General features: G+C 33.0%; 5 protein-coding genes across 9 annotated transcripts in view; 2 read left to right on the forward strand and 3 right to left on the reverse strand.

Moving 5' to 3' along the window:
• Positions 1-3,483: 3,483 nt before the first annotated feature.
• Positions 3,484-9,339, reverse strand: LOC109182771 (MLO-like protein 1). The gene is made up of 14 exons (XM_019332958.1): positions 9,004-9,339; positions 8,871-8,928; positions 8,473-8,675; positions 7,099-7,215; positions 6,923-6,983; positions 6,178-6,272; positions 5,777-5,851; positions 5,564-5,652; positions 5,373-5,422; positions 5,233-5,273; positions 4,487-4,696; positions 4,327-4,394; positions 4,114-4,174; positions 3,484-3,853 (listed from the first exon to the last, which is right to left on the reverse strand). Exons 1-14 carry the CDS (start codon positions 9,130-9,132, stop codon positions 3,605-3,607), a joined length of 1,506 nt encoding a protein of 501 aa, XP_019188503.1. The 5' UTR covers positions 9,133-9,339; the 3' UTR covers positions 3,484-3,604.
• A 39,565-nt stretch (positions 9,340-48,904) lies between these two features.
• Positions 48,905-53,330, forward strand: LOC109182511 (mitochondrial import receptor subunit TOM40-1-like). Its single transcript, XM_019332638.1, has 11 exons — positions 48,905-49,240; positions 49,839-49,920; positions 50,034-50,133; positions 50,217-50,312; positions 50,425-50,475; positions 50,675-50,740; positions 50,973-51,074; positions 51,831-51,899; positions 51,973-52,056; positions 52,734-52,829; positions 52,959-53,330. The coding sequence occupies exons 1-11, from the start codon at positions 49,102-49,104 to the stop codon at positions 53,013-53,015; spliced, it is 942 nt and encodes a 313-aa protein (XP_019188183.1). The 5' UTR covers positions 48,905-49,101; the 3' UTR covers positions 53,016-53,330.
• Positions 53,331-54,805: 1,475 nt separating this feature from the next.
• On the reverse strand, positions 54,806-57,393 carry LOC109182907 (ubiquitin carboxyl-terminal hydrolase 2). The gene is made up of 6 exons (XM_019333158.1): positions 57,194-57,393; positions 56,873-56,918; positions 56,517-56,563; positions 56,096-56,142; positions 55,838-55,940; positions 54,806-55,744 (listed from the first exon to the last, which is right to left on the reverse strand). Exons 2-6 carry the CDS (start codon positions 56,901-56,903, stop codon positions 54,971-54,973), a joined length of 1,002 nt encoding a protein of 333 aa, XP_019188703.1. The 5' UTR covers positions 56,904-56,918; positions 57,194-57,393; the 3' UTR covers positions 54,806-54,970.
• A 7,749-nt stretch (positions 57,394-65,142) lies between these two features.
• Positions 65,143-69,081, forward strand: LOC109182517 (transmembrane protein 56-B). Of its 2 annotated transcripts, XM_019332647.1 has the most exons (9): positions 65,143-65,371; positions 65,497-65,609; positions 65,945-66,033; positions 66,488-66,626; positions 66,957-67,031; positions 67,207-67,328; positions 67,406-67,481; positions 68,295-68,354; positions 68,761-69,081. In XM_019332647.1, the coding sequence occupies exons 2-9, from the start codon at positions 65,505-65,507 to the stop codon at positions 68,896-68,898; spliced, it is 804 nt and encodes a 267-aa protein (XP_019188192.1). In that variant the 5' UTR covers positions 65,143-65,371; positions 65,497-65,504; the 3' UTR covers positions 68,899-69,081. The 2 variants fall into 2 exon arrangements, with proteins under 2 accessions (XP_019188192.1, XP_019188193.1); XM_019332648.1 differs by lacking the exon at positions 65,143-65,371 and having other exon boundaries at positions 65,499-65,609; positions 66,472-66,626.
• A 2,702-nt stretch (positions 69,082-71,783) lies between these two features.
• Positions 71,784-72,089, reverse strand: part of LOC109182521 (F-box protein At5g03100-like) — a 17,960-nt gene continuing 17,654 nt past the window's right edge. For all 4 annotated transcript variants that reach the window (XM_019332655.1, XM_019332657.1, XM_019332654.1 and 1 more), the window contains one exon: positions 71,784-72,089. This exon is cut by the window's right edge. In XM_019332655.1, the coding sequence (XP_019188200.1) occupies positions 71,938-72,089 (152 nt within the window). In that variant the 3' untranslated portion in view covers positions 71,784-71,937.

Consider the following 72,089-nt stretch of genomic DNA (forward strand, 5'->3'; position numbering starts at 1 on the left):
ACGCACGGCATTCAGAGGTGGTTTTGGAGGTAGGTGCCGTAGCAGTGTACTCGGAACGACCACGGTTGGAGGCCGATTCAGACTACTCTTGGTGATGTGTCCCTCGGATTGCACCTATGGGCTGGGTTGCACCCATCATGTTCATTGTTTTTCCTATGGAAGTGCAAATGGAAAGACTATGAATAAGGACAAACTGTCAGCCCAAATATATTAACGGTCTACCACTGTACTCTTGAGTTTTTGATCCATATCGGGTTTTCCTGATGCTTGAGCTCGAACTCGAAGTCTAGAGGTTCACCGTATAAAATCCTTAGTTATTAATGTCAAATATTTTTTTCCCATGGATAGCTTATCCTTAAAAAATGATGTATCGTGTATTTTGTAAATTTCGGAAATGTAAAGTTCAATATAATATTAAAAAAATTATTTAATTATACAGTAGTTACTTCTTATATTTTGTATTACGTGAATTATTTACTCACACTCAATACTGTTGAAATATCACAATATCATACACAAAGGTGCATATCCAAATCCGATGTACATGGAGATATATAACTCGTAAATGTATATTTTGTTTTCTATACGATTAAATAATTAATTCTAAAAGTAACAACATTCAAATTCCTAGTTTCTTATGACTCGTCCTCACAGATAAAATGTACAATGTATAAATTCCAATCACAACTCTAGTCTACTCTACTCAACTTCAAAAAAAGTATAAATATGTAAATGTAGACTATCGGATACTAACACGCGCATTAGAGTCGCAAAATTTAGAAAAATATTATGTGCCCAGAAAAAAGGGATGTATGTAGCAAAATATTAGAATAATATCCGGCCCGCCATGGACATAAACGCGTTTGGGAAATGCATTTTTCGAAAAACGCATTTCCCAAACGCGTTTATGACGCCGGCTAAATCGCCGGCCGTCGGGGCACCGGCGATGAAGAAATACTATAGCCGCATTTGGGAAATGTGGCTATCGTATAACATACGAGAGCCGCATTTCTCATACGCGGCTATGTCTATACGGCAACTGCATTTGGGAAATGCGGCTGTCGTATATTATACGACAACTGCATTTCCCAAATGCGGTTGTCTGTAAACTATGCAAGCCCGCCACACGAGTTTGGGAAATGCGGTTTTGACCACAACCGCGTTTCCCAAACTCGTTTTTCCCATTCTTGTCTAAAAAAATTTGACCTCCCATTATTGTCCACAAACACTTCCCAATGCCCATTTCAGTCAAAAACCCTTATATTTATATATTACAAGCTAAACATGTATGAATCTTTCTCCAGTCAAAACAACCCCAATTCAACAACAATAGAATGTTTCTTCCATGACAGGGAGGCAAGAGAGAGAGTAATGGTTTTCATATTTTGTTTGGTTTCCTTTCTTCTTCTCAGCTTTTTTTTTCCTGGTTGTTGGAACAACTATAATGACTAAAGTTAAGCACATATTTATCATTTTAGTATACTCCATGTTAATGATGAGTACCTAAAATATATATAATGGGTCCATGCCCATCTGCAAGGAAAAAGACGTTTTGGGGGAGTGACAGAAAAATCAATAAAAATGTGAATATAGAAAAATGGAACTCCTATCATGTACATAATAAATTTTGTAGCTGAGTATAGACATTCTCCCATAGAAAAATGGAACCCCTATCATGTAGATAATAAACTTTGTAACTGGGGGTCAAAGTGTAAAGGAACAAGGAATTTAGAGTCCAATAAGCGGAGAGGCAAGGAGTTTGGGGTGCAAAGGGAAAGAGGTAGGGGGTTTGAATCACAAGTCTAGAGGGGAGGGGGATGAATAGACTAGTGTAGATTTTAGAAAACTTTTAGAAATTCTAATTAAACTTAAGATGAACTTAAGTTAGAATAACTTTTCGTAAATGATTTGGCATCGAAAATATGTGAACCCTTTTTAGATTTAAACACAATTTAGTCTTAGCAAATTTTAGGTTTGGTTAGTTTAAAGACTTGAACAAATACTTATAAAGTAGAGAGAAAAGGGGAGAGAGATTTTTATAGTGGTTCGGCTATAAACCAACCTACTCCACTCTTCAACAAAAACTCCTTGAAGGATTGCATTAAACCCCTTAGTACAATAGGAACACTTGAGTCTTGATCACAAAGTCGGCCTCAAGTTTCCAGGTTTTTCACAAGTCACCACTTCTTACTCCGTCTCTTTCTACTTCACCGAGTAGAGATACAAGTTTAACAACACAAAAATTGTTGATCCTCCAATTTGTTGTAGGCTTGGCACTTGAATCTTCACTTCTCGTTGGCCAAAATTTGAGCTTGATCTGGAATTGTAGCTCTTTTTCTCTTCCTTCATTGGTCGGGTTTTTCTAGCACTTTGAAAGCTTTGAACACTTGATAAATTTCAATAGAATGACCAACACCTTCTTCAAACTTGATTGAAGGTATTTATAAGACCATTTGAAATAAATTCCGGGAGGGAGATTAATTTCAAACATCTCTTAACCCTTGGGTAATGACAAATGAATATTGTGAAAGGTTACTTTATGTCAGATTTTTCAGCCGTCGACACGCATTTACTTGCTGCACCTTACTTTTTGTACTGCACCTTTTTGTCTATGCTTGTAAGGAAAATCTACTTTGGAATGTGTACCTAGGACTTCAATTGCTTTGGTAACATTTTGCATAAAGTTCCTGACTTTTAAGGTTTCGAATTGTTCGCTTAGAGAATGTCTCAAACAATTGATCCGAGGTTAACTCTTACCTTTCGAGTTAACTCTTCGTATCATAACTTTTGTAGCCTTTCAGAGATGACTATCGAATAGTCATTCCAACTACTCGAATAAGTTAACTCTTTGAACAGTCATTGCAACCTTCCAGTCTTCTGAGTCTTCTACTCTTTGTAGCTCCTCGTTCTCTTTAACTCCTTGTTTGAGAGCTAAGTTTACTAGTCAAAGTATAACTCTTCTAGTTATAATTCTGACTCCTCAGAACTATTGGAATAGAACATACTTCCTAAGTCTAGAAGAGTAAAACAAATTGGGGACTAAAATTTCTTAAGTTTTTGGTATGTTCCTAACAATAAAGTGCAATGTTGGGGAAGTGGGGGACAAAGTATGGAGAGGGGGAGAGTTTATGGGGTTGGAGTGGAAAAGTTGGAGGAAATGAGATACAAAACATGAAAGGTAAGAAATTCAGGGACTTAAACGCGGGAAGGCTTGAAACTCGGGGGCGAAGGACACAAAGACTATGAAGGGGTTAAAATGAGGGTAGCTGGGTAGGGAACCTTCCCAGGCTGCCTAGCCACAAACCGTAGCAATTAATGGAGGTACTTGTGTCCGCCTCAAAATGATATTGGTCCTAATTTCTTTCTTTCTTTATTTCTTTCTTCTTCTACTTCTTTTGTTTTTTTGTTTTTTTTTTGCCATTATGTCAATTGATTAGGTAAACCATAAACAAACAAAGTTTACCCACCTTTTGTTATACCACATGATAAAACAAAACTCATGAGAACATAACTTTGCAATAAAGTATCAGGTTTCCATTTGATATACTCATCATCCCATAACCTTACCTTGCCCACAATGATTGTTCTATAGCTAGTTTGTACATTACTTACTCCCATCGCCTCCCATCTGCTGCAGCGCTCTGACAGAGGCACCATCAGTCGAGCCAGATTCCTTGCGTCCAACGCCTCCCATCTGCACTCCCGTCGAGGAACCATCCGTCAAAGCCCCCCCGTGATTGATGCCACCAAATGCCGCTTTCAGTCCCTTCCTTTGTTTCGCCTTCTGAGCCCAACCGACGAGCCCAACTTGGATGTGCTCATCAAATATCGATTTCTTGAAATGGGTTCCCATCTTGCATCACACAAATAATGGGAAGGGAAAATTAAGTAAACTTCACCAATCAAAAGTTCAATCTTTGCCAAGGACCGTATGGTCTAGTGGCACCAAGTTGCCCCCTATATGGGAGGTTGTGAGTTCGAGCCTCAGTGGAGGCGGACTATTGACTCTTTGTGCTTCAGTGGGTTGAGAAAGCAGTTATGAACAGATACTGCATTGTAACATAGTACTCAAAAAAAAAAAAAAAAAAAAAAAAGTTCATGTTATAAGTTCACCTGTGTAACTATAGCATAGATAGGCAGTGTGCTATAGCTGCAAAGCACCTGAATAATTACTCTGGAAAAAAATAAAATAAAACAAAGTAAATTTGTTAATGTTGTTTACTTGTTCTTAAGTTCTTGTAAATAAAGAACAGATATTTCCGGTTTGGTGGGTAGAAATGATAAAAAAACGCCACCCAAAGGGGACGCAAATTGCATTGCACTTACCCTATGACGAGCCTAGGGATGATGAATTTAACGTGCCCCATTATGCAGGAATCAAAACCATATTGCACCTAGAAGTGTGATTAAAAGAAGTAACATTATATTGAAGGGCTACAATGAAGAGCATCGCCAGAAATAGGGTGGAAACAATTAGATTGCTTACCAAAATCCAGAAGAAAAACGCTATTTCAAAAGCATTTTGGAAGAGAATGAAGTGTATCAGGAACAGAACAATTTGAGGCCGACCAAACCAAAAGTGCTCATCCGAAGGTTGCACAACCAATTCACCCTCTATGGCAACATGTTTCTCAGCAACCTCATGAGCCAATTGGATGATTACGTGCTCCAACTTCGTGCCAACAGCAAGTAGGAGCTGAAAATTATAAAATGGAAACTATCGTTAGAATCTAAGATTGGGCTAAGGTCACTCAATTTGGCTATACAGTCGGGTGAACACAAAGTGGAGCCTGATACCATGTTAGAATCTAAGATTGGGCTATAATGCACCTGGACCAAAACCCAAAAGACTGAATCCAATCAATTAGCTAGTCTAACCCATGACCTGGTTCTGTGTTAATTTTTTCAATGTGGGACTCTCTTAACAATTATCAACCAAAGAAGAAACACAGAAAGCTTTTGATGTAAATGAAAGTTGGCTAAATTGAAGCATGTACTCCATCTCAACTAAAAGCCTAAGCTGAACACGCAGACCGTAGTCGCTTATACCAAATTGAAGCATGTGCTCCATCTCGACTAAAAGCCTAAGCTGATAGTTGGATTGCACATTAATGGTTATATGCTCAACAGGCTAAACCACCATAACCCCCACACCCCACAAACTCTCCCCTCCGGCGTACACACACACACACACACACACACACAAAAAAAACATAGTATACAGTCACTCACAATGAAAGGGATGAATGCGATCCAAAAATATGTATGCCAACCTGCAAAAATAATGAATAAAATTAATCTTTGGAGGAGCATAGAAGAATGCAACAGTAATTGCAAAGAGAATCAAATAATCTCGGGCTAGAATGGCATACCATTAATATTCAGCAATAAGAAAATAACCACAAATACCCACAAATACCAACTGCAGCATAAAAAACGAAGAAAGAAATTCATTATAATGACCAAAATGCAAAAGAAATTTGCAATAGGGCGAAGGTAGACTATCGAAAGAACAAAACATAATAGAATAACTAGATAAGAAACTTCTATCATTGTCACTTGCCTAATACCAACAACCGTCTTGAAATCATCCTCTAAGGCACGAATCATGTACTTGTGAAAATTGAACTTTGGATTTCCCCTACAATGAGTCTGTGGCAGGGTAAAAAGTTACACGATGCAATGAAGATCATCTAAAGCTAGAGTGTTAAAAAAAAAAAAAAAAAAAAAAAAAAAAAAAAAAAAAAAAAAAAAATCAGTACATGAAGAAAGTTACCATAATGAATCCCAAACGAAGTGCGGTATAATCTGACTTGGTGACAGAACCATAGAACTGCTTAAAGAAAGAGTGCTGAAAAGTTCACCAAAAATAAGGTAAATTAAACTCATACCGATGCTTATAGTAACCCGACAAAAGCAAAGAATTTAACCATGCTGATTAATCCCTCACACTTGCATTCTTCACTACTAACTAGACTCGATGTCAAGCAATAAATAGCTCAAGTGGCTAACACTTTAACTACGCCTCATCTTTGAAACATATTAAATCCCTAGATTGCCGGTTTACCCACAAACAAGTAGCAGAGAATTAACCGTCTTGATAAAATTGTTAATTATCTTCCCAAACACTGGTCAACGAGATTAGTAGGGGAAAGAACAGAAAGCATAGGAGCATACCAACCAACCCAAGATGATTGACCGTTTACCCAGACCCACAAAGCGATTCTTGATGAAATCATGTTGCTGGACATTGGTGACAGCCGGTTTCCCAACTGCAGAGAACAAGCAATGGTGTCCATTACTAGAAGAAAGTTAGAATTTTACAGAAGACTGAAACAATTAATCATAGATGACTAGTTTTATGTACCTAAAAGAAATCGATAACTAGGTTCTTTTCCATTGCCAATGACCTAGTGGTCTAGTGGCACGAAGTGGCCCTCCCAAATGGGAGGTCATGGGTTCAAACCCCAGTGTGGGCGGTATTGACTCTTTGTGCTTCAGTAGGGTGAGAAAGTAGTTATGAACAGATACTACACTGTAACAGAGTCAGTAATACTAAAACAAAAAGAGGTTCTTTTTCATTCGTAAGTAAATGTAGATAACTAGTTTCTCCCTCAGACCCATTTGAAAGGGGTCTACTTTTTGCCCAAATGACCACTTCTCAGTAAATATTACAAAATTCTAATGTTCAAATCAACTTCAAAAGGTAACTACTTTACATTTGACCTGAAAGTTTTAAATGCCCCTGCCTCCTTGACCAGAAAAAGTAGTCAATTCCTTCCTTTAGAACCATACTTGAGTATTAAAACCCTATCTAATATTTTCCCATACTAACACACTTTTTCACTCTTAATATAATTTCATAATGGAATGAATAGAAGGGTAGAAAGGCTACAATATTTCCATATGCAGTAAACTGTACCATTCTCATTCTCATAATTATGCTTGGCAATGGCATCCTCCCAGTGCTTCCATTGGCGTATCTATGCCATGGTTTAACAAATTAAGAGCAGCTAGTTTACAAACAGGATATTGCAGAAAATAATCAAAGGATGAGGAATCCATGACACCACAGTAGTTCTCGAGATTTGAACTGACCTTTGCTCCTCCAAATACAATGGTGAGAAGGGAGAATGTAACATGCACAATTGCAAGGACAAAGATAAAGATGTGCAGGTGATGCAAACCTTCCAGAGATAATAATGGGACCTTATGCTGTAGAAGAAAATTAAATAAAATATATTAGAATCCGGCGTTTTCACATTTAATTTTAATTATTAAACTTTATTGCAAATATTTTTTTTGGGTCAGACCACGAGGTGCCCTGAGCAGGCCCTAACTATAAGAGGCACCTTTAAGCCCGTACCATACTCAGACTAATCCCGGTTCACACCGAGCCGGCCCAATTAAGGGGCAAAGTGTTAACCAGATTGGTTTTTTCATATGAGAGGGGGTTTGAACTCCCGACCTCTCTTAAGGGACGAGAGTGCACGGCCACTCACACCAACCAAACTGGTTTTTATTGCAAATAATACCCTTGGATCAGTACTTTAGTACCTTTGACAAAATATACAGGCAGATAATATTTAGGCACATCTATTCCAAACATTTGTTAGGAACCCCATGGTTGGTCTTTACACCATTCTCATTTACAGAGGGCTGGGGTTGTGCAAGGCTAACAACTAATTTACCAAACATATGTCAGTCATTCTTTCCCGTGTGATAGTTACTCAATTCAAATCATTACATTTAACACTACGGTTAGGATCAAGCGCTTATCACTACACCAGGGCACAACTTTATTTCCTGGTAGACTACCATCACATTTTCGAGAAACAGGGTGCTACCAGCCCTTTACCGGCATCTGCCCAACAATCCCCTAACCACCACCGCCCAACAATTCCCCCTCCCAGCACCTGCCAAAAGCTATAGCCAGTAGCGAAGGTGCAACTGCCATCACATTTTCAAGAGGCAAAGTGCTGGACTTGGCCCATTACCGGCCCAACAATCCCCTAGCCACCAATAGCTAGACTTGGCCTTTCACGGGCCTCCGCCCAACAACTACTAGGTGGGAAACTTTCCCTAAGGCCCTGTTTGGTAAAACATTGGCCTATAGGCCAATTTTGGCTTATTTGACCACTATTAATTGTTTGATTTAGTTAAAATATCAATATAACTGTTTGGTTAATTAGCTTTTTACAACTCCAAAATGCTAAAATTCAAAAAGCTACTCCAAACAACTTTTTCAATTAGCTTTTTGAGAAAAGAAATTATACTAAACAACTATCGGCTAACAGCTAATTACCAAACACTTTTCTACAACAGCTAATGTTATTAACTAGTTATACCCTCTAATTAACACAATCAGCTATCAGCTAACAGCACTTTACCAAACAGAGCCTAAATCATAGTGAACCTAAATATGATAAGAAATCTGTATTGATTTTGAATTAGCTACTTGAAATTGGCTACCTTTTTAGCACAGTAGCCAACGCTATCTCCTCCTGAAAGCAAGCGGCGATGATGGGAATTTGTTTCTGGGGCAGCATGAACTGCTTTATCTGATAATGAACAGGGAAGTAAGTGGCGCATGATATCCTCAGGCACGCAAATCTTGGTTATGCGACTTTGAGACACAGTCAATAGCAAGGATATAAACCCCAACAGCATCAGCTCTGCGCCCACACATTTTTCAGTCAGTTCAATAGCCAAACTTGTGGAAAGTAAACCAAACTTTGTTTTCCTTTTTCTTATGAATAGAAGAATTATACCATAAACAGTAATAATAACAAAATTGAAATAAAAAGTTGATGTGAAATAAAAAGTATGCTTTGAGTCCAAAAGGAAAAAAAAGGGAAGATCTTTGTGACCTTCTTTAATTTTCTGTAGGGCTTCATACAAAGGCTTTTGGTTCTTCTTCTTCAGGTACTGCAAACACAAAATTAAATCAGATGGAAGATCAAGAAAGAGAATAACTTCAAAGGAAAAGTGAAAAGCTGAGACCTTTCCGGTGAAGTGGAGTAGGCGTTCGACGGCGAGAGAAATGGCGACGATGACGGTGCAAACGGCGGCGACCACCCACGTCGGAGTGAACTCCAATGTTGTCTCTTCCTCTCCTCCACCCCCACTCATTGCTCTTTAATCTCCTCCTCCCTACACAAATCCAATTCAAATCCAAACCCAAACCTTCTAACTTAATATAGAGCTACAAAAATCCTTTCTGGCTTGGGTTGGTGAGAAGAACACCAAAAAATCAGAACCAGAAAGAGAGAGAGACAGACTGTCTGTGGGAACTGAAAGAGGTAACTGAAAAAGGACAATGCATTGTAAAGCCATACTATTTTGAATATTAATTAGTTTGGGGAGAGGTTATCCAAGTGGTTAATAAATGCTCCGTATAAAATCTAGAAAAAGAAAATCAAAATTGGAAAAAAAAAATAGCATCACAAATTCACAATAAATCATGTTGTGGCAAATAATTAAATAATAATTATTGCGGATGGTATTTTATATCGTATAATTTTATGAAAATTTATAATAATGGTTTTATATTGAAATTTTAGTGGCACCTTGTGCTCAATTGACACCTTTGTCTCTCTCGAAGGAAAGTCACAAGATTGAACTCCAGTGGTGGAGTATTGACTCATAGTTGAAAAAGTATATTACATCGTAATAGAGTTGATAATACTAAAAAAAAGAAAAAAATCTAGTGACAATTTTGCCATTTTGGTATCATAATAGTTAATTTGCCCATGAATTATATGCGTACTAAATTTTGTCTCTAAATTGTAAAATTTGTGACAAAATTAGAGGTGACAAAAATATAAAGTTTGGTGGTTAAATAATCTTTAAAAGAAATATTAGGGTTATTTTTACAAGGCAAGATTTTTTATGAGACGAATCTTTATTCATGATACGTATTGATTTTTTATAAGTACTATAGTTTTTCTCATAAATAATTTTTCAACCCCTAAATATTATATTTTAATTTAAAATTATTATATTTTTCCTAACAAGTATCAAATCTACTATACTAATAAGAGCCCAAGAGATTTAGGTCTATAATGGATAGAAAAAATGGCGGTCACAGATTTTAATCAAACGAATGGCTCAGATTGATTAAAAGATTGATCAGATTTAAATTTTACACTAAAATTTCCTAAAATACCCACACACCGTTACTAATTCCGTTAAAATTTTAAGAATTGCCGTTAGTTCACCGTTAACTTACTCATTGATTTCAATAAAATAAAAAAAAAAAAAGGTCTTAGGTTCAAACCTCATGCCAATCAAAGTTGGCATAATTAGTACTTTATTTTACTCTTATTAAATTATATTATATAAATAATAATTTAGTAGTTACAACAAAAGATAATACATATGCATTTCTTTAATTTAGAATTATGTGTCCACAATGTCTTTATTAAAAAAAAATAAATTATTCATTATCAATAAATTAAATAAGATAAATAATTTTATTAGTTATATTGTCTTTATTTTTCTTCAATATAAAAATTCTTTATATTCAAATTTATTAATTGATTATATTCGCTACATTGTCCTTACAATGTCTTTATTCAGTGAAAAAAAAATTATTAATTATCAATAAATTAATTAAAAGAAATATTTTCATTAGTTATATTGTCTTTATTTTTCTCAAATGTAAAAATTTTTACATTCAAATTCATAAATTGATTATATTCACTACATCTTCTATTATCTTTTTTGTGCACTATTTTTCTAATTAAATATCAAAGTTATAACATAAAATAATATTATATATTTATTTACCAAGTATTTTATTAATACCATGAAAAAATTAAAAAAAAAAATATAATTAATAAAGCCAACCATATTAACTACTTGAGAGATTTTGTGACAAAGAGAGTATTCAAATCACACAACAAATTGAAGTGAGAACTACCTCGCAATGTCCTTGTTTGACAATCAGCAGTTAGCGGTTAGCGTTAGCGGATTTGACCAGCGAATTTATTTAATTATTAACATTGGGTAGAAAAAATGACCGCCAAATTATTAAATCAAATGAATGGTTCATATTGTTCAGGTTTTTTAATTTTTTTCTTTTAAGATTTTCTAATTTATCCTTAATTATATGATTATCCATTTAACTTTTCCGTTCATTCACCGTTAGTCTAATTCTAATATTAAAGTCTAATATAGAATTATAACTACACCATTAATCTAATTATAATATTAAAGTCTTAATAGAACTTAACCACAAATCCTAATGTCGGAATCTCCTCAAACAATATTACTATATATTTAATATTTTATGCCCTAATTTTTATTTGTTCTCCCTTATGTCCCGTATTTGGTTTCAACCATACCTATACAATTATTTTATTGACAATTATAATCAATATTGACTATATTATCTTGCATTTGTAAACTTAGAATTACCTATTTAACCCGCACGAGCTTAGCTCAATGGTTTAGTAGGTAGTATTTGGGAGAAGAAACCAAGGTTTGAACCTCGGCGGCGGCAATGCGGGAATTATGTCCAAAGTGGGCAGATTCCTTGTGTGTATCAGCATTTGGCCCTGTCTGCTAAACCATTGACTCACCGTGATTTACAACATCCCACAATGCTCTGTCGGGTCAGAGTGTGGGGGGCCCTTGGGGTTGGGGACTCAACCTTTGGGAAGAATTACCTATTTAAATACGCAAATTCAACCTTCAATTATCTATGCATGAACAATTTCAATATAATCTTGCCTTAATATACTTTAAAGTACTTATTTTAAAAAAAGCATTGGGCATTATCCCAATCGCGCAATGCGCGTAAAAAACTAGTTTTTCCTAATAAGTATCAAATTTTCCTTACAAGTACGGAGTGTTAGGAACATTTGTTTTTAAATTTTGATAATACCAAATAATATGAATTTTAGACCCCAATTATTTTATTTTATAGACTTAAAGATTAATTCTGCTCAAACATTCGAACCAACCAATTAGTACCTCGAGTAGTAACGATTCTATCCATCCAAATGTTAACTCGAGAGGACAATATCAACATTAGACTCGAAGAGTAACCCGAGTGGTTAACTCACGAGTGGTCCAAGCTGAAGATCAGAAGACTGAAGATTCGAAGAGTAGAAGTTATCAAGACCAAAAGGTTGCAAATACGAGAGGTAGAAGAGTCTACCTTTCGAAGTGTTGCAAGACCGAATGGTAAAGTCAACCATTCGTAACCGAAATGTTGCAATGGTCAAAGAGTATGAAGGACCTACCTTTTGAAGAGTAGAAGGGACGAGTGGTAGATGAGATAATTGTTCTAATTATTGAATCCCAATAGGATAGGAGTTACAATATGAAAGCAATAACAATTAACGTAATACTATCCTATCTAACAGGGAGACCATATAAAATAAACCTAAGAAATAAGCAGAGACAATAGAGACTGGTCCTGCTTGACCCAGGCTCTGTAAACCGGGTTCGGTGTGGAGACGGCAGTGGTCGCGGCGGAACCGGAATCTGATGGAGCAACGTCGATCATGGGTGGCGGACATGGCGTCTCTCCATCAACAAAGCCAAGGAGCTCTTGACCTCGGAGAAACGGCACCAACTGAGTTCGCCAGAATAAAAAATTCCGGTAGGTGAGCTTTATGGAGACAAAGTGGTGGGTATTCGATAGAGAGGTTTGGGCGACCGGAGGTGCACCATCGCCGGCGGTTACTGTGCGCTCGGACGAATTGGTGGACATGGCGGTCGCTGGAAAAGCTAGGTAGGGGATCAGATAGTTTTGCGGGGAGGAGAAGAGAGAGAAAGTATACCCGGTCTATCTGATACCAGATGAGATAACTGTTCTGATTATTGAATCCCAATAGGATAGGAGTTACAATATGAAAGCAATAACAACTAACGTAATACTATCCTATGTAACAGGGAGACCATATAAAATAAACCTACTACATGACTAGTCAAAGATAATAATAATAATAACTATACTATGGCTAACATGGTAAAGTCAACCATTCATATCCAAGAGGCTCTAAGGTTCGAGGCAAAAACCTAGTTAACTACACGAAAGGGCTGCTCAAGGATTCTCTGAGCTGTACAGTCAAAAACCTTAAAAAGATGAGCGAATGTGTCCAAGGCAAAGTGAGTCCTATGAACATATCCCAAGGCATATATTTCATTTAATGCCCTGAAATTTTGTGCAGAACAAAAAGCATTGTTCAGTGCAAATTGAGTCTTTAACTGCTGGAAAATCTGACACGCTCAGCTACCCTCCGGATTACTCGCTGGTATCTACACGCTAGTCACTAGCCGTTTGAAAGTAGTTTTCCCTCCAACGGAATATTTCAACGTGCCTATAAATACCCTCTTCCAAGACTGAAGAATGTGTTGGTCATTTTAAAATTTATCAAGTTCTCAAAGCGCTTTCAATTTGTTTTAACGACCAGTGTTCAAGTGAAAGAGAGACTAAAGCGAAAAAGAATTACATCCAAATTATAGAGACTTGTGCTGCTCAAGACGTCAAGAGCCAAGTTCTCTAGTTGGAGAAGAAGAAAAACCATTTCTTCAACCTTGTAATCTCTACTCGGTTGCAGTAGAAAGAAGCGGAGTAAACTTGGTCAAGAGTTGAAAAACTTGGTTATGGAGTTCATGGCTGGCTTAGTGTTCAAAGTGTGAATGTCCAGGAAGTTTGTACTGGAGATAGTGCAACCCTTCTTAGGGTTTAAGGAGAAGAGAGGAGTAGGCTGGTTATAGCCGAACCACTATAAAAATCTCTCTCTCACTCCCTTTTAATTATTTATTGCTTATTGCATAACATACAATCAAACCTAAAATTTGATAAGATTAAAATAACGTGCAAAGAAATTCTCAAAGGGTTAACAAAATTTCCGTTGTGCATTATGAACAAGACGATTCACCCCCCCCCCCCCCCTCCCCCAAGACTTGTACCCTAACCCTCACTGGGACCAACACGGAGTAATATATAATCAATTTATCTATGATTAGCATTACATTATCCCTTATTGCTAAGAAGGAAGGAAGCATGGTGGCCCAAAAGAAATGAATAAAATGCTATATTAAAGATGTGTAACTAGGGATGAAAAAAGGCTAGGCGGGGGCGAGCTTTGAAAAATTAGGCCTGAGCCTACTATGAGAACTTAAGGCCTGGGCTAGGCATAAGCCTGTACGTAGGCTTTTTTTTAGGTTCAAGTCTGAGCCTACAAAAGGCCTAGCATGATCTAAAGCCTTTTTTAAGGCCTATAGGACTCTGTTGTAGATTTTAAATAGGTTTGAGTATATTTAAGATAAGCACATTATACGTTTTATAAGGACTACATATTTGTTAAAAAATATTAATTAAACATAATAAATAACAATAATAGACGAATAGTTACTGTATGAAGTCACAACAAGTGTGTAGGTAGTGATACCATTAGACGCCTTAAACCTCAATCAAATTTTTAAAAAAATATAAAACTAAGATAAGAACTCAACATCAATCGTCGGTCAAGCAAATGTCTCACTACATGGCCTCGACTACTGCTAGTATGCAGTATGCAAGGATGAATTTATGAAGATGTTTTGAATGCTACTGACTCCACACATAATCAACAACGCCTCCATTGAGGCTCAATCTCACGACCTCCCATATGAGAGAGATCACTACATGCCATCTGAGCACAAGGTGCTTGGCCATATATTGTGGACTAATTACTACCATATACATTTTTAACCATTTAATTATGTGTAAAGTGGTGTAGTAATTTTAATCCATTACTAATAAATTCTATTAAAATTAACATTGCACTTCATATTCTCAAATTATTGAACGACATATTAGTCATTTCATAGAGGATTTTTTTTTTTTTTTTTCAAATTCCCTTAACTAAATCTTCATATATATACCTGGTAGATATTCCAAATCGGGCACCCAGCCTGAAAAGCGGGAAAGCAGACATGCTTGAGCACGGCATGACACTTAACAAATCAAGGAAAAGGGCTACACCCGTTGTCTCCGCTTAACACGCGAAGCACCCGGGCGACCAGACCAGCGGACGAGTAAGTACCTGGGAGAATGTTGGCTGGCTCAGGGTAAAGCGACCAGGCTCTACGGCTGGTGCATCCCCGACCGGGTTCACTCAGCAGGCTCGGATGGGCGACCAGTCTCGATAGTCTGCGTGTCCCCAACCAGGTCCCTTCTAGGGGCTTGGGTGGGCGACCAGGCTCAAGAGGCGGCGTGTCCCCGACTGGGTTCCCTCTGAAAATTCGAATGGGCGACCAAGCTCAACGGCCGGTGTGTCCTTACCTGAGTGCCACAGTCTCCCTAGCCGGGCTACCTCGTCAGGCAGTCGGCACGTCCCCGGCCGAGTGCGCCAGAGATAGTCAAACGGAGGATTTAGCGTAGATGTTTTTCCTTGCTTAAATAGTTTCCTTTTCCAGCTTTGGCAGCTGTTATAATTAATTATGGTAGATTCCATAGCCGATTTGGCTGTACCTTTTAACCTACTTTCCTTGTAGAAAGCTAGTTTCTCTTGTATACCCCCACGGGGTCATCATGTAAACGGTCAAAACTCTCTTGGAATAATACCACATTATTCTCTCAATTACATCGAGCTCAATCACAAAACCCTAAGTGTTTACGGTAGTGTTGACCCGCCGAACGGCTACCCATAAGCCGTAAAACCAACAAAGTGCTTATAGATTGAAGACTCACTCCAATGTGTCGACATGAAAACAACAAAGTACTTAAATTCGTAATATTTATTTCAACCAGTAATATTTAGTAAATTTGAGAATCAAAACAATTTTGAAGTTTTAGCTACAGTCCAATGGCAAAAAAAAAAAAAAAAAAAAAAAAAAAAGTGTCTTTAAATCTCAACGATTAACTCGATCCTTGGTCATTCTTTCAAACTTTCACCTCTATGACCAATTGAGTTGCCCATGCAGGTATTGTTCTCCAAATATTAACTATACAGATGGATGATTCTTCACCTTGTCAACAAAACATTCCAAATGAGCCAACTGAAGAGTCAGTTGGGCAAAAAAGTCAATTGATGATTGGTAATTAGTACTTAGTAGTGTGTTTAAACTTTGGATTGCTATTTTGTTATATAATGTTTAGACTTTAATTTGGATTTGGACTATGTGAATATGTATTGTTTGGTAGTGTGTTTAGAAAATTATGAAATGTTAAAAATTAGGGTTCTTAAACCGAACTGAATACCGAACCAAATTATAATGTTAAACCGAATGGTATCATTTTTTTTAATACCGAAACTGAAACTGAAACTAAAAATTAAAAAAAAAAAAAAAAAAAAAAAAAAAAAAAAAAAAAAAAGTCGAACTGAATCCCGAAATGTCCACCCCTAGTAGATACTATAATTGTATATACACAAAACACAAATGTATGAGTTTTTCACCAAATTTTAAAGCTTTCTTTGGATATTATTGTCACAAAGTATAAAGTTTTGATTTTTTAACCTACAAATGACAAAGTCCATCGTCTCAATGACCCCCGCACCCAACCCGACAATATTGGAATTTACCAATAAGCCATTTAGTTTTTTTTTTTTTTAAGGATGAAAAAGATTCTTTAAAAAAAAAAAAAACTGTTAATACTTTTCTTTTTATGGATAAAAAAGACACTAGCATTATAGAAGGGCAATATGGATGTTTGTGTTTTATATCACATTTTGCTTTTGATATGGCCAAACAGTTATTTTTAAGAAAACCACAAAAGTGCAACAATAATATCATGTAATAAATTATACTAATAATTGGTATATAGAGTATTAATTTAGGTGGCATGTTTCCGCCATTCCGTGTGCTATGATAATTTAAAGCTGTAACGCATTTCTTGTGCGGTTACGCGGATGTACGTTATTTGTAACTCTACCATTTCAAACTTTTGACTTCTTTAATTTTTATACATTTTCAAATTATTCAACCTTGGAATATATTCACGTGCAAAAGTAAGAACTATCAAGAATAATTTTCTTAAAAGTCGGTTTAGAAGCATTTTATTAAGATAAAAAAGTCTTGCTTTTAATAAAATATTTAATAAAATAAAAGGGAAAAAAGTAAAAGTAATTCTTTTAAGTAAGGTGAATAACCCAATTAAGTCTCTAATATTTATTTTTTTAATTTTGTAAAAAGATTAATATTAATAACTCTTATGATTCATGTAAGAACAAGAAACCAAAACATTAACCAAATCAACGATATCTGGTTGAATAAAAGTTGTAATAAGACTCAATTATATTTTTATTCTGTTGATTAAAAGAGGTTACATGAATTTATTTTAATTAAAAGATGCAATCAAGTCTGTACTATTTATTTTTTAACAATTTTTAAAAAGATTAAGGAATAAGGTTCAAATTGGCCACTAAACGTAACCTGAAAATGCAATTAGGCCATTGAACGAAAAAAAAGTGCAATTAGACCACTGAACACTCAAAAAACATGCAATTTCACCTGATAGCAGGTTACCATCAATTTTAGCAGGTTACCTGCTTATGTGGCAGCTGAGTTGACATTTTTAATAATTTTTAAATAAATTTTTGTAATAATAAATTTTTAAAAAATTGAAAAAAAAATTAAATTTATGGTCTTGCATCTGTACGTGGCAGCTTAGGTCGATTTTTTTTAAAAAAAAAATTTAATTCTTTTTTCAATTTATTATTAAAATTTATTAAAAAGTATTTAAAATGATTAAAAATGGCAATTCAGCTGCCACGTAAGTAGGTAACCTGTTAAAATTGATGGTAACCTGCTATTAGGTGAAATTGCACGTTTTTGAGTGTTCAGTGGCCTAATTGCATTTTTTTTTTCGTTCAGTGGCCTAATTGCATTTCTAGGTTACGTTCAATGACCAATTTGAACCTTATTCCAAAAGATTAACAATTTTTGCTGTCCACACTGTTGCTCGGGAAGCCGTTTTTGTGTCAGTTTGCGAGGAGTGGTTTGACGATCTTCCTCATTATCTTGTTGATTGTCTTCTTTCTGATTTAATGAAAAAATTAATATTAATAACTTTAGGATTCATGTAAGAATAAGAAGTCAACATGTTAACCAGAGTTAATTTCCAAAATGTCCTCCGACTATAGCCTTTTTTCTCAAATTGATTCCTTAACTTTTAATTGTACCCAAAGTGGTTCTTCGACTATTGAATTTTAAGTCAAAATGATACCCTATTAGGTTTGATTTTAAGTAGGTGTTAAATTGGAGAATAAAACAGACATTTTATATGTTTTGTTGTTTAACTTATTCATCGGCAGTTAATTTCCTTACTTTAACTTTTTTTTTTTTAAGTTTACAAACTCTTGATTACTTAAAGTCCTAAACCAATAAACCATATTCCCTAATTAGCTAAACTAGTAATTTCCCCTAATTAACTAATTAAACCAGTAAATTATTCGTTTTTCCCCTAATTAACTAAACATTTGATTCTCTCCAAATTTGCTAAACACTCCGCGACGAAGAATTCTCCAAATTTGCTAAACAGTTCGTCGCGGAGTGTTTCGCAAATTTGGGGAGAATCAAATGTTTAGTTAATTATGGGAAAAGCAAATGGTTTACTGGTTTAATTAGTTAATTAGGGGAAATCACTAGTTTAGTTAATTAGGGAATCTGATGGTTTATTGGTTTAGGTAATTAGGGATTTGTAAATTTAAAAAAATTAGAAAAGTTAAGTAGGGAAATTAACTGCGATGAATAGGCTAAACAACAAAACATCTAAAATGTCCGTTTTACCCTTCAATTTAACACCTACTTAACACCAAATCTAACGGGAGATCATTTTGAGTTAAAATTCAATAGTCGGAGAACCACTTTAAGTGCAATTAACAGGGCGTTTGGTTGGAGGGGGGGAATTATGTGGGAAAGGAATTGTAATTCCATGGGAGTTGAATTACTGGGAATAAAGTGGGAATTTAAATTCCAGTGTTTGGTTGACAGGAATATAATTACTGGGAATTTCAATTCCAATGTTTGGTATACATGGGAATTGAAAGGGAATAAGTAGTATAAAGTCAAAAATGTCCGTTATTGTTGTTAGACATTAATTTTAGGTTTAAAAAGGAAGGAGTAATTTTGACTCATCACTATCTTTTTTTCCCAGGAATTAAAATACTAGGGGGGACATGGGATTTTAATTCCATGAAAATGGGGGAATTGCAATTCCATGGAATTGCAATTCCCTCCAACCAAACTACGGAATTTAATGGCCTTTGGAATTAGGTGGAAATTAAGTGGAAAGGAAATTTAAAATCCCTCCAACCAAACGCCCTGTAAAAGTCAAATAACCAATTTGAGAAAAGGTCATAGTCAGATGACATTTTGGAAATTAACTCTGTTAACCAAATAAGCGATAATTAGTTGAATATAGGTTGCAATAAGCCAATAAGACTCAAGTACACTTTTGTTTTGTTGATTGAAGGATGTTAGATGATTTTTTTTTTTTTTAAGACTTAACTAGTATTTTCACCCGTGCGATGCACGGAATGGAATTGTTGTAATATATTAAGAATATTTAAATCGATATATAATTATTTAAGAGTTAATTTCACCAGAGGTCGTTTATCTTTCCTGACAATTCCAAATTTAATCATAGACTATAGTTATTAATTATTACGATTTATTCTATGTTACAACTCTTACGTTAATATTCTTACTATTATTATTAATACTTAATTACTTTTAGATATTATTATTACCACTTATATTATTATTATTATTATATTATTATTATTATTAGTTTCTTTTCAAGTACTGTTAGTATATAATGGTCGTGAGGCACAATAATAATATAACCATAATTAAATATTCTTGTATTGTATTCCGGAGTTAATGTCATTTTTGGTCCTAGACTTATTGAAGCATTGACACTTTTCATCCTCCATAATAAAAATTGCCACTTAGTAGACACTGTTATTGGTCGTTGGACAGTTTTGACCCTTCGTCAATGAAGCTGTTTGTTGACCGTGAATTAGATGGGCTTTTCTGTCTTTTTATGTCTTATTCTTCTAATCTTGTTTAGACCAGCGCTGCTGTGACTCCTGTGAGGCGAGATGGCGAGACTTGGCGGCTAAGTAGTAACCGTCGGTAGTGAGTAGCAGCGAGGTTCTTCTCCGACGAGTTGTGGGTACGGCGGCGAGCATACGAGGCAGTAACTCCTTCTGTCGATGGACCAGTAAGGCAGATCTGGCGGTGCAGCAATAGATCCGGCGAGGTTGGGGCCTTCACCGGTGGTTTTTGGTTCCGCCGAAGCAGAGAGGGCAGCAGGTCGGCGAACCCTCCTATGGTAAATAGCAGTTGTAGTTGTAGATGGCGTGATGTAGAATTTGCACCTGTAAGTCCTCCCTTCCATATTGACCACAAATATCCTTCCCATCTCTCTCTCTCTCTCTCTGACCACAACTACTTGGTGCACAACCTCAAAAACTCTGTTATTCTACCTGAAATTCATTGAAGTTTCAAGCTGAAAATGTGGAATCCGCCGCTCCCCAAAAATCGCATTATCTGAGGTGTTGGAATGACCGGTGTTGACTTCCTGGCTGCTGTAGCTTCATTCCCCAACCCGGATGATAAAATTCGGAGCACCAGCTTTGAGGTTCAAGGAGGTGGTAACACTGACAATGCTTTGATAAAACCCGGATGATAAAATTCGTCTTGGTCTTAATCCAAGGATCATATCTAAGGTTGCTGATGACTCGCATGGCGAAAGAATACTTGATGAGCTTGAAAGGGATGGTGTTGATACATCTTTTATGGTGGTGTCCAAAGGAGGAAACTCACCATTCACATATGTCATTGTTGACAACAACAAAAAAAAAAAAAACAAAAAAACAAAAAAAAAAAAAAAACAAAAAAAAAAAAAAAAACTCGCACGTGCATTTTCACTCCAGGATATCCACCCATGATATCTGAGGGTCTACATACCCAAATCAAAATTGTCTTCAGCGCTTGGAGTAAATATTGTCTACTTAGATGGAAGGCTGCATGAGACTGCTTTGATTGTAGTGCAGGAGGCAAAGAGTAGGGGCATACCTATTATAGTTGATGCAGAAAGGTTAAGTGAGGGGTTGGGTGATATTCCTGACTTTGCTAGTTATGTTGTATGCTCGACAAAATTTCCACAGGCATGGACTAACACCTTTTCTATTCCAACTGCACTTGTTTCTATTATCTTGAGATTGATGTCAAATGTAAAATTCGTGATTGTTAGTTGGGTGAAGATGGTTCCTTAATGTTAGAAAGAACTGAAGCGGATAACCTCAATTTGAAGAAATGGATGTAGCAGTGATCAATGGATGGAGAAATACAAGGATTAGAACATAAAAAGACAGAAAAACCCTTCTAATTCACGGTCAACAATTGGCGTCATTGACGGAGGATCAACACTGTCCAACGATCAATAACAGTGGCTACTAAGTGGCAATTTTTATTATGGGGATGAAAAGTGCCAATGCCCCAATAAGTCTAGGACCAAAAATGGCATTAACTCTTGTATTCCGTGAGTCACAATAATAATATAACAATAATTAAATATTGTTCAATTCTATATTCTTCTAGGATTTCTATTACAATCATTAATTATTCCCAAATTTACCATAATTAAATAATTTGACCAATTATAAAGAAAGATTATTAAATAATGCACGGGACAATTGTTTAAATAAAAATTTTAAAAATTCATAAATAAAGCATAAGGTTCTCATAGTTTTTTCTTAGAAACTCTTTAATCAAGTATTTTTTTTTAGAAATTCGTGGGCCAAACCGCCTACGGCAGTTTGCGGTGGATAGATCTCGAAAAAATACGCGATTTCAAAAAAACATTTATCTAAAACGGACAACGGAGTCAAAAGTTATGCCTTGTTGAACTTTTGACACTTTACAACTTAGTGTCAAAAGTCAAAAGTTATTAGGAGGAGAGATTTTTTAGGAATTGGGCGGGAAGTTAAAATTTCAGGATTTTGTTTTTATATATAGTATAGATTGTATTACAGTATTTTATAATAATATGAGAATAGAATTTTAGCGCAGAATTATTGTACGAATGAGAATGTAGAAATCAATATATTTTATTAGGAGGAGAGATTTTTTAGGAATTGGGCGGGAAGTTAAAATTTTAGGATTTTGTTTTTATATATAGTATAGATATAGATTGTATTACAGTATTTTATAATAATATGAGAATAGAATTTTAACGCAGAATTATTGTACGAATGAGAAAGTAGAAATCAATATATTTTATTAGGAGGAGAGATTTTTTAGGAATTGGGCGGGAAGTTAAAATTTCAGAATTTTGTTTTTATTTATAGTATAGATATAGATTGTATTACAGTATTTTATAATAATATGAGAATATAATTTTAATGCAAAATTATTGTACGAATGAGAAAGTAGAAATCAATATATTTTATTAGAAGGAGAGATTTCTTAGGAATTGGGCGGAAAATAAAAATTTCAAGATTTTGTTTTTATATATAGTATAGATTGTATTACAGTATTTTATAATAATATGAGAATAGAATTTTAACGCAGAATTATTGTACGAATGAGAAAGTAGAAATCAATATATTTTATTAGGAGGAGAGTTTTTAGGAATTGGGCGTGAAGTTAAAATTTCAGGATTTTGTTTTTATATATAGTATAGATTGTATTACAGTATTTTATAATAATATGAGAATAGAATTTTAACGCAGAATTATTGTACGAAAGGGAAAGTAGAAATCAATATATTTTATTAGGAGGAGAGATTTTTTAGGAATTGGGCGGGAAGTTAAAATTTCAGAATTTTGTTTTTATATATAGTATAGATATAGATTGTATTACAGTATTTTATAATAATATGAGAATAGAATTTTAACGCAGAATTATTGTACGAATGAGAAAGTAGAAATCAATATATTTTATTAGGAGGAGAGATTTTTTAGGAATTGGGCGGGAAGTTAAAATTTCAGGATTTTGTTTTTATATATAGTATAGATTGTATTACAATATTTTATAATAATATGAGAATAGAATTTTAGCGCAGAATTATTGTACGAAAGGGAAAGTAGAAATCAATATATTTTATTAGGAGGAGAGATTTTTAAGGAATTGGGCGGGACGTTAAAATTTCAGAATTTTGTTTTTATATATAGTATAGATATAGATTGTATTACAGTATTTTATAAAAATATGAGAATAGAATTTTAACGCAGAATTACTGTACGAATGAGAAAGTAGAAATCAATATATTTTATTAGGAGGAGAGATTTTTTAGGAATTGGGCGGGAAGTTAAAATTTCAGGATTTTGTTTTTATATATAGTATAGATTGTATTACAGTATTTTATAATAATATGAGAATAGAATTTTAGCGCAGAACTATTGTACGAATGAGAAAGTAGAAATCAATATATTTTATTAGGAAGAGAGATTTTTTAGGAATTGGGCGGGAAGTTAAAATTTCAGGATTTTGTTTTTATATATAGTATAGATTGTATTACAGTACTAGTTTTTTACGCGCTTTGCGCGAATGGGATAATGCCCAATGATTATTTTTAAATAAGTATTTCAAAGTATATCAATACAATATTATATCGGAGATGTTCATGCATATGTAAATAAATATTGAATTTGTTTATTTAAATCGGTAATTCAAAATATATAAATGCAAGATAATATTTATTGAATTTTCTAATCGATATTTGGTAGTGGTAGTTTTTCACTACATGTTTCATGCATTTTGAGATGTGTGTCGTAGGTTATCATGTGAAAGTATTGAACAAAATATTAATATTTATTATATTTGTATAAAATACTTGGTAAATAAATATATATAATGTATTTTGTATTATAACTTTGATATTAATTACAATATAATGTAAAAAGAAGACAATGGACAATGCAGTGAATATAATAAATTAATAAATTTGAAGGTAATGAATCTTTGAATTGTAAAAAATAAAGATAATATAACTAATGAAATTATATCTATTTTTAAATTTTTTATAATGAATAATTTTTTTTAAAATAAAGGCATTATAGACATCTAATTCTAAATTAATTAAATGCATATGTATTATTTTTTGTTGTAGCTACTACTTTATTTAGTTTAAGAGCAATAAAGTGGGCAAATTATGCTATGGAACCGTGTCCACCTTGCAAGGTGGACATGCATATCGGAGATGTTCATGCATATGTAAATAAATATTAAATTTGTTTATTTAAATATGTAATTCAAAATATATAAATGCAAGATAATATTTATTGAATTTTCTAATAGATATTTGGTAGTGGTAGTTTTCCACTACATGTTTCATGCATTGTGAGATGTGTGTGTAGGTTATCATGTGAAAGTATTGAACAAAATATTAATATTTATTATATTTGTATAAAATACTTAATTGGTAAATAAATATATATAATGTATTTTGTATTATAACTTTGATATTTAATTACAAGATAATGTAAAAAGAAGACAATGGACAATGCAGTGAATATAATAAATTGATAAATTTGAAGGTAATGAATCTTTGAATTGTAGAAAATAAAGATAATATAACTAATGAAATTATATCTATTTTTAAATTTTTTATAATGAATAATTTTTTTTAAATAAATGCATTATAGACATCTAATTCTAAATTAAATATGTATTACTTTTTGTTGTAGCTACTACTTTATTTAGTTTAATAAGAGTAATAAAGTGGCGTATACACTTTTCATCAACAATAATGCAATCATTGATTTTTTTTTTTAAAAAAAAATACATACAAAAAATATTAATGCAAAAGTATAATTGAAATATTAATTTTTTTTTGTGATCTAAATAATCAAAAGAATATTAAGCTTTTTAATGATCAAATGATTTTTAAATTTCTTGATTTATAATCTTTGATGCTTAACTTTGAATGTTATGTATTTAGTCATACTAATTATTTGAACAAAGTTTATGTTAAATTTTATATTATATATATTTTATATTTTAAATATATTTTAACATATTCGTAGTATATATGTTTAACAATTATGCCAACTCTAATTGGGATGTGGTTCGAAACTAAGACTTTTCTTATAGAAATTAATGTATAAGTTAAAATAATAAATACTTAACGGAATATTCCGTTACTAAAGTTTATACTAACGGAATTTGGGTTATTTAAGGGAAGAAAATAATATAATAGAGGGTAAATAAGGAAAATCAATAAAAAATACTAAAATAAAAATAATATGAACCATTCATTTTAAGAAACAATAGTATGATATGAACCATTCATTTTAAGAAACAATAGGACCGACATTTTTTTTGTTCCAGTTAAGAACCTAACATTATTGACTCTTATTAAAATTGTAGATTTTATAATAATATGAGAATAGAATTTTAACGAAGAATTATTGTACGAATGGGAAAGTAGAAATCAATATATTTTATTAGGAGGAGAAATTTTTTAGGAATTGGGCGGGAAGTTAAAATTTCAAGATTTTGTTTTTATATATAGTATAGATTGTATTACAGTATTTTATAATAATATGAGAATAGAATTTTAACGCAGAATTATTGTACGAATGGGAAAGTAGAAATCAATATATTTTATTAGGGGGAGAGATTTTTTAGGAATTGGGCGGGAAGTTAAAATTTCAGGATTTTGTTTTTATATATAGTATAGAAGTATAGATTGTATTACAGTATTTTATAATAATATGAGAATAGAATTTTAGCGCAGAATTATTGTACGAATGGGAATGTAGAAATCAATATATTTTATTAGGAGGAGAGATTTTTAAGGAATTGGGCGGGAAGTTAAAATTTCAGGATTTTGTTTTTATATATAGTATAAATATAGATTGTATTACAGTATTTTATAATAATATGAGAATAGAATTTTAACGCAGAATTATTGTACGAATGAGAAAGTAGAAATCAATATATTTTATTAGGAGGAGAGATTTTTTAGGAATTGGGCGGGAAGTTAAAATTTCAGGATTTTGTTTTTATATATAGTATAGATTGTATTACAGTATTTTATAATAATATGAGAATAGAATTTTAGCGCAGAATTATTGTACGAATGGGAAAGTAGAAATCAATATATTTTATTAGGAGGAGAGATTTTTTAGGAATTGGGCGGTAAGTTAAAATTTCAGAATTTTGTTTTTATTTATAGTATAGATATAGATTGTATTACAGTATTTTATAATAATATGAGAATATAATTTTAATGCAAAATTATTTAAGAACGAGAAAGTAGAAATCAATATATTTTATTAGGAGGAGAGATTTCTTAGGAATTGGTCTGAAAGTTAAAATTTCAGGACTTTGTTTTTATATATAGTATAGATTGTATTACAATATTTTATAATTATATGAGGATAGAATTTTAACGCATATTGTACGAATGGGAAAGTAGAAATCAATATATTTTATTAGGAGGAGAGATTTTTTAGGAATTGGGCGGGAAGTTAAAATTTCAGGATTTTGTTTTTATATATAGTATAGATTGTAGTATTCACTCAATTTAGATGACTTATTTGAGCAGTGATAATTTAAAAATTGTAAATGTTTATAAAAGATATCTCGATTAATATTTAATTTTAAATTTTTTGTATACATATTTAATTTTAATTTTATTTTTAATGAGTTAATAAGTATTGGTTTATATAGTATTTATATTATGGCACGTAACAAATTTTTAAATTAGGTGGCAGCAATCTTTATATCATGGACCAGGGTTCACAGTGCACTATGAATTCTAGTGCATATGTATGTGTCTTATGTTGTGAGTTTTTATATTTTGTGTTATGAAATTATGTACTTTAAGAGTACAAATTCTGTACCAGAAAGGCTGAAAAAAATTAATAATTGTGCCTTAGTTATGAATTTGTCTTGTGTTTGTGAAATCCAGTGTTTATGAACACAAATTATGTTTCTAAATCAGATTTTTTTAAAAATAAAAATATAAATATAACATGTATATGTGTTTTATGTTGTGATTTTTTGTATCTTGTATTATAAAATTTTGTCATTTATGAGTATAAATTTAGTGCCTTATCTTTTTTTTTTTTTTTTTTTTCTATATAATACTATGTAGACCCTGATCGGTGATATAAATTTACAGGTGGCAGCTTGCCAACATTTCTTTTAATGGACTTCCAAAGAAAATGTCAATGTCAACAGACATATATATATATATATATATATATATATATATATATATATATATGGTCAGAATTTTGCATTTTATTTTGTTGGTTCATTAAATGGAACACTAATTGCGGTGATAGGTGGACCACTGGACCCAAACTTCTGGTGGCCGTTCATACGATTTATGGTACGATTATGATGGTTATATATGGACTACCGACTATGGTAGCATAATAATGGCAAATTATCATTTGAACCATAGTATTTTTAATATTAAATGTAACTTTAATACTCAAATAATGTACTTTTTCTAAATATAATATATATTTTTAATATATTAAAAGTACATTATTTATATATTGAATATGTATTATTTGATAGTATACGAAATAATATACTTTTAATATTCAAATAATATATTTTATGTACATAAATAATGTATTTTTTTGTATTTATGAGCCACATAATAATGTTTCCATAATAATCATGACAGGACTAGAAAAACAAAAACAAAAAATTTCCACAAATTTTCTTATTTAATAATATAATGATGAATTGAAGTTTGAAAATAGTGGAAGCTGGAATAAATCCAACGACAAATGCACATGACAAATAATGCATGTGACCCACACCAGGTTTCAGTTTAAGTCTCATTCGTATTAATCGTGTACGAAGTACAGAGTATTTTAATTATTTGTATAAAACGTTTTTTTTTTTTTTTCTTTTTGTTATCATCACTCATTGAATTGAAGATTGGTATTAAAATTATCCAAGATTCACTTAAGTATTACACTAGTCATGTAAATTAAATAGAAGAAAATTATATTTTACTTTTATTTTTTGAGTTATTATTAACTTAGATAATATATGATAATAAAACGATTTTTTTTGTTGCATAAAAAAAGTAAAAGAAAAATTATAAACAGAAACAATTTAATTAAATTATCATTAAATAGTCTTTTAATGTTTGAGTTAATAGATAATAACAGTCAAATAAGCTCTCACACTTGTGTATCCAAACAGTAGAAAATTTGAAAAATGACTGGATTTCTAAACGGATCCTAGATGTATGTAAATAATCTAGACAATGATCTATAAATGCATATGGTGTACCCTAATCCATGATATATATAAATTGCGCTAAACTATTAAAAAAACTTCAATTTACTTTTCAGCAAAATATATTATGGACATGAACTCATGTTCATAAAAATAATAACGGGTAGGTTGTTAATAAAATGCATATTTCAAAAAGACTTACGAAGATATATTTTTACCCATATATGTTGTTAAAGTTTTATGGAACAAAGCATTTGTTCAATATTTAGCACAGTCCTTGTATTAAGTTTTTAAAAGTCTGAACTTGAAACTGTAACAACAACGATCTAGTTCTTATCTCAACTCTTGAAGACTGAAGAATAAACTAGCTGGATAGATTGTTCGAAGAGTTGTTCAAGACGGTTGCAGTAGTTGAGAACTTTATGGGATTCATCTATTTAAAGACTATCTCGTCTCCCCTGATGATTGATTTAGAAATTTCTAAGAGATAGACTACTATTCATCAAGAATTCATACAGAGCTAAACGGATGCCTTGATTACTTCATTGAGTTAAGAAGAAATCAACATCAAGTCAATATCTCACACTTCACATTGATTATGGGTTGTATATCCCAATAGAATTGATAGGAGTCATTCAAGCTGCAATTGAGGGGGGAGCCTCAATTAGGAAGATCGGGAGATTGCAAGCCGATTCTTCATAGAAGGAGCTATTCAACTTAGTTAAGTCTTTAGTGTTACTCTATTGAGTCCTTTGTGTTCATCTTATTGATTCGGTGAATCGCTTTCTTGAAGTTAATGGAGAATTGGACAGTCTTTTCCATGGGATGCCGCCCAGATGTAGGAGCATGCGTACTTTGAGCTGGGTTACCAAATCTTGTGTCTTCTTTACTGCTTCTATTTGGCAGCCCCAGGTGCGGTTGTGTGGTTAAATTTGAGTCATTGATCTTGCTTAAATCAACGTCCAAGATTACCCAAAAAAAAAAAAAAATGCGGTGGCAATTTGGTAATGTTTGCATCTAGGTAAATTTAAGGTGCTCGGGTTTGGGCTTAATGTGCGTGAGTTTTGTGCTTAATGTGCGTGTGGTTTATGCTTAAGGTGCATGTGGTTTGTGCTTAAGGTGCGTGGGTTGTGTGCTTAATGTGGATAGTTATTGAAACTTAAGGTGCGTTAGGTTTGTGCTTAAGGTGCTTGGGGTTAGTGCTTAAGGTGCGTGGAGTTAGTGCTTAATGTGAGTAGTTGTTGAAACTTAAGGTGTGCGAGTTTTGTGCTTAATGTGCGTGAGTTTTGGGCTTAATGTGCGTGATTCGTATGCTTAAGGTGCTTCAGTGTTATAAACTAAGATCCGCGAAGTTAATACTTAATGTGCGCTATTTTAATGCTTAAGGTGTGTTCAACCACACAACCGCACAAGAAGTTATTACCGCACCTGAACCCTTTCCTAATCATTATAGTATCTCAAATATAATCTAGATTATTATTAGATTGGGAGAGGAGAAGAAGATTATTATTAGACGCTAATTAACTTTCAAAAACATAATTACTACGAGTATTATATAACATATAAAATAAATTTAAAAATATTTTAGAAAAAAAAATTTCCAAGGCACCATTAAGTAAAACTCTAGTTTAATTTACAAATCAAAATCTTCAACTCTTGTTTCCTAAGATTATTTTTCGCTGACTTTTTTTTTTTTTTTAAACATCAAAGGACAAGTGGAAACTAGGTTACCGATTACCGAATACTATATTGAATTTGCTATCTTTCGTGTATAAAATTGTAAGACTAATTGAAATTAAGAAACTATCAAATCATCCTCTCTTCTTTTAATTTTTTTTTTTTTTTTCATATTGTCTGATCATTATTTAAAAAAAAAAAAAAAAAAAAAAAAAAAAAGAGAGAAGTGTCAAATAGGCCCATGTACTATTGTCAAGTCCCACCATGAATTAAATTAAAGGCTAATTAACCACACTTACCTACTAAATTTGTTCAATTAACATTTTTTGCAGGTAATTGACTTTTTTTACAGGTTACCAATTTAATTATTAAAAAAATAATTTAAAAATTATTAAAAAAAAATACAGCCACGCCGGACAGCCGGTGGCTGTATTATTTTATTTTATTTTATTTTATTTATTTATTTTAATAATTAAATAGGTAACCCGTTATTAACCTGTAAAAAAAACCAATTGAACAAATTTAACTCGTAGATGGACCTATTTGACACTTAATTTAATTCGTGGTGGAAATTGAGCACTTCGCAGTAATAGATGGACCTATTTGACACTTATACCAAAAAAAAAAAATTACATCATTAGTTGGGTGCAATTCTTAAAAAAATGCTTAATTTTTGTAATATAATACTCATATAGATGTGAATGTTAAAACTAACACCCCTTATAAAAATATGATATTTAAAATATATTTCCCAAATGCTCTGTCGGGCCGGGGTGTTGGGGGGCCCTTAGGGTTGGGGTTCAGCCTTTTGGAATAATGATATTTAAAATATATATTTTAAAAAACCACTGCTTATTATATTTGTTTTTATTCCGTACTCATTTCATGTGTTCTTGAATCTTTTAAAAATATGTTAATCGAAGTTATATATTGTAAATAATTTTATTCAAAAAATGCAATTTTCTGAATAAATGTCACAGTGATGAACGAAAAAGAGAATTAAACCATTCTGCTCAACAAGAGAAATTTCTAAGAGATAGACTACTATTCATCAAGAATTCATACAAAGCTAAACGGATGCCTTGATTACTTCATTGAGTTAAGAAGAAATCAACGTCAAGTCAATATCTCACACTTCACATTGATTATGGGTTGTATATCCCAATAGAATTGATAGGAGTCATTCAAGCTGCAATTGAGGGGAGAGCCTCAATTATGAAGATCGGGAGATTGCAAGTCGATTCTTCATAGAAGGAGCTCTTCAACTTAGTTAAATCTTTAGTGTTACTCTATTGAGTCCTTTGTGTTCTTCTTATTGATTCGGTGAATCGCTTTCTTGAAGTTAATGGAGAATTGGACAGTCTTTTCCATGGGATGCCCCCAGATGTAGGAGAATGCGTACTTTGAGCTGGGTTACCAAATCTTGTGTCTTCTTTACTGCTTCTATTTGGCAGCCACAGGTGCGGTTGTGCGGTTAAATCTGAGTCATTGATCTTGCTTAAATCAACGTCCAAGATTACCCAAAAAAAAAAAAAATGCGGTGGCAATTTGGTAATGTTTGCATCTAGGTAAATTTAAGGTGCTCGGGTTTGGGCTTAATGTGCGTGAGTTTTGTGCTTAATGTGCGTGTGGTTTGTGCTTAAGGTGCATGTGGTTTGTGCTTAAGGTGCGTGGGTTGTGTGCTTAATGTGGATAGTTATTGAAACTTAAGGTGCGTCAGGTTTGTGCTTAAGGTGCTTGGGGTTAGTGCTTAAGGTGCGTGGGGTTAGTGCTTAATGTGAGTAGTTGTTGAAACTTAAGGTGTGCGAGTTTTGTGCTTAATGTGCGTGAGTTTTAGGTTGTGCGTGATTCGTATGCTTAAGGTGCTTCAGTGTTATAAACTAAGATCCGCGAAGTTAATACTTAATGTGCGCTATTTTAATGCTTAAGGTGTGTTCAACCACACAATCGCACAAGAAGTCATTCCCGCACCTGAACTCTTCCCTAATCATTATAGTATCTCAAATATAATCTAGATTATTATTAGATTGGGAGAGGTGACGAAGATTATTATTAGACGCTAATTAACTTTCAAAAACATAATTACTAGTATTATATAACATATAAAATAAATTTAAAAATATTTTAGAAAAAAAAATTTCCAAGGCACCATTAAGTAAAACTCTAGTTTAATTTACAAATCAAAATCTTCAACTCTTGTTTCCTAAGATTATTTTTGGCTGATTTAAAAAAAAAAAAAAACATCAAAGGACAAGTGGAAAACTAGACTACCGATTACCGAATACTATATTGAATTTGTTATCTTTCGTGTATAAAATTGTAAGACTAATTGAAATTAAGAAACTATCAAATCATCCTCTCTTCTTTTTAATTTTTTTTTTAATATTGTCTTATCATTATTTAAAAATAAATAAATTTACATCATTAGTTGGGTGCAATTCTTTTAAAAAAATGCTTAATTTTTGTAATATAATACTCATATAGATGTGAATGTTATACTACCACCCCTTATAAAAATATGATATTTAAAATATATATTTTTAAAAACCACTGCTTATTATATTTTTTTTATTCCGTACTCATTTCATGTGTTCTTGAATATTTTAAAAATATGTTAATCGAAGTTATATATTGTAAATAATTTTATTCAAAAAATGTAATTTTCTGAATAAATGTCACAGTGATGAACGAAAAAGAGAATTAAATCATTCTGCTCAACAATAAGAGAGTTTATTAATTAATTGAAGCTAATTAGTCTTGATATTTCTTAATTAATATAGCTACATATTGAAGCAAATTAATTAACACGAGTAAAAAACAGTCATTTGCGTCTGTTTTACGACCGACGCATATAAAGCAGACACAGATTAGCGTACTTTTACGCGTCTGTTGTTAACAGACGACGCAAAGTTAACTTATGCCTCGGTTTCTAACATGGAACAGACGCATAAAGTTGGTTTTTAGTATATTTAATGATGAGGAACCGACGCCTATTGTTATATTTTTTAAAAAACTTATTAATCTGATAAAAATACATTTATTTCCCCATACATAATTAGTTTCCAACCAATATAATCAACTCACTCCCCATTCCAACAAATGATTTCAACTTATCAAAATAACCAATCAACACATTATACCTTGTAATACTTAAACTCTATCAATACTTAACCATTCAATTCAACACAATTAATACAAAGCAAAAACATTAATAATGAACTAACAACACTTTATAACACCAAAAGCAAAAGCATGCCATAATGTAACAGTTAGACAGAATGAAGAATGCATTTATTCCTACAGTTTAAATCAAGTCATGGAATCATCTAATCATCTAAAAAAGATAAAAACAATTTTCTGCAGCTACAAGTTTTCAATCAGCCGTGCAGTTAGTTAGCGTACAATGTGAGAAAACAAACACAATACAAAGTGTTTTGCATAAAAGACATTTCATTTCCATGCAAAAGGCACCTCAAACATTGGATAGTTTCACATTGCCCACACTGTTGCTAGGGAGGCCTTTTCTGAGTCAGATTGTGGGGAATGGTTTGATGTCCCTCCCTTTTTTCTTGTAAATTATTTTTCCAGTGATTTAATGCATTAAGTTTTTACCCTAGAAAAAAAAAAAAAAAAAACAATGACAAGATACCTTTTGGAGACAAGTTCTCATATACAATCTTAATAGAAACATAGTTCTATCCAAGTCCATGTGGTAAAGAGATACTGTGAGTGGATCAACATAATAGACAAGGTAGGACAAAAATGAAAAAATCTAAGATTCAAAATACGAGAAAAATCTACAAATATAAGAAATATAAATGTGAATCTACAAGTAATTTTTCTTTAAATATGCATCAATATTAATTGTTTGCTAGTTTCTTTTTGAGAAATGAATTTTTGAATTTTTTAAAATTAGAGAATTGACTCTGAAACGTTACATGGAGTTCCCATAAATTTGTAAGAGGAAATGTTTCCAAAAAGCAGAAGCGCTAACCTTTAAGAGTTTTTGTCATCTTTAGATGACATATCTTAATGACTTAACAAGTTACTATACAGATGAAATTAACTTAGTTACCTAAGGCACCAATTGCACCAAGTTGATCTTCATCTTGCACAACCCAAATTCCAGTGAAGAAATGTCATTTGCATGACCTTCAACTTCCTCTTTAAACCCTGAAAGTTAACAACCCAAATTCCAGTGAAGAAACAATGCATAAATAGGTTCAGAAAGTCCACTTACTTCCAATTTCAACCACTGCTTTAGAACAGAACACTTTAGAAGCAAGATTCCCCAAAACAATAACGAGGCGTTTGGTTGGAGGAAATTACAATTTCATTTTCACATAATTCTGAAGGCAAGTAAATTCCTTCGTTTGGTTGGAGGGAATTGCAATTCCCCCGGCCCCCCTTCCCCTTGGTATTTCAATTCTATGAATTTTAGGAAGAATAAAAAGTAACTTTGAGACAAAATTACCCCTCTCTATTTTTAACCTAAAATATATGTTTGACCTCTCTCTTTTGATTATAGCATGTCTTCTTATTCTACTTTTAACACATAACGTCAATTAGTAAACCAACATCAATCAAATATGTTTTCTCGAAACTCTCTTATATATTTTATTGCTTTCATTATGCAATTCTGTGGTTCATTTATACAACGTTTTACATAAATTTTCAAAACCAAAATTTGAATTTGGTCATTTAGGATTTATAATAATAGTAAATTTTCAAAAGCAAAATTTGAATTTGGTCATTTATAATAATAATAATAATAATAATAATAATAATAATAAGTATGGGCATTTCGTGTTGGAAAAATAGCATTAAAATGACATTTTAAGTGGCTATTTTGTGGTACAATTATCAGTGGGGTCCACTTCTGAAATGAGTCGGGTCAAAGTGAATTCGGGTTCTTCATAGTGAGACGAAGAGATCGATATATTGTACGCTCAAAACAAATAATGGGTGAATAAGATATTGGTTTGGAAAGAGGATTTTGCCCCCCGTTTTATACAAGAGCTCTTTTGGAGTTTGTAGAATTGTATAGCATATAGGCTCTCTTGCGTGGGGGTGGGGGGGGGGGGGTGTTGTAAATCAAATTCCAACTAGAAACGAGATCGAAAAGGCTAAGTTATGTCAACTTTCGGTATCATTTTTCCAACACAAGGGGCTGCTGGATTCGGCCGAAAGTTGCTTGCTGGTTCGAATCGGCCTTGAGGTCAAAACTGAACAAGAGAGCAGCGCTCAGTAACTCAGTTCAGCTCTGAGGCCGAAAGTAACATAGAAGAGGGATTTACGGAATTAATTGTCTATTAATTCTAATTTTTAAAATTTGATTTTAATCTCACTTAATGGTGGTTGTTTCAGGTGTTACAAATCATTTGTTAAATGCCAACTTGAATGCTATTGATCCTTCATCTCCTATATAAGAAGGGAGTAGGACAACAGATTTTTTCACACAGACAGAGAACAAGAACACAACAAGAGAGATACACACTTGCACGTTTTTTCCAGCTCCAAAACCTCTGCTTCTACTCCTTTCTTTGTCTAACTGTGTTCAAGGCTTTTGCTCTAGTTCGCCGGGTTCGCTCGTTTGGGTGCTCAAACGTCGAACCGTATCACGTTTTATCCTGGGAAAGTTAGGCTACAACGCTCCTAGCACTTTTGGAGGTGGCAAACAAGGTTTTAAGGAAAGAGTGATCTCTTGACTCGCGCTAAAAATTCTATACCCAAACACGAGCCATCTTTCTTCTTCTTTCGGTTTGGATTATGCTTCTAAGCAAAAATCCTCTCTTTATTTGATATGGTCGTTGGATTGGAATTATAATCAAGAGGATTATAAGTCCCAATTTTGGTTGATATATATTGTCATATTGGTATATCTTTTTCGTATATATATATATATTATATATATTTTCGTGTGTATATATAAATATTATTTTGGGATATTAAATCGATTTGGTTCATTATTTCCAACATTTCGAACTTTATACTACTTATTCCCTTTCAATTCTCATGTATACTAAACATTAGAATTGAAATTCCCAATAATTTTATTCCTACAAACCAAACACTGAAATTTAAATTACCACTTTATTAATTTCCACATTACTCTTCTCCCATGAAATTGCAATTCCTTTCCCATCTAATTCCAAGTTAGATAGTAAACCATGAGACTTCATCCTGGAGCTCTAGACTTGATCTGATTAGGCTCGCTAAGCTCTGCTGGTACACAACCAAACAAGCATGGTAACAAAATGAGCCAAACCAGTACTAGGCTCAACTAAGGTTTGGCACTGTAGAATAAATATGTATGCAAATAATGTGGCCTGGGAACATGTGTGTGTGTGTATTAGATGTATTCTTACACCTCAGTGCATTAAACATAAAGGAAAGTCTTTTACCTTGTCTGTCAAGTCCACTGCAACAATCTCTCCAAATCTTTGTGATAAATCATGAAACCTTTGGCTTAAAGAAGAAGATAATACTTTTTGCTAATAGCTAATGAACTAGAAGATATTAAAGAACAATGGCTTAGGGGTATATACTGTTTCTTCATGGTAAATAATATTAAGCTATGGTTTATAGCTCAAGTCAACAATTTGCTCCCACAAGAGAGGAATTGAGCACCGAACCTGAAAATGTCAAAATTTCACTTGTTACTCTAGATATAAATAAGCAACAAGTGAGATTATGTTTTCTTTTATTTGCTTTACAACAAGAAAATAAAAAATACACACAACCTGGCATTTGAAATGTGACATATTTTTCAAAAAGGCAGGATACCCATTCTTATGTTTCAACATGAAATGCCAATAAACCAGTTTGGCTAGCGTGAGTACTGGCTATGCACTCTCATCATCCTAGACTTAAAGGTACCTCCTACACTTAATGCCTACTCAGGACTCCTCATGGCCTAAAAAAAAAAATGAAATGCCAATAGCAAATTAAATAAACTAAGTACTGTTGAGTGCATACTTGCAAAAAAGAAGACCTCAAACTACCAAACTCCCTAAATTCTAATGTTGCGCCTATGGAGGAATAGGCAAATTTTACCGTGGATCATGATCCAAAACGGTGCCTGTTTCTTTCAATGAAAAAAAAATGTATCTGTTTCACATAATTAGCTCTGCTTATATAACATATTCAGTTTTATTTTCGCACAATTACAGTTTCATTTTGTTTCAACTACAGCTTCATTCGACATTATACATATAATAGTCATATTATAGTGAGACATGTTATTGGATTTCATTTTATACACACGGTAGTCTTATGACTTAATTACCAAAATGGTCACTTGATTATAGCAAAATTACCAATTTGGTCCTCGACTAAGTTTTTTGACCAATTAAGTCCCTCAACTTTAAAAATCTTAACTAATTTGGTCCTCCGTTAGTTTTGCCGTTAGACTTCCGTTAACTTGGGACCAAATTGATAATTTTGCCATAGTCAAGGGACCATTTCAGTAATTAACTTTAGGGGTGGCAATTCTGTTCGGTTTTCCCGAACCGAACCATACCAAACCGAATCGAACAACCGAATGGTAATAGATTCTTGTATAACCGAATGGTTTGGTAAAAAACTAAACCGAACCAAATTATTCAATAAAAAACTTAATCGAACCGAATACTTTTTGAATTTTTTTTAATAATAATAATAATAATAATAATAATAATAATAATAATGAAGTAAATCCAAACCCGCTGCATGCTTTGCCGTTCAACTCATATTATCATTGGTATCTCTCGTAAATATTTTATAACAAAATAGTAAACATCAGTTGGCTTTGTTATGTATTAGACTTTTATTTTATACGAGAGATACCAGTGAAAATATGAGCTGAACGGTAAAGGGAGGCATCAAGGGACTTGGATTTACTTTTATTATTATTATTATTATTATTATTATTATTATTATTATTATTATTATTATTATTATTGTTGTTGTTGTTGTTGTTGTTGTTGTTGTTGTTGTTGTTGTTGTTGTTATTATTATATTTTAAATAAAATCAAACGGAATTTCATTTCGGCTTTTTAACCGAATCGTTCGGTATATAATAATTCATTACCGTTCGGTTCAGGAAAATCGAATCGAATTGTCACCCCTAAAGTTAATTACTGAAATGGTCCCATGACTATAGCAAAATTACCAATTTGGTTCCAAGTTAACGGAATTCTAACAGCAAAACTAACGGATGACAAAATTGGTTAAGATTTTTAAAGTTGAGAGACTTAATTGATTAAAAAAATAGTCGAGGACCAAATTGGTAATTTCACTATAGTCAAGTGACCATTTTGATAATTAACTCTAGTCTTATTACAACACAACTAAATTATAATTCTAATTCAACTACGATTTTATTGGACAATATATACTCAAATATGTGAAATTATTATTCAATTTCATTTTATATACACTTTAGTTTCATTACAAAATAACTACAGTATCATTTCGATATAACTACAGTTTCATTTGACAATATGCAATCAATATGTGAGACATATTATTCAGTTTCTTTTTATATATATTGTTGTTTCATTTAATCAAAACTAAAGTATCATTTCTATTCAACTACATTTCTATTTGACAATATATACTCAATATGTGAGACATGTTATTAGGGATGACAATTTCAATCCGCCGCGCGGATATCCACCCAAATCCACCCTGCATGGATCGGTTTTTTTTTGGGTGATGGTGGGTGGTGGGTCGGGAGTGGATCTTAAAAAAGTAAACCCGCAGTGGGTCGGGTTGGATTCGGGTTCTATGTACAAAACCCGCCTAGAACCCCACCCGACCCACCATGCATGTGTGTGTGTATATATATATATAATAGTAAAATAAGTATAGTATGTAGTTATTTATAAAAGTTTATATAACTTCGTGTATTTTTTTACTATTTTTTATATTTAAACTACTAAGTTTATTTTTAAAAATTAACAATTTAGGTATTGTATTTAAATATTTATATTATTTTATATTTTAGTACCACTAATGAATTTTATTATTTTATTATGTGTGATGAGTAAGTTAAATATTATTTTTTGAAAAAAATAATAAAATGATAAGTGTTGGGTACCCGTAGTGCCGTAGTGGCACCCGCACTCGGTAGGGATGGGGGTGGGTTTTGAAAAAGTTCACCCGATGGGGTAGGGGTGGGTGGAGAAAATATAAGGTAGGTCGGGTGATGGATGTAGCCCTTCCCGACCCACACCCGACCCATTGCCATCCCTAATGTTATTCAGTTTCATTTTATACACACTGTCGTTTCATTTCAACACAACTAAAGTATCATTTCAATTTAATTACAATTTCATTTGATAATATAAACACAATATGCGACACAATTTCATTTTAGATACACTGTAGTTTTCTTTTGTTATGAATACATAAAAAATACGAGATTTGTTAAAAAGTAACAACTATTATTTTTTTACTTAAAGAAACGATGCTGTTTTCGGACCATGGTCCAAAGTATAATAACCGGGAGGAATAAGGGCCACATTGTACAAAGTCATTCCGAGAAGAAGCCATGAAATTGCGCAAATTATGCCGTGGAATCGTGTTCACCGAGAATGGTGAACACAAGTCAAAACGACGTCGTTTTTAGGCAAAAAAAAAAAAAAAAAAATCGCGGATGTGGAGTTAACGGCGCGTTACTGATCAAATTATGAATTTTCTGTTATGAGATTATGAATTTTCATAAAATTCATAATCTCATAACAGAAAATTCATAATCGCATAACAGAAAATTCATAATCTCACAACTGAAAATTCATAATCTCATAACAGAAAATTCATAATCTTATAACAGAAAATTCATAATCTCATGGTTCCAAAGTGAATGTGTAGGCATGGTTCCAAAGTGAATGTGCAGGCATAGATTCATAATTTATGAATGTCCGTGATTTCGGACGGGAATATGTAGGCATGGTTCCAAAGTGAATGTGCATGCATGAATTCATAATTTATGAATGTCTGAAATTATGAATGTAATGAAAATTCATAATCTCATAACAGAAAATTCATAATCGCATAACAGAAAATTCATAATCTCATAACTGAAAATTCATAATCTCATAACAGAAAATTCATAATCTTATAACAGAAAATTCATAATCCCATGGTTCCAAAGTGAATGTGTAGGCATGGTTCCAAAGTGAATGTGTAGGCAGTCACGTAATTAAAAAAATAAAAAAAAAAAAAATAAAAAATAAAAAAGAAGATAACGGTGTACTAACACCGTTGGAACCGTGTTCACCATGAATGGTGAACACGGTTCCATGGCATAACGTCTGATGAAATTGAATAAATTAAATAAATAAATAATTTATTAATTAATTATGTGATATCCATTTGAAGTGGATCCATCTCACCCAGAAAAGATAGATTAAGTATTGTGATTACTTACATCCTCTACTATTGGGATTATACTACGATATGATGAAGTGCATGCAAGATCTCATTAGCCAATATGAGGTACAACAAGGCATCCTTGTCTACATATTGGATATTTTACCTTCGAAAGATAACTTTAAGAACAGTGTTGTAAAATCGCGCTTAGGCGCCGATTGGCACTAGCGGTGGGAGGCCGCCGCGAGGAATGGCTTCAGCGATCTCCTCCGCGGCCAGCCAGATAGGCGGTCTAGGCGGCCGCCTAGATCGCCTAATTGGCCGGTTCGGGATCTTTTTTTTTTTTTTTTGAAAATGTGGGAAAAGTTCTCGAAGGCATAACTTTTGACTTGGTTGTCCGATTTAGAAAATTTTTTTTTTCAAATCGGGTAGTTTTTCGAGATCTATACGCCGCAAACAGCCAAAGGCGGTTTGACCCACTAATTTCTCAAAAAAATGCTTCTTTAGCTCTTAATTTTAGTTTTTTTTTATGTATTTAGATGGTTTAAATAATCTTTTGAACAATTTTACAACCACTTTTGTAAATAGTTTCTAAGAAATAACTATGGGAACCTTATGTTTTATTAGTGGATTTTAATAATTTTTAATTTTTAATTTTTTTAATTAAAAAAATTAAAAAAAAAAATCGGTGCCTAGGGGGCGCCTAACGTTTTTTGCTACATTGTTTAAGAATGAATTTTACCAATCGAGAAGTTAATTCAACTAGGAAGCAGGGCCGTTCCTAAGAAAATTGGGGTCTTGTACAAAAATTAACATTGGCCCCCTTTTTGTATAATTGTAAATATATAAAAGATATATTGTATTGTATCAAAATATAAAATAGTCTATAAAAAATTTATTATTTAAAATTTCATTTGAAAAGTGACATTCTTCTTTTTCTTCGGTCATATTTAGATGTAAAATTATTCACCAATCCATTGAGCCTTTTTTACAATATAGTTGATCATAAGTAGATTTCAACAGTAATGAAAATAGTCAAGACTAATTGATATTGCAATTGTAGTATCAAAATACAAGAAATTATATTGTTACTCACCAATAAAAAAAATTCCTAGCTAGGGTTAGTTATTGAATTAATAATTTTAAAATTTTGAATAAAATTAAAGAATTAAAATATTTAATTATTTCATACCTTCATCCTTTTATCGTGAAGATCGAAGAGAAAAATGGAGGATGCCAAATGCACAAACAACGCACTTCAAATTAATGATTACTGAGACCGAATTCTTGCGTTGTGAATACAAATCTTGCGTGTAGGCATTATAATAGGAATAAGAGTAATTTTTTACTCTTTATATATAATAATTTTTATAATAATCAAATAGGCCCGCCTCAATTCCTATAAGTTATAGGACTATAACTCTATACGTAAATCAAATCCTTAAGAATTTGGAATATAAACTTTTTAAAATTTTAGACCGTCTTGATTTCTTTATACATAAATTACACCTACACTAATATATAAAATATAAATATAAAATAATAATTTTTTTTTTAATAAAAGTGCCCCCAAAATTTGGGGGCACAATGAACATATATACTACGTATTTAATATTTGGGGCCCCCAAAATTTGGGGGCCCTGTGCGCTGGCCCTGGCCAGACATGGCCAGGGACGGCCCTGCTAGGAAGTAAATTAATTCAAGTAATCTTCGAGAAGTTAATAACAGTAATCTTTGAGAAGTCAAGAAAAGACAGCTTCGAGAAGTAGACCTTCGAGAAGTCAAGAAGATCCGAGAAGACGAAGAGTTACGCTGAAGATTCTAGAAGTTGAAGACGAGTTGAATATTCAAAGAGTCGAAAATATGAAGAGTTTAAGACCCGAAGGTTCGTAAAGTGGAAGTGTCAACCTTAGCCGGAAAGTAGGGGGCACGGAAAGTTAAAAATTAATTTCTGAGTAGTAAATGATTGACTAAGGAAAGTCAAATCCGAAAGGTTTTCGAACAAGTGACTTACTAAAGAAAGTCAAATCACGGTCCAAATTAGGGATGACAACGGGGCGGGGCGGGGACGGGGAGTATACTCCCCGTCCCCGCTACCCCGACCCCGACCCCGTCCCCGTGCCGGCGGGGAATTGAAAAAATTCTCCGTCCCCACCCCACGGGGAATTTGGCGGGGACGGGGAATCCCATCCCCGATCAACTTATAGTCAAAGTCTCAAATTAATAAAATTTTTAAAAATACAAAAGGAAAAAAATGAAATCCAAAGTCTTAATTGAGTTATTTTTAAAACTATACTATAATACTGAGTACTTAGCGATGTTTAATTGTTTATGTTTTAGATTTTAATTTTATAAATTAAATTAAGTAGATTATTTAAGTGGTGGCAGTGAAGTAATCTAATAAAACTAAAATAACTAATAATATAATTCCTAATATATATATATATATATATATATATATATATATATATATATATATATATATATATATATATTATTTTTGGGGATGGGGCGGGGCGGGGAGGGGTATCCCCGTCCCCAGCGGGAAATTTAAAAACCTCCCCATCCCTGTCCCCGTCTCCGATCCCCGGTATTTTTTCCTGTCCCCGTCCCCGTCCCCTACGGGGATCCCCGACTGGGACGAGGCACATTGCCATCCCTAGTCCAAACAAGTGATGCTACGAACAAGATCATTTCTCACCATTTTCTTGCGTACTGACTATTTGGTGTATCCAAATTAAAGATCAATTTAATGGATTAATACTTCCAATTAAATTAACAAAAGATTTGTCTTCCATATCCTTTGATGTAGTAATTAGGGATGGCAATAGGGTGGGGCCGTCTCCGGCGGGAAATTAAAAATATTTCCCATCCCCGTCCCCGCGGGGAATTAGGCGGGGACGGGAAGTTCCCATTCCCCGTCAACTTCTAGTTAAAATGTTAAATAATTTTAAATTTAATAATAAAAATTTTAAAATATAAGTCTTAATTTTGAAAATTAAAATACTATATATATATATATATATATATATATATATATATATATATATATATATATATAGTTAATTACATATATAAATATAGTGTACTGTTAGTATAATTACATATAAATGCAATACTGCCACTATATATATATGTACTATACTTATATATGTAATTATACTAACAGTACACTAACAGTGTATTATATATATATATGTAATTATATATATATATATATATATATATATATATATATATATATATATATATATATATATATTCGGGGAAGGGGCGGGGCGGGGAGGGGTGTCCCCATCCCCGTCCCCGTCCCCGGCGGGGAATCACAAATGTTCCCCGTCCCCGTCCCCATTCCCCGAAAATATTCCCCATCTCCGTCTCTTTCGGGACGGGGATCGGGGATCCCCGTCGGGGACGGGGCACATTGTCATCCCTAGTAGTAATGGCCTTTCCCCACACAAATAGTCTCTTTTAAATGCCTAGCTCGGGTCGGGTAAGTGGACCATCTCGGACTTGTAAAGGATCTTTGTCCAATCCTCCTTGGCCTTTAGCATGTTCATGGATGGCTAACGTGTTCGCAACGTTCCCTCATTCTTTAGAAATTTGACCTCGAATCTAAGATCCAAGTGTTGTTAAAGTTTTTTTTTTTTTTTTTTTTTTTTTGCACACCTCATTTCAATTAAACAATAATACACGAGAAATTCGATGCAAACTATCTTGAAATTCAAATCACACCAGAAACTTACCCAACTTGTCGAATTTTTTGGAAAAAATTGGTAACGAATTTTGAGACCAAACTTTCAAGATATTAAGTTTAACAAGATTATGACATGCAAAAAAAAAAAAAAAAAAAAAAATTCAAAACAAAACAATGAACGAAACTATTTTTTTTTCTAATTTTTCAACATTGTTCGTACAAAACTGCAAATTTCTGACATATTTTTTTTTTTTACTCAAAATAAAGTTTTGAGATCGTATATAAATTTTTGGAGAGTGCGATAAACCTAGGCTTTAATACCAAAATTAATGATATGATTCTCTAGTCCCTTGAAGTTTGAGAGCTCGAAGAATCACACAAAAGCAGCATTAGACTCATCATGATAAGCAAAATCGGGTTTTGTGCTCAGTTTGCTAGTTTGTACTAATTTTGGTTGTAATGTTTTTTGGGTTTATGGTCAAAATGGACATCGAAGAAAAAATTTGTCGTAACACCCAAAATTTTTAAAATCGGAATATTTAAAAATAAAAGATTTTTCTTTATTAAAAGACGGAATTCAAATGTGAAAGCGAAAGCGAAATTTGAACTACAAAGGGGTGTCACGTCATGCTTGGGCTACCAACTAGGCCCAAACGCACATGCTACAAGGTTTCTATCTATCTAGATACACAATACAACAACTCAATATCCAATACACAAGGTAACTACACTTCAACAATTCATGTTCTAAAACTAAACGATCTATACCAAATTCAATCCAAGGGCTACGAGCTCTATGCCGCGCTCTCAAACTAGCCACAAACTCCAGATCCTGAAAACAATAAGCATTGAGAAAAACACAGATAAAAGAATTAGCATAAAATGCTATGTAAGCTCTACTCTACCCTGTAAAATACTTACATTTCTAATTTGAAAATAAGTATACTTTGTAAATAGGTTTTGATACTCGGACGCCGCCTAGACCGATTTTTACAACCCTGATTCAAAATGATACGAAGTACTAGTTTTATATAAGTTAATAGAGATTCCAAAACAATAATACTTAGCACTTTCCAAAATAGTATAACTAATACATAAGTCATTCTTTCCCATTTCCAAAATAAGCATAAGTTTGAAAGATTCAAAAATAGCATTTCTCGACATAATACTTCCCAATATAATATCATTTCAAAAACATAATCTCTTCCCAATAATCGTTCCCAAAACATAGATAGACATATATAAGTTAAGTATGGAGGAATATAATATATAGCTCATGACTTCTTATAAACATTTCCAAATTAAAGCATATTATATACATGTATATGGAGGAATTCACAACATATAATATTGCTCATCAAGTAATCACTTCAAGATATAGATTTTTTTTCAAAGTCATTCTCAATCTTGTATATATATAATCATAGATATGGATATTGATAGATATGGAGGTATCCCAATCATCATCTCAAATCATAATTGAAGAGTCATATCAATCACAAGTGTGGAGATCGATATCAAATCATAATAACCAATGCCAATACCAATATCAGTGGAATCAGAACTAGAACCTTAAGTGCGCGCACCCCAGGGATTCCAAGCCTCAAGGTAGTTACTAGCCCTAGTAACCCATGATTTTTCTACCAGGTTACTCACAAATAATAATCATAAACGCAATTTGAAGCTTACCACACTATCGGATCAGTTCACAATGATTGATTGGGACTTTCCACATCATCCACACAAAGGTATGGTTACTAATATTTGTGGGATCAAAATTGATATTTACTCAAATTAAATCATACCAAATTTAGTTTTGAAAAAGTAACCCGATTTATTACCATATTTTTTTTTTTATATAAAAGAAGAAGAGTTAATACCCAAAATCGTCCTCGACTATAGTGGTTTTTCTCAATTTCGTCCTAAACGACTTTAGTGACCTAATATCGTCCCAGACTTTTGTGTTTCGCTCAATTTAATCCCAGACTTTTGTGTTTTTGTTCAATTTAGTCCCTCATTTGTTATTCTGTCCATTTGGTGTTAAATAAATAGACAATTCAGTAATTTTAATATTGGCATCTCTTTACTCATAGACATGTGAACTGCGAAATCCCTTTTTTTTTTTACGAATTACTTCTAGAATTGCTCCTAAAACTGCGAATATAAAATTTGATTTGCAGGTTCGGGAGTAATTCTGGGTGTAATTCGTACAAGAAAGAGGAATTTCGCACTTCACAAGTTGAAAGTAAAGAGAGATCAATATTGACATTACTGAATTGTCCCTTTATTTAACACCAATTTGACGGAATAACAAATGGAGGACTAAATTGAGCGAAACACAAAAGTCTGGGACGATATTAGGTCACCAAAGTCGTTTAGGACGAAATTGAGAAAAACCACTATAGTCGAGGACGATTTTGGGTATTAACTCAAAAGAAGAATTAATGCATGAGTTTTATCAATAGTTGAATAGTTCAAGGAATAGATTTTTTTTAAGTTCTCTAGCATTATGATTTATTTTTATTTTTTGTGTAAAGTTCACTAACATCAAGAGAAATTTTACAATTTATGAGAGATTTTTTTTCATTAATTATAAAAATGTTATTGTCCTTTTCAATTTATAATATCAATATTATTTTTTATAGAGTTAATACCATCTGGAGTCCTCCAAATATAGTAGTTTTGTCACGTTTAGTCCTAAACTTTCAAATTGACCACCCGTGGGCCGTGGTCCTTCGATTTTCAAGTTGCTATCATCTGTGGTCTAAATTAACCACATGGTCCTTCAGGCTTCAACTATCAAATTTTAACCACCCATGGTCCTTCCAAGTGGACCACGACTGGTTAAATTTTGAAAGTTGAAGGACCATGGATTATATGAATGGTAAAATTTGAAAGTCAAAAAGGACCACGAGTGGTCAATTTGAAAGTTTAGGACTAAACATGGCAAAACCACTATACTCGGAAGACCTCATGTGAAAATAACTCTTTTTTTTTATGACTTTTTAATATAGGAAAGAGTGTAAAATCAACTTTAAGTAAAACAAATAGTGCAAATTTTAAAATCAACTCTCTCCCGTATGTAAAAACCAATATGGCCAACACATTGCCCCTTAATTGAGTTGACCCGGTGCGAACGAGGATTAGTGTGAATATAGTACGGACTCAAATGTACCTTTGTGGCCTACTCAGGACACCTCATGGTCTAACAAAAAAAAGTGCAATTCGACCTCTTAATTAAAAGAAGCTCTAATGGAGTGCTCTAAATTGGTAAAATAGTACAATTGAGTCCTAAAATTACTTGTTTATTATGTTACCGCTAATTTGTCAATGACTAGACCTTTCACGTATACTTCTTTCAAATATGGTGCTAACTTAATTGATGAATTGTATAACTTTGAACAAAAATAAAGGAAAAAATGAATATAAAAGTGCCAAACGTAGAGAGTTAGGGCATTCTCAATAGTGGTAGGATTTTGAGTAAATTTTACAGGTGTGACTAGGAAAGAAAAATTGGTGAAAAGGAAAAATAAAAAACAAAATCAAAAATTGAAACCCCCACCCCCCCTAAAACTCTCAAAACCCTGATAAAATCTCCTAAATAACATAACAACCCCATCCCTCTCTCTCCTCTCTCCTCCAACACTATCATTTTTTCTTAAAATCTGTGCAAAATTCCCCTATTGGGGATGGCCTTACAACTGTCTCTATTCAACGACTATGAATGCATGACTGTCTTTAAAACAAATTCAAAAAAAGAGGTAGGGAGAGAACATTACAAGTAGGGGATTGGGTTTATTTGAAGATCCAACCCTATAGGAAGCTATCAGTAGCAGTAAGATCCAACATTAAGCTCACATCTAATTATCTAAATATTATGGACCCTACCAAGTCATTGAGAAGATAGGGATTGTAGCATATAAACTGGCATTGCCACCAAGTGCACAAATCCACCCCGTTTTCCATGTATCACAGCTGAAAAGGAAGGTGGGAAATCAAGTATCCCTGCAATTGGACCCTCATATCACAAGCCAAGAGGGTGAGGTCCTTGCTCAGCCAGTAGCAGCCTTGAACAAGAGGCTAGTGAAGAGAGATAACAAAGCTATAACTCAAATCTTAATGCAATGGGCCAATTTACCGGAAGAAGTTGCAACTTGGGAAGACTTCTACCACATCAAGAAGCAATTTCCTGGGTTTGATCCTTGGGGTCAAGGATCCCTGCAAGAAGGGGGTAATGTAATGATTCAAGGAAGCTGCCAGGGAAATAATGAGTAAACGGCGTTGTAGGACACCACAACGGTTATGGAGGTTAAAAGCTGTTGAAAGTCGTAACCAAACGATGTCGTTTCAATAAGTCAGTAGCGATTGATATAAAGCTTACAACGACGTCGTTAGAAGCAGGGTTGTTAGAAGTTGGAAGTAGTTAGAATAACAGTTGCTTAAATACGCAATATGTACTGAAATGATGTATGTTTTTTGGTAATACAGATTCTGTTTCCTTTCTTCAACCTCTCAATTCTCTCGATTCTCTCTCTCTCTCAAACCCTAGAAACCATAACAGACAGTCATTATTGTTTAAAACTCAAATATCTAGATTTAGACCTTCAAAACTTAGGTGATAAAAGAAGCCATTGGCCACCTTCGTTTGATCTAAGAGAGATGTGATTATTCTTCATTTGAGACTCAAAGGCATATGGACCTTTGAGTCTCAAAACAATCAAGGTGATGTAGTCAACGAATGGAAACAATCACGGTTATCGCCATTTAACACTTTTAGTTTTTATTTATTTATTTATTGTTATTTTCTTTTTCAAAATTGTATCATTTTGTGCAAGGGAACATCACATTTGAAAGAAGTATACTCGAAAAGTCAAATCAATGTGAAATCAACAATTTGATGAATAAATAACTATAGAACTCAATAGCAAATGAGTATCAAATTTAATAAAAATGAAACGAATACGGACCGGGTTTTAATTGCACAGGTTTAAGGGGTTTTTGAGTTGTTTGGGGAAGGGTTTTTCTGGTCAGTCACCGAGTCACTGAATTCCTCCTTTTTGTTTTGCTTTTTTTTTTTTTTTTTGGGTTGTGAGTAGCCGCAGTCTGGAGGAGAAGAAAATCGACCATTTCTTCTTCTTCTTCTTTTTCTTCTTCTTCACGATCAAGCTTCAACCTGTTCACTAGGTCAGATCGAACCAGAAATGGCCACCCTCGTCCCGCCTCATTCCGGCACTGCTCCACCAACCGATCCAAAGGCGGCGCCCACCCAACCGGAAAAGGTGGACTACATGAATCTGCCTTGTCCCATTCCCTATGAAGAAATCCAACGCGAAGCTCTCAGTCAGTATTTCACTACTCTTCCCCACCTTTTACATTCCTATTTTATATTTTGCCTGATTTTTGAACTTCTTTTATACTGTAATCTATCTGGATTTCAGGGAGCCTGATGCTTAGCAAAACATGGAATGCTACTATGAATATGTTTTTTCTTTTTTTTTTTTTTTAATTCCTTTGTTGTTATTTTTTGATAAGTTTTAATTTAATCTTGTTTTCTCTACACTGTACTATGAATATGCTTGAATTTTATTTTGAACTATCTAATAAATGGTATAAAAATTAAAACCGTTTGTGCATTATACGTTAGAAGCGTGAAGTATGTAAATGGAGCATTATTAAGTGCTTAACATTATTTTTTTGGTGTGCAAAAGTCATAGTGATGCTTTTTTGTTGTAAATCAGATGAATAATATTTTATCTAAGACAATAAATTGCACATTTTTGTTGACTCTTTAATATCACTGTTAAAAGAATGTTGTCTCTTAAATAATGCAAAGTAGTTATTTCATGCCCCACTCTAGAAGTTTTTGATATTTGAGATTTGATTTTGAATCATCGAGTTTCACAGTATTGATTTCATTTGCTTGTTGCTCTTTTTGCAGTGTCATTGAAGCCAGAACTTTTTGAAGGGATGCGCTTTGATTTTACGAAAGGACTAAACCAGAGATTTTCACTCAGTCATAGGTCGTACCTCTAATGCAACTTGTTAAATTTAATGCTGACTTTATTTTCTCAAGGGAAGGAAAACTGCTGTAATGTATTTGATTTTGATTGTTTTTCTTTTGCTATTTCATCAGTGTGTTCATGGGCCCCACAGAAATTCCTTCTCAGTCTACTGAAACAATTAAAATACCAACTGCTCACTATGAGTTTGGTGCAAACTTTATAGACCCAAAGGTTTGTAGGTTGGATAGTCGTTTCTTAAATATCTGGAGTTCTTGCAATAAACTAATTCTGGGTATAATGCCTGTTTGTTACAGTTGATGCTTTTTGGGCGGCTGATGACAGATGGAAGGCTAAATGCTAGGCTCAAGTGTGATTTGTCTGAAAACCTTTCTCTGAAAGCAAACGGTCAAGTAAATATATGATTTTGAAATTGGATCTAATCCTTTTATAAGTGATTAATACTGATGCATCAGTTTTATCTGACAAAATTATCCCATTAACTCCTATTCTCCTTATTACCAGCTTACAAGTGAGGCACACATGTCACATGGCATGGTCAATTTTGATTACAAGGTGACCCTATCTGCATTCAATTATTTCATGCATGTCTTCTGAACATACTTCAGCTTCCATGATACTGTCACATATATCCCCTGATTTGTCATCGCACATACTCTGAAAAAATTTATTAATGCTTTTCATCTGTTTGACCTAGATTTGGCCAACTCAATGTGATAATGGGTTTCTGAGTTTATCATTGTTATATGCACAGGGGAAAGACTATAGGTCTCAGTTTCAACTAGGTAGTGGTGCATTGCTTGGAGCGAGTTACATCCAGGTAAATAATCATCAAGCACATCATGCTTACTGAAGTGTAAAAGAAATTGATTGTGATTATCAGCCCAAATTTTTGAAATCTCTTCAGACGGAACTAGAATTACACATTTCTTTGTTTATTTGTTAACATTCATGATTGGTTATCTACAAATTTGGTTAGTTCTTTAAATTCTTTGTTAATTGCCTATTCTTAATGATGTATTTCTTTGTTTGACTTTGATATTCTTTGGCAGAGTGTGACTCCATATTTATCTCTGGGTGGTGAAGTATTCTGGGCTGGCCAGCATCGTAAATCTGGCATTGGCTATGTTGCTCGGTATAACACAGACAAGATGGTAATGTGATGTTCTTAAAGTGATCTGTTCAATTGTAATTATGTACCATGATTCTCTGGTTTAGCCAATAATGTCAGGTTGTCCAAGGATGCAGCAAATTTAGTACTAAATTTCCATGCTCTCCACAATGATGATTTATCTACAAACATAAGAGCTTACAATGATTTTGATACATCTATTTATCATTTACCGATGACACACTGATGCAATCAAATTAAAATGGTATTTTTGGGGGTAAATTTCAGTTGATTATACTTGAAGCAATCACCTAGATAATTCAGATTCTTTAGACAAAGACAGCTGTGAAATTGGATGATGGAAATGTTAGATGATTTATATGGAAAACAAATGAGGCCTTTACCTTACTAGACCCTCGATTTATTTCTTTTGTGACTTTTTAGTTACTAGGTTAAACTTTGTCTGTAAATGTCTTCCATAGTTCTATCCTATTTTATTCTTGGTCATAATCAAGAGATCAATTTGATTTGCAGTATCTTGACAAGCAATCATTAGAAATGTGATTGTCAGAATTGATTTTTTTCCATCCTATATACAAAACTTAATAAAATATATGAACTGAATATTGTTTAAAATATATGAAATTAAGTTTTTCTGGTTTTCCTTTGCATTTGTACAGGGAAGAGGTTACAGGTTTTTTCATCGATGCTTATATTTGGTTTTATTTTTTCAGTCTTTCTGGCTAATATTGCTGATTCATCCGTTAAAACCTAATATTGTTGGCCATAATACCTGCAGGTTGCCGCAGGTCAAGTTGCTAGCACTGGAATAGTTGCACTCAGTTATGTTCAGAAAGTTTCCGAAAAGGTAAAAAAGTTACCTCTTTTATAGATGTTTATGTCTTATCTTGCACTTTTTAAAAATTGTTTCTCCCCTTCAGGTTTCTTTAGCATCAGACTTCATGTACAACTACCTCTCGACAGATGTTACAGCCAGCTTTGGTTATGATTATATTCTTCGACAGGTAATTTCTGCTGTCTATATATATATATACACACATACATCCTTGATTGATGATGTGCTGGGCAATATTTTCTTTGTATGGTTCAGTGGCTTTTTCTACAAGTCCTAGTTTGTGGTAAATTCTTCATAGTGTGATATAAACTTCAATTTAGAAGTATCAGGAAATATGAACTCTGATATTGTAGAGGTAAAGTATAACCTGCAAGTTTATTCTTTGCAAAGAAGCACGCATGAATCTAGCGAAGTCTACAAGCATAAAAGGTCCCCTTTTTCCACTGAGTTTAGCCCATTTAGGGAAAAAAATTGTGAGAAAATATGCAAGAGCTTTTAAGTTTAATCTGCTTAATGAGCTTAAAGTTGTACAAGGTTGGCTCTTGCAATTGTGCTAAGTTTCCTTTGTCCAAGTGAAATTAGAAGATATGACGGCCTTGAAAGAATTAACTTCCATCTATGTGCTACTAATATTTGCTTAACTAAATGTTTTGAAAGACAAATATAAGAAACTATCATAAAATAATAGAAACATGAGTAGAACTATTGGGTTCTCAATATCATTATGCTTCATCCAGAAAGACTACTGCTATTGCATTAGTTTTTGTTTTAGTTTGATATTCTCAACATGCATTTAACACTTTCAAGTTCCTCAAATCTGCAATGGGTTTTTGGCTTTGATGGCAGTGCCGTCTGAGAGGGAAAATTGATTCCAACGGCTGCGTTGCTGCTTTCCTGGAAGAGCGATTGAACATGGGCCTTAATTTTATTCTCTCTGCTGAGGTAATCTTACCTTGCCTTAACCATATTCTTATGACCAGTACTATTATCAGGATTAATAACATTAAACATTTTCTTGGCATGGATCTTTTAGATAATATTCTGATGTGTTCCTCGAATATGCTGGTGCAGGTTGATCACAAAAAGAAAGACTACAAGTTCGGGTTTGGGCTTACAGTTGGAGAATAATTGAATGGGAAGAAGCATTTAGACATTTGATGTTGAATGGTGGAATCATCTTTGTTTGCTTAATGATTGTTTTCCCTATTTTGGTCATTAAAAATTTAGGCAACAGTTTTGTACTTTTGTATAAATTGTCACCATTGATGAGATGACACACAGGTGACAAACAGACAGGCTGCTGAGCCTCTAGGAGGAGAGGTTGATTTTGCAGTTTGGAGAAATTGATTTACTTAGAAGATGCTAATTTATAGCTGTAGAGCTCTTCACATTCATAAGGACTTCCAAATTTTTCTCATCATAAACTCTCTCTTGCATCACTAATTCACTACTTGTCTTCCTTTACCTTGATCTGTATTTCTTTCAATATCATAAAAGGCAATTGTACCTCCTTGCTAATACCAATTCATGGAATAGAAAAATGAACCAAATAATAGAATATGCATATTTTGTGAAATATTATTCCATTTTCTGTCCATTTTGTGATTTAAAAAATAAAATTGGGAAAGTTTTATTATGGGTACAATTGAGGGAAAGGGAGTGATGGAATTTGAATATATCAATTTAGAGTGAATTCCATTTTTGGTCCTACTGTTATAGGGACGTTTTCAATTTTAGTCCACCTTAATTTTTTTTTTGCCACTTTATAATTACTATTATTGAATGTGTTCTACTTTGAGTCCCATCGTTTCATCAAGAGCCCATGTAATCTAGGGGTATTTTGACCCTTCTTCTCATCCAAGACTATGTTTGACTAAAGAAATGAGAACATTAAACCTAAAACCTAAGAAACCTCGCCACGATGTAGCTTTGGTTTCCCATTCTTGTTGTTCGAAGAGCCATCTTCGAATATCGGAGGAGAAGGACGAAGCGCCTGGATTAAAAGAGAAGAGACAAACATAATAAGACCAAAATACCCTTTGATTATACGGTCTCTTGACGGAAATATTAACGGTGGACTAAGAGTGGAACACATTCAATAACAGTGGTTGTAAAGTGGCAAAAAAAATTAAAGTGAACTGAAATTGAAAACGCCCCTATAACAGTAGGACCAAAAATGAAATTCACTCAGTAATTTATTACTGAACTATATTTTTGGATTATCTAACGGTTTGCTTAATTGGAATAATTGCTTAGTTATTTCAAGATTTATAAGAGAATGCTCTTCTTCCTCGTTTTATGTTTGGGTTAATTAATGAAACATTTTTTATAATACTATATTTGTCCAATTTTATGTATCTAGTTCGGTTTACGTGCTTCACTAAAGTTATTTTTAATTCAAATTTATATAATATTAAGTTCAGTATTAATATATAAAATTTATACATTACTAAAAAAAATTAAATTTAAAAATAAGCAAAGAAAAAAAAAATAGTTTGATCAATAGAACAATTAACATTTTTAATGTCAAATGTTTATTCTATTTACGTTTCTTATTATAATCCACTTACATAGTAATAGTAAAATATAACAGATAAGTACTGCAGCCCTTAGTCAATATCCCACCATAGGGGTTGATCCTCTCCACAAAGGTGTCATCTGAGCACATGGCGATTGGCTAGATAGAGTATTTAATTTAGTGTTTGTAGATAAAAATTATATATTTAAAAAATGCATTAAAAATATTACTCCGTATTAAATAAAATTTTAAAAATATCAAAGTAAAGTAGGACATAGAGAGTATTATACAGGCTTTTGTTCATCTCCTCGACAGTAGAGGAATGAAGCATGAGTGCAAATCAAAATCATTAAAAGCGTGAAACGAGAAGACACTGCTGCAGCAGCAAATCAAACCATTTGATGAAGATGCAGAATTTCATTTTAAGGTAATAGTTACTAAAATACGCAATATAAGAAAATCATGGGTGCTAAGCAAACCTTGGGGTGGTTAAATAACAGTACATAATACAATTCAGCAACCAAGATTGTTGTCTAATAAAGTTGTTGTACATTTGTCTTTTCACCTAGGATTTGCTAGCTTTTTGTTTGGCCTTCTCTATGAGAGGTCTCAACTGCTTCTTTTCAGCAAGAATCTTGAGGAAGTTGAACAGGAAGGGAATGTAGTTGTGCTTTCGGCGAATGTTTTCTGTTTTCCATTTCTTGAACTTCTCTTCCTCCATCAATATCTTCTCGGTGGCCGCTTCAATGCCAGAATTCACTTCCATTAGTGATTTATTCAGAGCTTCCACATTGCTGCTATCGACCAGCCTCTCCGACTGTAAAGTAGCCAGTTGCTGCAGGATGCGTTCCCTTTTTCTTTGAAGCTCCTTTAGCTCGGCTGTATACATGTCTTTCCTGTTCTTTATTACGGCCATCAGGTTGAACCTAATTTCATTTCTCGAGTACTTTTCAATGCGTTCCTGAATCACTGGCTGCACCAAACGCAACCAATCTAGGTCATTGTGCCCACCAGGGCATGGACCGAGGCTGATGGGACCTTCTTTCAATCCATCAAGCTCATAGAGTATACCATCGACTGGTATGTAGCTTATGAAATGGTAAACATCATCATCTTTCCCAGCAGATTTCTGCTCCTCGGGAACAAAGGGCTCTGGTCTTGCAAAGCTATTATGGGCACCTCGAATTGCCTCACTGTTATTGATAGCTAAACCTTTAAGCTCGGGTGGAAAGTTCTTTGTGAATTCTTTCAACTGTGATAGTTCTGGGCCAATGTCAATATCTGGGCTGTTCAGAAGAATGGACAGGATTGCTTGGGTAGCACACGCATTATTGATAACCTGATATTATACAAATGACGATCAAGATAGTGCTTCACTATCTATTTATTCCATAGAAGTATATCATGTACTAATGTACTACTAAAACCTGACCTGGCTAGCAAAGAACAAGTTAGGACTGGGATCCTTAATCACAAGACGGTCATCTTTTTCATCCGGTCGCCACTTGAAAAGAAATATTAATCCATAGATTGGCCTGTTTAACAGGGATGTAATTATGATTACAAAAAAAAAAAAAGAAAAAAAAGAAAAAAGAAGCAGCTATCACATAGATTAAGCAAGTAATAGCATGGCCAGCAAATAGATTATTGCCAAAATCACAGAAACAAAGTGCAACTACATGAAATTCACCTAAGGTTGTTGAGGGCGTCGATATCCAGTGAATACAATTCCTCAACCTGTTTGAATAGCAGAATGATGTAAGAATAACTGTTGAATGCAAAACGGCCAACAAACAAGGATTCCAAAACCATGGGTCTAAGAAACATAAAAATATGTAGACAACTTTACAATGAGAATGGAGTATAAATAAAGGAACCGAGGCCATGTCACCAGTAAACACTCCATAAAGTTTATCACTTTACTGTAAACAATTACCAATCAATTTCAAGAAAGCCAGTACCACATGACTACAGAAGGTTAACAAACACGATTAGGGAAGCAGGCAGCTTTAAGCACTTAAACTATGATTTGAATCAAGCTATACTAGAAGAGAGAAAGAGGGAAACATTACATGTTATTATGGAAAGCGGTTTCAAAAAACAAAGGTTACCTGCACTCCCTTTACTTGCATTTGCTGAATAAGCTCAGTGAAAACCCCTGAAATACAAGAAACAGCATAGCAACAGGCATCTTATTATTCAGATACTGATATCTTTAACAGAGGTGCAACAAAACCAAATATGCAGTAGTAATTAATTGTAACTATGGCTTGAAGCAAATCATAAATACATAGTAGCATCAGTACTGAAACACATTTAAACAGTGAGATAAAATTAAACACAAAGCATCATTCAAACTAGACTAGTGCATGTTAATATAAGAATCATAAATCATAAATAAATAAATAAATAACACCAGCATCCATACCACCAAAATATCAAAAAATTTGGGCCAGTAAGAACATACCGGGATCTGATTCGATAGTGCACCAAGACATGATGAATGATCTTTACTGCAATCAAAAATAATATATACATTAAGAATGTATTACAACAAAGGGAGTAATTGACGGTATGGAAAGTGTAATCCCTAATAAAAACTGAAACCTTAATATCCACACAGATTATATCAATTTCAAGCCCTATGAATTCCGAGAGAAGAAAATTTTGAAAAACACAAAACTTGAGCTGATAAATCCCAATTTTGTTTGGGTGTCATATCTTGCAATAATTGATAGCTCACTCAGGAGCCCAGTAAATTTACAGCAGCTTTTACATGCGGTCTTACCGTAAGCAGAAGATAAGCAGCGGAGAAGGAGGACGGCCGTCAGAAGGTGGGACGCGGCGGCCGGTACGGAGACTTGAGAGATATATCTGGATTTCACGGTGGAGTAGTGGTTATTGTCGGTATTTCAACCTCCGAACAGTAGAGTTTTAATGGAGTTTTGACTGTATTGATTTTTGGGCAAGGGCCTAGGGTTGCAGCTTCTAACGGGCCTGCATAGAAGCAATATTCACCATATATATTGTCACTATATTTTTTGGGCCTTTAGTTGGATAACTTTGGCTTTTGTTACTATTATCTCTACTATCTCTACTATACTAATAAGAGCCCAAGAGAGTTAGGCCTATAATGGGTAGAAAAAATAGCGGTCACAGATTTTAATCAAATGAATGACTCAGATTGATTAAAAGATTGATCAGATTTAAATTTTACACTAAAATTTCCTAAAATACCCACACACCGTTACTAATTCCGTTAAAATTTTAAGAATTGCCGTTAGTTCACCGTTAACTTACTCATTGATTTCAATAAAAAAAAAAAAAGTCTTAAGTTCGAACCTCATCCCAATCAAAGTTGGCATAATTAGAACTCTATTTTACTCTTATTAAATTATATAAATAATAATTTAGTAGCTACAACAAAAAATTATAGATATGCATTTCTTTAATTTAGAATTATGTGTCCACAATGCCTTTATTCAAAAAAATTATTCATTATCAATAAATTAAATAAGAGAAATAATTGTATTAGTTATATTGTCTTTATTTTTCTACAATATAAAAATTCTTTATATTCAAATTTATTAATTGATTATATTCGCTACATTGTCCTTACAATGTCTTAATTCAGTGAAAAAAAATTATTCATTATCAATAAATGAATTAAGAGAAATATTTTCATTAGTTATATTGTCTTTATTTTTCTCAAATGTAAAAATTTTTACATTCAAATTCATCAATTGATTATATTCACTACATTGTCTATTATCCTTTTTTTTTGCACTATTTTTCTAATTAAATATCAAAGTTATAATACAAAATAATGCTATATATTTATTTACCAAGTATTTTATTAATACCATGAAAAAATTAAAAAAATATATAATTAATAAAGCCAACCATATTAACTACTTGAGAGATTTTGTGACAAAGAGAGTATTCAAATCACACAACAAATTGAAGTGAGAACTACCTTGCAATGTCCTTGTTTGACAATCAGCAGTTAGCGCGCGGATTTGACCAACGAATTTATTTAATTATTAACATTGGGTAGAAAAAATGACCGCCAAATTATTAAATCAAATGAATGGTTCAAATTGTTCAGGTTTTAATTTTTTTTTTAAATTTTTCTAATTTATCCTTAATTATATGATTATCCATTTAACTTTTTCGTTAAATAGCGTTAATTCACCGTTAGTCTAATTATAATATTAACGTCTAATATAGAATTATAATTACACCATTAATCTAATTCTAATATTAAAGTCTTAATGGAACTTAACCACAAATCCTAATGTCGAAATCTCCTCAAACAATATTAGTATATATTTAATATTTTATGCCATAATTTTTATTTGTTCTCCCTTATGTCCCGTATTTGGTTTCAACCATACCTATACAATTATTTTATTGACAATTATAATCAATCTTGACTATATTATCTTGCATTTGTAAACTTAGAATTACCTATTTAACCCGCACGGGCTTAGCTCAATGGTTTAGTGGGCAGTATTTGGGAGAAGAACCTCGGCGGCGGCAGTGCGGGAATTATGTCCAAAGTGGGCAGATTCCTTGTTCGCACCGGCACTTGGTCCTGTTTGCTAAACCATTGAGTCACCGTGATTTACAACTTCCTACAATGCTCTGTCGAGTCAGAGTGTGGGGGGCCCTTGGGGTAGGGGACTCAACCTTTGGGAGAAGAATTACCTATTTAAATACGCAAATTCAACCTTCAATTATCTATGCATGAACAATTTCAATATAATCTTGCCTTAATATACTTTAAAGTACTTATTTAAAAAAAAAAAAACATTGGGCATTATCCCAATCGCGCAATGCGCGTAAAAAACTAGTAAAAAAAATAAAGGATAAATGTCATCTTGCACTGTGAACCATTCTTGATTATTCATGCCACACCATGAACCGTTATTAATTATTTATAAATTAAATTTTTTTCAGCCTAACATTTTTTGTAGGTTATTCGGTAATCCTGATGACATGACGCGGAAACAGGGGGAAAGAAGAAGGAAAGGTTCGTTGAGAGATACCTCCGCCAATACTGCCCAGCTCGCTGTCACCGAAGAAGGGAGCTGCTTGTTGCTTCTTGCATTTGCCGTCGACCGAGAGAGAGGGGAAAGATGAAAGAGAGGTCGGAGAAGGAAGCACTCTCGACCATTTTTTTTTTATTAAAAATGCTTACATGGACTGAGAAATATGGCCACATCAGCTTATTACCGCACCATGTCATCAAGATTACCGAATAACCTACAAAAAATGCTATGCAGAAAAAAAAAATTGGTTTATGGCTCAAAATATCACTTATTAAAGATCATGGTGCGACATGAATAATCAAGAATGATTCATGGTGCGTGATGACACTTTAGCCAAAAATAAAATTAAAAAAAAAAACTACTTTGAGTAACTTATTAGCTGCATTTTCTTTTTAAAAATTTAATTTATCTTTAATAGTTTTTTGTTGTTGTCGTATTTATATTTATTCAATTTTTATTTAAACTTACATTTTTAATATCATCATCACCGAGCCTGACATCTTAATTGACCGCAAATTATGCCGTGGAATCGTGTTCACCGAGAATGGTGAACACAAGTCAAAACGACGTCGTTTTTAGGCAAAAAAAAAAAAAATCGCGGATGTGGAGTTAACGGCGCGTTACTGATCAAATTATGAATTTTCTGTTATGAGATTATGAATTTTATGAAAATTCATAATCTCATAACAGAAAATTCATAATCTCACAACTGAAAATTCATAATCTCATAACAGAAAATTCATAATCTTATAACAGAAAATTCATAATCTCATGGTTCCAAAGTGAATGTGTAGGCATGGTTCCAAAGTGAATGTGCAGCCATGGATTCATAATTTATGAATGTCCGTGATTTCGGACGGGAATATGTAGGCATGGTTCCAAAGTGAATGTGCATGCATGAATTCATAATTTATGAATGTCCGAAACTCCGAAATTATGAATGTAATGAAAATTCATAATCTCATAACAGAAAATTCATAATCGCATAACAGAAAATTCATAATCTCATAACTGAAAATTCATAATCTCATAACAGAAAATTCATAATCTCATAACAGAAAATTCATAATCTCATGGTTCCAAAGTGAATGTGTAGGCATGGTTCCAAAGTGAATGTGTAGGCATTCACGTAATTAATTAAAAGAAAAAAAAAAAAAAGATAACGGTGCACTAACACCGTTGGAACCGTGTTCACCATGAATGGTGAACACGGTTCCATGGCATAACGTCTGCTTAATTGACTCTTTACCTATCACACATATATACATATAATTGTGTTTTGATGAACAAAAAATGTATTATAGTTTGAAAAATGGGAAAATGGCACTTTTTACCCCTGAGTTATATACTTATAGCACTTTTCCCCCCTCAATTATTTAGGTAAGCACATTAGCTCCCTCAATTATTCTAAAAGTGGTGCTTTTTCTCCCTGATATATTAAATTGACATTTATACCCTTAAAGTAAACATTTTATTTATTTTACTACTCCAACAAATTATTGCGTATACGTAGGGATGACCACGGTTCGATTTGAATTGAACCGGATACTAAAGCAATCGAATTAATAGTTTACGGTTATAATTCAGATCTAGAACCCAATATTTAAATGTCAATTTATTAAAATTATGTATCAAAAAAATTGAATCTTGAACCGTGAACCGGTGGTTCCGGATCTGATTCGCGGTTTTGAACCGTCTTTATTTTAAAATAGTCTAAATTCAACAATAAATGTATTTTATTTTTTCAGTTCGGAACATGAACCCTCCGTTCCGGTTCACGATTTTAATAAACTCTAAATATCGAATTTCGATTCTAAATTGTAATTGGAATATTTGGGTTTGGTTGCTATAGTGTTTGTTTAGTTTGAACCAAATTATGGTCATAATTTATTGGAGAAAAAAATAAATTAAATATTTAGTTTTAAGGGTAAATATGTCCATTTAATATTTCAGGGAGAAAAACAGCCACTTCAATAATTTAGGGGGAAAAAATGCTATAGGTATATAACTCAGGGAGAAAAAGTGTCATTTTCCCTTGAAAAATTATACCCCAATTTTATTTTATAAATTGTATGCTCAAAATTATTTTAAGTGTCAAGAAGATCTCATGACTAGTAAAGATTTTGCAAAAGCAACAAAGTTCTTAGAATATTTAAGGAAGCAACAAAGTTCTTAAAAGATTTTGGAAGCATCAAAGCTTTGTGATCAAGAAGCAGTAAAGTTTTTGGAAGAGACAATTTTTTAAAAACTATTGGAAGAAAAGAATTTCATGTTGATATGAAGAGTTTCCAAAGAATTAATAAGCAGTAAGATGGTGTTTGGTTGGAGGGAGTTTAAATTCCCTTCTCACTTAATTCCAAAGGCCATAAAATTCCTTAGTTTGGTTGGAAGGAATTGCAATTTCATGGAATTGCAATTTCTCCATTTTTATGGAATTAAAATCCCATGTCCCCCCTGGTATTTTAATTCCTGGAATTTTAGGAAGAAAAAAAGCTAGTGATGAGACAAAATTATCCCTCCTTTTTTTTTAACCTAAAATTAATACAATACCACAATAATAATTGGCATTTTGGACTTTATACTACTTATTCCCTTTCAATTCTCATGTATACCAAATATTGAAATTAAAATTCCCAGTAATTATATTTCTGTAAACCAAACACTGGAATTTAAATTCCCACTTTATTCCTAGTAATTCATCTCCTATGGAATTGCAATTCCTTTCCCACGTAATTCCCTCCTTCCAACCAAACGTCCTGTAAGGATTTCGAGAAGTTAAATTTTGAAAATTAATAAGGATAAGAGTTGTCAAAAAGATTATATGAATAGAAGAGTTTTAGAAAATCAATGAGCAAACGAGTTTTTCAAATTCACTCACAAGAAGAAGAGATTTTCGAAACATGAGCAACAAATTTTTGGAAACTAGTCTATGAGCAGCAGAATTATTAAAGAGCAAAGATTTTTAGTAGAGTTTCTAAGGAGCAAAGTTGAAGCAGAATCTATCTAACGGTTGGAACTCTATTGTATTTAAATTTCTACGCAAGTTTCAAGAATGATACATGCCAAATGAATAATTAGAAAACATTTTTTTGTCTATAATATAAAGATTAAAATTGCAATGTGACATGAATAAAATCGCAATGTAAAAATTTTAAGAATTATTTCTTGATAAAAAATTTAACAACTGATTTAGTTTAGGGAAAATAACACTTTTTTCCCCTGAGTTCTATACTTATAGCACGTTTCCCCCCCTGAATTATTCAAGTGGCTGTTTTCCTCCCTGAAATGTTAAATGGACATATTTACCCTTAAAATAAATATTTAAAATAAATATTTCATTTATTTTTCTTCTCTAATAAATTATTACCATAATTTGATTCAAACCAAACAAACACTATAGCAACCAAACCAAAATATTCCAATTACAATTTAGAATCGAAACTCGATATTTAGAGTTTATTAAAATCGCGAACCGGAACGGACGGTTCACATTCCGAACTGAAAAAATAAAATACATTTATTGTTGAATATAGACTATTTTTTAATAAAAAATAAAATTTTAAAATAAAGACGGTTCAAACTCGCGAACCGGATCCGGAACTGCCGATTCACAGTTCAGGATCCAATTTTTTTTTTTTTGATTCATAATTTTAATAAATTTAAATCCAAATATTAGGTTCTAGATATGAATCATAACCAAAAACTTTTAATTCGATTGTTATAATGTCCGGTTCAGTTCGAACCGAACCATGGTCATCCCTACGTATACACAATAATTTGTTGAAGTAAAATAAATAAAATGTTTAATTTAAGGGTAGAAATGTCAATTTAATATATTAGGGAGAAAAATCACCACTTTTAGAATAATTGAGGGGGCTAATGTGCTTACCTAAATAATTGAGGGGGGAAAAGTGCTATAAGAATATAACTAAGGGGGAAAAAGTGCCATTTTCCCTTTAGTTTTATTAAAAAGAATGTTTTTGACAAAAAATCCAAACACCCAAACACGAGAAAATATGGAAAATGACTTATGGAAATTATTTTTTGAATTTTCAAACGGACCCTAAATGAATCATATAGATGTAACATTTCAAATTTTCAATCACCTTTAACATGAAGAATACATCATACATGTAATAAGAGATCCAATTGGACTAATTGTATTTTTTTTAAGGTTCAAGTGTTTAATTGAAACTTTTTTCTAGTTTGAAGGTTTAATTTCACTTTTCATGAATAGTTCATGTGTTTATTTGACCCTTATCTCAAACAAATTTAAGTTGAAAAAAAATATAAGGAGAGAAAAAAAGGGAATGTGTTTGGGTGCATGTTGTTATATGTACCATGAGTTTTTTTTTTTTTTTTTTTTTTTTTTTTCACACTTTTGGTCCCACGAGTAATGCGACACTAACATGATTGCTCTACGATTTTCGAATCTTGCAAACTTGGTCCACGACTATCAATTTTTTAGCACAAATGGTCCTTCCGTCTCAATTTCCTTTCATTTGTGACTAGAATTTTTTTTTCTCCTTTATAGCAGGGTTGATCCGTGGACGGAGATTTAGCCGAAATGATTATTTGCGCTAAAAAAAATGATAGTCGTGGATCAAGTTTGTAAGGTTTGAAAGTCGTGGAACAATTCTGTTGGTGACACAATACTCGTGGAATAAAAAATGTGAAAAACCCGTACCATGATCTACGATATATCTATTTACCCACCACCCACTATCACCAAAAAAAAAAAAAAAGAAGGTTCTATACAAGGTAGATTTGGATGGATATTCATGAAATGGAGTGAAATTACCAGGGGAAGAAAATATTTTCTTGATTTTTATTACTTTTATTTCGTAATAATTCTCTTAACTGTTTTTTCAGACATTTATTTAATTATACATTACGCACTATTTGATTGACTAGTTATACAAGAAACCTGTAATAAGAGTGATTTATTTGATGAATAATGATGAATTGAATCCTTAGAACAAAATGGTGGACCCCAGTCCCCATGAACCAATACAATCTTTCACTCACTTTGTAAATCTTTCTTTTGGTATTTATTTTTTTTTTTTGAAAACATCTTTCGGTCTTTCCTGTTCTCCGACTTTCACGATATGTCCTCTAAACAAAATTACAAAAAGAAAATAATAATAATAATAATAATAATAATAATAATAGTAATAATAATTAATTTCATTTTTATTCTGAATTTATAGGTGATTGTCCATTTTTAATCCTTTTTATCAAAATATTTAATTTGGTCTTACTATTATTGTGGCATGATCATTTTTGGTCTTCTATTAACAAAACAATTTAAATGTCATAAAATACAAGGATATTTTGATATTCAATTATGAAATTTGTCAAAAAAATATACATAAAAAATATAACAAGTCAACGTATTTTGTATAAAAAAAAAATCAAAATGTCATTGTATTTAACGATATTTCAATGATTTTGTTGATGAATGATTAAAAATGGTCATGCCACATTAATACTAGAACCAGAAAAAATATTTTAATAAAAAGGACTAAAAGTGAGCTATCACCTATAAATATGGATCATAAAATGAAATTAATTTTAATAATAATAAAAATAAAGAATCTCAAGAAAAAAATAAATAAAAGAAAAGAAAAGGATGGAAACCTCAACTCTGGCAGGCTGGCACCAAGGTGGCCCCCTCCATCTCCTTCCTTACCATCCTTCAAACACCTCTACCAAAAATTCTTACTAATTATTTAAGGCTGCAATTACAATGTCACCATCCACTATCTTTGAATCTTGACTGTCTATTCCTTCTTAAGCCAATTACTTCCTTTTTTGTTTTTGTTTTTCTTAATATATATATATATTCCTGTTTTGTGGTCTGCCGACTTGCTTTCTTGATTCTACTACTCTTTCATACCCAGAGATTCCATGTAAGAATCTCACTTATTACATGCTTGTTTTGCTCTGCAAAGTTGTGTTCTTTTTTGGGGTGTTGTATACTTATGTTGATGCTTTTTGCTGCTGTCTATTCTTGTTCGCTTTCTTGATTCTTCAGAGGGCAGAATGTTTGCGCTAGTGGGCTTGATTAACATTGCTGGCCATGCTAATCCCACCAAAGAATTGCACTGGCTCTTCTCTGTTTCTGTGGGCATCATCATGTGCAAAATAGTAAGCTTTTTTGGTTATCTTTTGCTTTTTGGATTCTAATTTACTTGTTTCTCTGCTACCCCACTTTTGTTTTCCTAATTTATCTCCTTCAAGGTTAAAAGCTCGAATTTTGAAAAAGGTTAAAAGCTCGAATTTTGAAAAACAAAATCAGGGGAATTTTGACTTCTGCCTCTATTGATTCAACAAAATTTTAGACTAATAAAATTTTGAATTGCAAGCCATAAGGGGGTATTTCGACTTTGACTGTGAAGTGTTCTGTATAATGGTATCTTAAGTCCTGTGAAGAGATTACATCTCTAGCATTATCTGATTCATGCCCTATCTTCTTGTTGAAGGTTTATGAGTTAACAGGTGCAATAAGCCCTTTCTTGTTTAAGGGATTTGTCAAACTTGATGACAAAACCAGACTTGAATGGAACAACCGGTAATGTTAATTTTGTTAAAAGTGTTGTATTTTTAAGTAAATATATATCTAGTGTTGGGTAGAGACCGGTGAAGGGTGAGTCTAGCACCAACTGGCTAGGGGATTGCTGGGCGGAGGCCTGAATGGTATATATCTATTATCTAGTGTTGGGTGTAGGCCAGTGAAAGGCCGAGTCTAGCACTGAGTGGCTAGGGGATTGTTGGGCGAAGGCCTGAAGGATACATATCTAGTGTTGGACTGAGGCTGGTGAAGGGCTGAATCTAGCACTAAGTGGCTAGGGGATTGTTGGACGGAGGCCTGAAGGGCAAGTCCAGCACCCTACCTTTCGAAAATGAATAAAGTTGTGCCTTCCCTACGAGTCATAACTTTTGGTTTAGTGGTAAGTGCTTAATCCTGACATCTAGTGATGTCAACTTGCTTTACCATCTAAATTATTAGGGCTTCTTATTTGCAGTGGGTTCTCTACCTTCCACGCACTTATTGTGGCTGCTGCTTCTCTATATCTCTTGGTTGGATCAAATCTTTTTCATGACAGTTCTAGGGACGAGCTAGTTATCAATAGGACATCAGCTTTCTCAGACACCATATTAGGGGTACTACGTTTTCTCCTCTATCTCTTCCATCTTTCGCACCTCAAAGAACTTACACAATCAACTTTATTTTCGTTTATTGTTGATGGCATTATTATTATTCTTACAGCACCCTCGCAGTCTAGCTAGAATGCTAGTTCAAAGCTAATCATCGATATGGTTGTAGTGAATGCTTTATAGTTTATACAGTTGATGGTGCTCAACGGGACCTATTTCTTACTTTTACTTTTAAAATTCGTGTACTTTGCTTCAACTGTATCCTTAGGAGGTCGAGATTTCTTTTCATAGGCATGTGTGTTACTTGACTTTGCCGTTTTTTTATGTTGAATACAGATTTCTACTGGCTATTTTCTGACTGACTTGGCAATGATAATTTACAACTTCCCTGCTTTAGGTGGACTTGAGTATGTAAGTATAAGAATGCAATCTTTTATTTACTAAGACAGTAATATTTTTTTTATTGCTTATGTTTATGAGTTCTTGTAACTTATGATGTTTGAAGTTTTTTTTTTTCTTCCTTATTTATTCTGATTAATTGAAAATGCAAAGGAAATAAATATCAGTTTCTCGTTTCTCCTTTAAGGTCTTACACCATGGGCTCTCAATGCTTTCAATTGTTCAGTCTCTTGTGAGCGGGCAAGGACTGATTTACATACTGATGGTTCTATTTTCTGAGAGCACTACACCGTTTGTTAATTTGAGATGGTAAGCGTGGATTACAGAGTTCTTCGTCTTTTTCTCCTTTCCTCATCCCGGGATTTCACAATTGGCAATACGTGCAGGTACTTGGATGTGGCTGGTCAGAAGTCCTCGAGACTTTACCTTTTCAATGGGGTGGCTTTGTTTTTCGGGTGGTTGGTAAGGCCTAGCAGATTTGAACTACTATTTTTATTTGTTTTTCTTTTTTGCTATTATGGACTCAAACCCTCAGCCTAGTTGCCATTAGCTCTAGCATCTAAAAGTTTGCCAGTTTTCTTGCTTTCATCAAATGCCCATTACAATTTACAAGTTCAGCCATTAAATGCAACATGGGATGCCCTCTATAGGTTAGTGCTCACAATCAATATATATATATATATGTGTATATATATATATATATATATATATATATATATATATATATATATATATATATATATATATATATATATATATATATATATATATATAGAAGTGTATTCAAATAAGAACAATTATATTATTGAGGACTGTGAGGACAGATGTAGTCGTGTGTCATTAGTCTGTATGTTGTGTGCATGGTTGGATGTAGTCGTGTGCCATAATTTGTATGTCGTGTGCATACGTTTGTTAATTAATAGAGCCTGAGTTCGAAACTTGATGTTTACATGTATGCTAGTGTGCCATTGTGTATTAAATTGTGTGCTTGATACTAATTTGTCGTGTGCCCATTATCTGTCTGCACAGTCTTATAAAAATTAAGCGAATTTTACCTGAACTAGGATTTCAATTAGAGTGGTAATAAATCAACAATTTTGCGGTGTTAAATCAAATCAAGTCAAAATGTTTTAATTTTTGTTTTTTCATGGTGTCTGATTGACTTGATAAACATAAGATCCAAGACATGCTCATATAACATTATCTGCCTTCATTTTTTTCTGTTTGTTCTTGGATTGACTTCCGGCCTTTACCTATGACTTTTGATGTCTTCAGGTAGCAAGGATACTTTTGTTTATCTACTTTTTCTGCCACATTTTCACCCATTTTGATCAGGTCAGTTGATGATCTCAGCATCTTTGTTCGGAGCATGAACCTAAATTTTCTTTACAATTCGAATGTTTCCTCGTACTTTCAAGAGTGTTTCTTGCATACATAAGAATAGAAGGCTATTATACACAACTATGCTATATCACGACCATAAATCTTGCTTTTAAACTTAAGATTTGTAAGGTTATGGTTATGGATCCAAAGTGTTAGGATCAAGTGCTTACCGCTTTATTTCCTTATATACCATCACATTTTCAAGGCCTCGGCCTAACAATTCCCCTAGCCACCAGTTGTTGGACTTGACCTTTCACCGGCCTCTGCCCAACACAAACCGTTCTCTTCATTCAAAAGAGAAAGCGAAGGGTAAAAATGGAACACGATGTTCTTACGGTGAGTGTCAATTGTTATTCAGGTGAAGCAAGTGTACCCGATGGGCTTCTACACGTTGCTGACAGTGCCCCCGGTGTTGACAATGATGAATTTGTTTTGGTTTACGAAAATCGCAAAGGGCATGGTGAAAACATTGGTGAAGTCGTGGCACAGGAGATAGCTTTGTTGTAATCTGCAGGTAAACAACACATTGAGATTCATTTACAACCTTGGAATTGAAGTTGCCTCAATGTACAACTTTGTTATTATGTTTTTTTCATTTTTGAATGAAGGGCAGCTTAATTCTATAGGTGATGTGAAAATATGATTGTCTGTCCATATGATAAAAAGGGTATTTCTGGAATGTCTGTGTAGATTTGTAATTCTTGCAATCCCAAATGGCTGAGATAATAATGACTGCCAAAATGTCATCTTGAGGTATCAATAATATAAAAAATTGTTCTTTCCAAGAAAAAATTGTAAATTAAACTTGCAAGAAAAGTAATCTAAGGTATGGGTACGTTTTGTCGGTGGCCAATGATCAGTGGACAGCTCGACATGAGTAGAGTATTTGTGTAAAGTTTTTTTTTTTTTTTTTTTTTTTTTTTTTTTCTTCAGTTCTACTGATTCTGTTACAATGTAGTATCTGTCGGTATAAGGTTGTTTAGTTGCTCCCATCCAAAATATTAGTGTTATTGGTAGATTTTAGTAGTGTAATTGTTGGTTATATAAGTTTGATTTTTTTAATGAATATAATTATTGTAAAATTACTGTCGTTGTATTGAGAAAAAAGTATTAAAACTGCTTATTAGAGATTTTGGCTGATGGTGCAACATTCACAACATATTTGGGGGAGTGTAATTGCAATTCTGTTTCTCGCTTAATATTAAAATTCACGGTTTAATTGAAAAAATATTACAATTCATCCTATTTGAGGATTTGTTATTAAGCAATGTCGTAATATTGCTAGAGACATTGGGAACGTGTCTGTTCACCATGTCAATATGTCAGCGAATAAAGTTGTTCATGTACTTGCAAGGGCTACTAGTTCGTTCTATGTCTGCCTTAGGTTTGTGATTTTCTATTCCACCGACCTGTATTTCATCATTGGTTGATTGTTAATGAAATCCTTATATTTTCCTCAAAAAAATCAGTTTAATTTGGGTGCGATTTTTAAGGGGTTTGTGTAAGAGTGATTAGGAAAGAGAAGATGGAAGGGGAGGGAAAAAAGAAGAAAAAAAAAACAAAACTGAATTTTTAAACAAAAAAATAGTGTGTCAGGCGCGCTGACAGCACGCCTGACGCGCCACACGAACCGTTATGCTGTGCAATCGTGTGCATCATGTAAGGTGCACACGGAATTAGATCCATAATTTCTATACTATAGATCCATACTTTTTATACTATAGATCCATAATTTCTATACTATAAATTTATTTTTTGAAAGGATACTATAAATTTATAATTTCTATACTGTAGATTCATAATTTCTAAACTGTAGATTCATAATTTTTATACTATAGATCCATAATGCTATACTATAGATTTATAATTTCTATACTATAGATTCATAATTTTTAAATTGTATAGTAATCAAATTATGAACATAGAGTTTTATAATTGTGAATATAGAGTTCAATAATTATGAATCTATAGTATAGAAATTATGAATATATAGTATATAAATTATGGATCTATAGTATAAAAATTATTAATCCAATTCCGTGTGCACCATGCATGGTGCACACGGTTGCAAAACATCATTTGCCTTCGCACATAACACTTTTTTTTTTTTTTTTTTTTTTACATGAACCCAACCCTTTGTAGGCCAAATATATTTTCTATTATCCCTACTCCACATCTAGAAAGATTCCTACCCAACATATTTGATCTGACATTAATCGCCAAATCTTCTCTGATGGTGATGCTCTTAAGAACCGAGATTCTTATGACAATCATTATACCATAGACCATTGCTCACGTAATCACGTTGCTAGATGGATTAAAGGCATTCAAGTTCATTTTTATTATATTATAAATTTTTAAAGGCATTAAGTTTATTTTAAATATATTGAAATTATTTTTAGTATTTGAATGTTGACTAAGTGTAATATATAAAAGTGAAGCTTCATTGCATTAAAAATGAACATTGATAGAGCATTTGTCAGCACTTTGTAGTATAATTTGTCTTCCCATGATATGTGGGAAGAAGAGTTGCATTGTGAGGATTACATTTCTCCTCTCTAATAATTCTACATCCTTTTACAAATTGATATTATATGGATAGTTTAGTCTTTATAATACTTATTACAATTCTATTCTTACCTGTCAAACAATAAAATTTGAATTAATTTATTACCACATTACTAATGAGTTTATGGTCTATTGGCACGAAGTGACTTTTCCAATTAGGAGGCCATGGGTGGAATCAATATTGATCCTTTGTGTTTCAGTAGGTTGAGAAAGTAGTTACGCATAGAGACTACATTGTGCTTCACTTTTTACTCTTACAAATTCTTGACGTAGACACTCTGGAGACTCGAATGATGAAAACATCTTATCCTTTATTGCCACGATATAGAATAAATGTGATCGAGTAAAATTTGGAAATACATGTAGCAGAACTCTATTTTGAAACCAAACTGCGAATCATTCATTAAGAGCTTCCAGAGTTACAACATTCGAAAGGAAAGCCAGAGGAGAACAACTCCATTCCGGACAATCAATAAAGAACATGACTTCACGAGCTAATAAGTGTGCTGTCGTATTCGCAGATTGTTTAACAAGGTGGGGGCCGGTGTGGTGTTGGTGCAAGTCCGGTGTGGTGTTGGTGCAAGTCCGGTGTGGTGTTGGTGCAAGTCACGTGCAGCAGCCGGGTAGGGGACTACCGGCTACCGTTGCTTTTGCATGCCTTGATTATTTTAATAATTTAACACATGTTTTTTATGTTATTGTTGGTTGTTGATTAAGATGTCACATTTGGATGAGTTTTAAAGTAAGAAAATGGTTATAATTAACTAACACTCCTTGATAAGTAGATAATAGCATAAAGTTATAATAATTGGATTTCAAAACAACCACTACATAGCATTTTTATCATATTTAAACTACAACTTTTATAAAAGCAATTAAATCTAATTCTAAAATTACAGAGTTTAAAATTAGTTTGGAAAGCAAATTACATAGCTGCAAAGCAAATCAAGTTCTTTCATACTAGGAATTAAATTTTATGAAGAAGTAGCAAAGCAGAAGCTGGGTGATTCAAACTCTTGCCAATACTTCCATATAAGTTTTCCAGATTTGTACAAGACATCAAATCAATAACACACGCAGCATTAGTGGATTCATACGAGAATGTCCGAAGACTCGGCG

Source organism: Ipomoea nil, unplaced genomic scaffold (genome assembly GCF_001879475.1).
Source record: "Ipomoea nil cultivar Tokyo-kokei standard unplaced genomic scaffold, Asagao_1.1 scaffold1074, whole genome shotgun sequence".
NCBI lineage: Eukaryota > Viridiplantae > Streptophyta > Magnoliopsida > Solanales > Convolvulaceae > Ipomoea > Ipomoea nil.

Coding starts and splice junctions, on each gene's coding strand:
- LOC109182907 (XM_019333158.1), bottom strand. CDS start 56,903: ATGTCTTGGTGCACTATCGAATCAGATCCCG. Junction 56,143..56,516: donor TGCAAGTAAAGGGAGTGCAG/GTAACCTTTGTT, acceptor CTATTCAAACAG/GTTGAGGAATTGTATTCACT. Junction 55,745..55,837: donor ACTTGTTCTTTGCTAGCCAG/GTCAGGTTTTAG, acceptor GTATAATATCAG/GTTATCAATAATGCGTGTGC.
- LOC109182771 (XM_019332958.1), bottom strand. CDS start 9,132: ATGAGTGGGGGTGGAGGAGAGGAAGAGACAACATTGGAGTTCACTCCG. Junction 6,984..7,098: donor TTGTATTTGGAGGAGCAAAG/GTCAGTTCAAAT, acceptor ACCATGGCATAG/ATACGCCAATGGAAGCACTG. Junction 5,653..5,776: donor TTCGTTTGGGATTCATTATG/GTAACTTTCTTC, acceptor ACCCTGCCACAG/ACTCATTGTAGGGGAAATCC.
- LOC109182511 (XM_019332638.1), top strand. CDS start 49,102: ATGGCCACCCTCGTCCCGCCTCATTCCGGCACTGCTCCACCAACCGAT. Junction 50,134..50,216: donor CAAACTTTATAGACCCAAAG/GTTTGTAGGTTG, acceptor TGTTTGTTACAG/TTGATGCTTTTTGGGCGGCT. Junction 50,313..50,424: donor CTCTGAAAGCAAACGGTCAA/GTAAATATATGA, acceptor CCTTATTACCAG/CTTACAAGTGAGGCACACAT.
- LOC109182517 (XM_019332647.1), top strand. CDS start 65,505: ATGTTTGCGCTAGTGGGCTTGATTAACATTGCTGGCCATGCTAATCCC. Junction 65,610..65,944: donor GCATCATCATGTGCAAAATA/GTAAGCTTTTTT, acceptor TTCTTGTTGAAG/GTTTATGAGTTAACAGGTGC. Junction 66,627..66,956: donor TCTCAGACACCATATTAGGG/GTACTACGTTTT, acceptor TGTTGAATACAG/ATTTCTACTGGCTATTTTCT.